At 46.6% G+C, this 71,444-nt stretch overlaps 3 protein-coding genes across 3 annotated transcripts in view; all 3 read left to right on the top strand.

The window, feature by feature from the left end:
• Nucleotides 1-9,922, top strand: part of LOC145356595 (E3 ubiquitin-protein ligase TRIM47-like) — a 19,574-nt gene extending 9,652 nt beyond the window's left edge. Inside the window, exons 4-7 of the mRNA XM_080209379.1 lie at nucleotides 1,052-1,220; nucleotides 2,699-2,737; nucleotides 6,603-6,656; nucleotides 9,654-9,922. Of these exons, the coding sequence (XP_080065505.1) occupies nucleotides 1,052-1,177 (126 nt within the window). The 3' untranslated portion in view covers nucleotides 1,178-1,220; nucleotides 2,699-2,737; nucleotides 6,603-6,656; nucleotides 9,654-9,922. The remainder of the gene's footprint in view (nucleotides 1-1,051; nucleotides 1,221-2,698; nucleotides 2,738-6,602; nucleotides 6,657-9,653) is intronic.
• Nucleotides 9,923-27,582: 17,660 nt separating this feature from the next.
• LOC145356596 (E3 ubiquitin-protein ligase TRIM47-like) lies at nucleotides 27,583-49,470 on the top strand. The gene is made up of 8 exons (XM_080209380.1): nucleotides 27,583-28,588; nucleotides 31,394-31,489; nucleotides 33,476-33,709; nucleotides 37,703-37,871; nucleotides 39,358-39,396; nucleotides 43,246-43,299; nucleotides 44,577-44,858; nucleotides 49,145-49,470. The coding sequence occupies exons 1-8, from the start codon at nucleotides 28,010-28,012 to the stop codon at nucleotides 49,468-49,470; spliced, it is 1,779 nt and encodes a 592-aa protein (XP_080065506.1). The 5' UTR covers nucleotides 27,583-28,009.
• A 10,587-nt stretch (nucleotides 49,471-60,057) lies between these two features.
• The window catches only part of LOC145356598 (E3 ubiquitin/ISG15 ligase TRIM25-like), a 19,774-nt gene continuing 8,387 nt past the window's right edge, over nucleotides 60,058-71,444 (top strand). The window contains exons 1-4 of the mRNA XM_080209405.1: nucleotides 60,058-61,880; nucleotides 64,620-64,715; nucleotides 66,702-66,935; nucleotides 70,703-70,871. Of these exons, the coding sequence (XP_080065531.1) occupies nucleotides 61,302-61,880; nucleotides 64,620-64,715; nucleotides 66,702-66,935; nucleotides 70,703-70,871 (1,078 nt within the window). The 5' untranslated portion in view covers nucleotides 60,058-61,301. The remainder of the gene's footprint in view (nucleotides 61,881-64,619; nucleotides 64,716-66,701; nucleotides 66,936-70,702; nucleotides 70,872-71,444) is intronic.

Below are 71,444 nucleotides of genomic sequence, written 5' to 3' on the forward strand. Positions count from 1 at the left end.
TTCTCATGAGAGTGAAATGACTGGGTGGAGCATAAGTATCAGCGCACAGCACTTAACTCGAAACACTTGTTTCTGTCTTGTTAAATCTCTGCAACTCTATAAATTTGAGAAGCTGTCACGAGAATGTTTAATAGAGATGTTTCGTATTTTGTTTCCCACATACCCTGATCACATCGAACAGTTTATTCTGGGGTAAGGGTTCCTGGCACCTCCACCTGTCCAGCCTGAAAAGTAAGACCAGTCCCACACTAGATGGATAGGTCAGTTTTCTTGGGGCTATTGAGGATGGGGCAGTGTTACTCAAACTCCAGGAAGAAATAGGGAGAAAGGGCAGTGCAGTCAGTGTTAGTCCTGAAATTGAATTTAAGCTGATGGTGTGATTTACAAAGAACAAAGAACAACACAGCACAGGAAACAGGCCCTTCGGCCCGACAAGCCCACGCCGCCCATTTTAACACTCCGTAGGTGCCTCATTCCAATCCTTCTTCTATCTATGACTTTTGTCTACGCCTCTTGGACTCCACAATAAAGGGGTGTAAATTTAGAGAATTATATGTGCGCCAGATTAAGGGAGGTCTAATTTAGGGACAATTTGTTAACACCAATCAGCCTAAGAGCACGTTTTTGGGGTGTGGGAGGAAACCGGAGCACCCGGAGAAAACCCACGCAGACACGGGGAGAATGTGCAAACTCCCACAGACACCGACCCAAATCGGAGATCCGACCCGGCTCCCTCTAACGGCACAGCAAACAGTGATAGTCACTGAGCTGTCGTGTTATCCATTGTGCTTTGTTCACCACAGAGGGTGGTGAATCTCTGGAATTCTCTGCCCATTGAAGCGGCGGAGGCTACCTCGCTGAATATACTTAAGTCACGGGTAGATAGGTTTTTGATAGACAGGGGAATTAAGGGTTATGGGGAGAAAGTGGGAAAGTGGAACTGATCCACTTCAGATCAGCCATGATCTTATTGAATGGCGGGGCAGGCTCGAAGGGCTAGATGGCCTACTCCTGCTCCTATTTCTTACGTTCTTATGTTTATCCCTGATAGGAATCCAGTTGTTTAAAAGCAAGCGTGCAACCTCTGGATTTCCCACAACAGAAGACAGATGTCAAGTCCACAATGGCTCAGATCAACGCAGCTGTCACAGAACTTGCCACTTGGGTCGAACAGTGAACGCAACTGTTCTCCAAGCAAATCCTCGAAAAACGGAACAGCGGTTAGTGATTTCATACAATGTTTCAACCTATTACTGTTTCAGCAATATGGATAAGGCAAGTGACTATTATCTAAAGAGTAGGTGGGACTTTGCACAATGGTTAGCACCGCTGCCTCACAGCACCAGGGACCCTGGTTTTGATTCCCAGTTTCGGTCACCATCTGCGTGGAGTTTGTGCATTCTCCCCGTGTCTGCGTGGGTTTCCTCCGGGTGCTCCAGTTTCCTCCCACTGTCCAAAGATTAGGTGGATTGGCCACAGACCCAAGGCCAGACTTGTACTCGAATCCCTGGCATTGTGAGGCTGAATAATCATAGAATACCGTACAGAAGGAGGCCATTTGGCCTATCAAGTCTGTACCAACTACAATCCCACCCAGGCTCTATCCCCATAACCTCACACGTTTACCCTGCTATTCCCTCTGACACTCGGGTCAGTTTAGCGTGGCCAATCAACCTAACCTGCACATCATTGGACTGTGGGAGGAGACTGGAGCACACGGAGGAAACCCACGCAGACACGGGGAGAATGTACAGGCTCCTGTGCAGACTTTTGATGACCTGAGGCTGGAATTGAACCTTGGTCCCTGGCGCTGCGAGGCAGCAATGCTCATTACTATGTCACCTTTTAAAGAGATAGGTGCAATTTATAGAACCCCGACAGCACAGGAATTAACTTTTCATTGCCTCAATAAAATCACCACTCTTAATTTGAGAAAAAATCTAAACGAATTTAAGTCATGAAACTTAAATCCATCTGAAAAGGTTTGGGGACCACGTATGAAATGTTAGGGTGGCGTACAGTCCCTGGGCTGCAGGTCGAAGAACTGCGGCTAAATCTGGAACTTCATTATGCCATTGAAGCCTAGATGCACAGACCAAAATCTGTGTTGCAAACAGTCCTGATCAACATCTGACCCGAGACTGGATACGGAAAATTTTCACACGTCCTAGGCAGCCAGCTAAAACGGGTGTGTTTTCCCTTGGGAGCAATAGGTTGATAGGTTTCTCTCTCTATTATATACATATAATATGTATATTATAGGTAATAGAACCTATTGTGTATTATGGACTAGGGGACACAGCCTCAAGATAAGGGGGGGGGGCAGTTTAGAACTGAGTTGAGGAGGAACTTCTTCACTCAAAGGGTGGTGAATCTCTGGAATTCTCTGCCCGTTGAAGTGGTGGAGGCTGCCTCATTAAATATATTTAAGTCACGGGTGGATAGGTTTCTGATAGACCGGGGAATTAAGGGTTATGGGGAGAAAGCGGGAAAGTGGAACTGATCCACTTCAGATCAGCCATGATCTTATTGAATGGCGGGGCAGGCTCGAAGGGCTAGATGGCCAACTCCTGCTCCTATTTCTTATGTTCTCAGTATTGAAATGATAAATGAAGTAAATGGAACAATGTAACTTGCTGAAGATCACTGTGGAAATTAGCCTTCAATGATTTCTCCTCACTTTGTTTGCTTTGTGTAGAACATCCAAAGGTGAAGAATAGTGAAGAGTTCATATTTTGTAAGTATTTTTGATTCTACACTAAGTCCAGATGTGACTTGTCAGTTGTTATATGTTCCAAATCAACAGGTTCTTCACTGAAACTCTATTGAAACGGGGCTTTTACTTGCTGGCTTCATTAGACCAGAGGCACAAGACAGATCCTCCTTGCCAACCTCACACATGCTGTCTTCAGTGTGAGACTGGGTTGAAATTGGCCCTGCTGCTCCCAGTATTGCTAACACATTAAGGCAAACTCTGGGTATGAACAGTGTCCCTCTGCTGCAGACAGCAGCTGCCCCGGAGAGGCTGAAAATATGGTTCTGAGACATCATCAACAGATATTAGGTCAGATACCAAATCTTGAACGAAAGGTAGATTTTGCAGAGTGTCTTAAAGGAGAGAAAGGTATCAAGGCAAAGAGACGGAAGGAAGAAATGGCAATGTTCTCAGCAATGACTGAAGCCATTTAAAGAAGGCACATGATTGGAAGACATGAATGGAGCCAGGTAAGCCAACTGGACAACAGGGCAAGAGGTGTTGGAGGGTGATTGTGTAATCAGGCAAGTCAAAAACGTTCAGACAGGTTGAGAAGTACGAGAAGGGAAAGTTTACCTTTGTCACAATCACATAGGATGCCCTGTGTTACTTTGTTAAGAGCTGCGTCAGCACGGTGAAACAGGCGCTGATACGAGGGATCCAAGCGCGGAGTTCTGGGATTTGGGAAAAGGACAATGTTTGTACACCTGAGGGACGAAAGGGAAATTGGAGATGGAGCAGTAGTTGGCAAGAATGGAGTGGTCAAGGGAGGAGAGAGGTGACGATGCAGTTTTGAGGGAGAACCGGACAGTATCAGTTAACAAGGGAGACAGGATGGGAGACTGGGTGATCGCAGTTTAATGACAACTTAATAGAGATTTTGGAAACTAAAGAAAAATATGAATTCTGGTAGGGCAAGAAGGCGACCAGGATGAGAAGGTAATTCACCAATACACCAATACTGACCGATTTCCCCAATAGAACATTATATAGTCATATTAACAGCACAAATGTCAGATCAACTTGGCAGCTTTTGATTTGTGTACTATTTATTGTAACAAATAACTCAATCAGGTTCCTAAAATTTATAAAGCTTCAAGTAAGGTTTATTTATTAATGTCACAGTAAGCTTATATTAACACTGCAATGAAGTGACTGTGATTGGTATGTGGCCTGAATAACTCAGAAGAGGCGGTTGGCAGCGCCCAATTTGGACTTTAAAGAAGCCATTGGAATAGTTTTATTGCTGGAGATCGCTGTAGAAGGGGTCCCTGAGCTATGGGGGGAGCGGGGGGCAGGCAACAATATCCTCCAGCGAGGGGCGGGGGAGGCACCTCCTGTAATCAGTCCTCAATGAGAGAGCTTGTGTAAACCAAATGTTAAAGGGCCCTCACGATATTGGAGCCCTAATATCACCACCAGGTAGCCAAAGAAAGGCCATGACAATGCAAGAGAAAACATATTCCAGAGAGGTGCAGGTGGATCGCTGTAAAGGAACACCTGGACTATCTCAGGGGCAGGGATTCCACACCTGAGCAGGTCTCACAAGTGGCCATGGAGATGGCCACTTTCAGTATCAGTCCTCAGCTCGAAGCTGACTCCACATTGTCCCTCTGGATAGACTCATAGAACCCTACAGTGCAGAAAGAGGCCCTTCAGCCCATCGAGTCTGCACTGAACACAATCCCACCCAGGCCCTACCCCCATATCCCTACATATTATACCCACTAATCCCCTCTAACCTACGCATCCCTGGACACTAAGGGGCAATTTCTTAGCATGGCCAATCAACCTAACCCGCACATCTTTGGAAGGAAACCACAGTACCCGGAGGAAACCCACACAGACATGAGGAGAATGTGCAAACTCCACACAGACAGTGACCCGAGCCGGGAATCGAACCCAGGACCCTGGAGCTGTGAAGCAGCAGTGCTAACCCACTGTGCTACCGTGCTTCCCTGTCTGAAGGCACAGTCTGAAGTTTGAAGGCACAGACTCGGAGATGGGAGCTGAGGAAGTGGACGTCCAGACTGAAATGGAGGTTGAGAAGGAACCCGCGTCGCTGACCCTGCGACACTCCCTCCGGAAACACGGGTCCCCCTCTCGGTTTGCACTGTCTGACCCAGCCCCACCTTCAACAGACCTCAGACCAATCGCTAAACAACAGGAAGGAACTTCTCACCGTGGGGACACTGAGGGGGAAGTGGACTGAAGTGGGGGGGGAGGGATGTTATGACAGGAAGTGACAATTCCATGGATAGGATCTGGTTTGTAAAAGATAGCTGTGGTCTGGCCTGTGTTATTGTAGAATCCCCACAGTGCAGAAGGAGGCCATTTGGCCCATCGGGCCTGTACTGACAACAGTCCCATCCAGGCCCTATTCCCATAACCTCACACTTGCTAATCCCCCTGACACCAAGTTCAATTTAGCATGGTCAATCAGCCCGACTCGCACACCTTTGGACTGTGGGAGTCCACACAGACACGGGGAGAAAGTGCAAACCCCACGTAGACAGTGACCCAAGGCTGGAATTGAACCCGGGTCCCTGGCAGAGTGAGGCAGCAGTGCTAACCACCATGCCGCCTGGGCTGATTCTCTACACAGAGTTTGTGCATCCCAGCAAAAGACTTGATGTACAGTATCATTGATGGGATTATCTTCAACACCTTCGCTTTTCTCTGCTTTGGCTTCTCACTGTAGACAAATCCTGGCGCAGCACTAAAAGAAAATGCCACTAAAGTTAGAAGAGAAATTCCGATTCTGCAAGGGCAGAAAGAACATTTAAAACGGGTGGTCTGGCTCTTCTGACGTGATCCCAAACGGATCCCTGGGATCATTATGGAGCAAGCAGGGCCAGTCTCTTACAAGGTTAAAGTCTAGGGTAGAACCTCAAAGAAAGGTTCATTGATAGATCTCCCCATGGGCTTCATGGTGTACAAACCCCCTTATCGAGTGAGTGGAGGCTTGCCCATTGCGATGTGATCAATGGGGGGGTGTTAAAACCTGTTGCTCTAACCCAGACTGTTGTTGGGAGGCCCCGGGGTACAGTCTTACCAGCTGTAAGGCACAGGCACAGCACTTCCTTTGGCTTCCAATAAAAGGCTTCTGGTGATGGGAAACTGGCTGAGGCTGAATTACTATGGCACGGTGGCACAGTGGGTTAGCACTGCTGCTTCACAGGTCTAGGGACCTGGGTTCGAATCCCAGTTTGGGTCACTATCTGTGTGGAGTTTGCACATTCTCCTTGTGTCTGTCTGGGTACCCTCCGGGTGCTCTGGTTTCCTCCCACAGTCCAAAGATGTGAGAGTTAGGTGGATTGGCCATGCTAAAATTGCCCCTTAGTGTCCTAGGATGTGTAGGTTAGAGGGATTAGTGGGTAAATGTGTAGGGATATGGGGGTAGGGTCAGGGTGGGATTGTGGTCAGTGCAGACTAAATGGGCCAATGGGCCTCTTTCTGCACTGTAGGGTTCTACGGTTTTTACTAAGTCTGCCCCTGCCCAACACTGAGAGACGAGCAACTTGAAGTATTGGCTTTCAGGGATAGGTGAACAGCCGGTCAAGCGACAATAAGCATCTGGAAGCTTGGCTAAATAATTGGAAATGGGCCTAATTTTGGGTCAGTCCTGGGCAGTTCCGATTCTGGACCCAAAGAGATTTCCCCTCACCACCTCCTGGTCTTTACCCAGGGAGTAACTTCAACTCTCAGAGCAAATTATTCTATTGATATCTCTCCTTATTGATCTATTTAATGTGTTTAATGAGATGTTAAATAAAATAGAAATGTGTGCCTGCAGCTACCTGTAGGATCTCACTGATTTTTGTCTTATTGTGTTTACTTTGTACAGCCACTCAAATCAAGAACATACCCAAGACCGTCTCTAGAACATATTACTTACAGTGTAAGTGTTCCTGACCAGTGCTGTGTTTTGTTCAATGATGGTTTACATTCTGTTCGATTTGCCAAATCCGCAAATAGTTCACAGGAAGTGCTTTGGAGCAACACTTCCACTTCCTGGTTCAACTCAGTCTGAAATGTGGACTGTCGGAACGACTGGAAGAAGCTGTTGTGGAATTAAGTGGCCAAAATGATCCAGATTTTCCTGCTGGCCAAATCGCATGGTCCCTCGAATGGCAAACACAGCAACCGTTCCCTGGTGGTGGGAGGTACAAAACTCCAGGCTCGAGCACAAACAGTTAGGCCCGCCCTGCGGTACTACCCTACCCGAACATCTTGATAACATTTTTGATTTTGTGTGCACCCAGTGCTCTCAATTTCAACTTGACATCAATAGTACTAATTTTTTTTTTGTTTTTATTCCAATCAAATCCAATTCAGAGTCGTTGGGCCTGTTTCCCGTGCTGGGTTGTTCTTTGTTCTTTGTTGTTTGTTCAACAAGTTGAGACATTCCCAATCCAAGTTGGCAAGACAGGGCTCTCACCTCCTGTCTTGGGCTTGACCTACAGGATCCAAGCTGATTGGAGCAGGCATAGCTCCTCCTCCAAGGCTTGATCTCATTTGCATCTTAGGCCGAGATGCCACTTTTAAAAATTGCTTCAAATGAAGTTGAAATATAACCTAACACTACACTTGATCTTAGCCAAAAGGCTTGAGAAGCTGACATCAATAGTTCTGATTTGGATCGAATTTGATACCATGTTTGGTAGCTCACTCAAATCATCCCCATGTTCTCAAATCTGGTCAGCACCAGCAATAACTACCACTAAAGTCACACTAATCCCATTTTCCAGCCCTTGTCCCATATCCTTGAATGTTATGATGTTTCAAGTGCTCATCCAAATATTTTTTCATAGGTTGTAAATTTTCCAGCCTCCACTACCTTCCCAGAGAGCACATTCCAGACTCCCACCACCCTCTGAGTGAAAAACCTTTCTCTCAAACCTCCTCTGAATCTCCTGTCCCTCACCCTATGCCCCCTCATGATTGACCTCTCAACCGAGGGGAATGGCTGCTTCCTATTCACCCTGTCCAAACCTCTCCTAGTCTTATACGCCTCAGTCACATTCCCCACCCTCAGCCATCACTGCTCCAAAGAAAATAATAAGAAGGCTCACAACACCAGGTTCAAGTCCAACAGGTTTACTTGGTAGCAAATGCCACCAGCTTTCAAAGCGCTGCTCTCCACTCACCTGACGAAGGAGCAGCGCTCCGAAAGCTAGTGGCGTTTGCTACCAAATAAACCTGTTCGACTTCAACCTGGTGTTGAGAGAATTCTTACTGTGTTTACCCCAGTCTTACGCCAGCATCTCCACATCTAAAGAAAACAATCCAAGCCTATCTATTCTCTCCTTTATAGCTCAAACACTCCATCCCAGGCAACATCCTGGTGAATGTCCTCTTTACACCCTCTAGTTGCTCACACTTTTCCTATAGTGAGATAACTGGAACCGTACACAGTGCTCCAGCTGTGACCTAACCAATGTTCTATACAGCTCCAACATTACTTCCTCGCTCATATAGTCTATGCCACAACTGATAAAAGCAAGTGTCTCCATATGCCTTCTTAATATCCTATTCACTTGTTTGGCTGTCTTCAAGGATCTGTGAATAATTATCCCAAGATCCCTCAACATTTCCTACATTACAACACTGACTACACTTCAAAAGTGACTTCATCGGCTGTTAGACTCTTGAAGAAAAGAGCATTATAAATACAAGTCTTCCTTTTCCTCACCCCAGTCTTAAACGGTCAAACCCTTAACCTGAGACTATTCATTCTAGAATCTCTGGCCGGGAAATTTTATAGGTTTCAATGAGATGGCTTCTCATTTTAATGCATTCCAGAGAGTACAGGGATCTCACACAACGACATTGCCAATTATCCCTTTCTCATTACACAATACCCAGTCTAGGATGGCTTGCTCGCTAGGTGCATCCCCAGTGTACTGGTCCAGAAAACCATCCAGGAATTCCTCCTCGACGATATTGCGGCTAATTTGATTTGCCCAACCCATACGCAGATTAACATCGCCCACAAGTACAGATCTTCCCTTTTCACGTGCATCTCTAATTTCCTGTTAAATGCCATCTCCAAAATCACCAGCTTAGGGGTCCATAGACAACCCCTACTCGTGCTTTTTGCCCCTCGGTTTTTCTCAGCTCTACCCACACAGATTCCACACTGTTGGAGTGAATATCCTTCCTCAGTGTGATGTTAATTGTCTCTTTAACCAGCAATGTAATTCCACTGCCTTTACCTTTTTTGTCTATCCTTCCTAAATTCTGAATACTCTTGGAAGTTCAGTTCCCATCCCTGGTCACCCTGCAACCACGTATCCATAATCCCGGTTATATCATTCCCGTTTACAACTGTTTGTGTAACTAATTCATCCACTTTGCTATGAATGCTCTGAGTGTTAAGTGTTGGGCGACACGGTAGCACAGTGGGTTAGCACTGCTACTTCACAGCTCTCGGGTCCCGGGTTCGATTCCCGGCTCGGGTCGCTGTCTGTGTGGAGTTTGCACATTCTCCTCGTGTCTGTGCGGGTTTCCTCCAGGTGCTCTGGTTTCCTCCCACACCCCAAGGATGTGCTCTTAGGCTGATTGGGTGTAACAAATTGTCCCTAAATTAGTCTCCCCTCAATCTGGTTTCCGATGGGGGTACCATAAGCATAGACATGGGTCAAGGGTGGAGGAGGAAAAACACATTGTTAAGTTGGCGTCCCGGGCTCGTTGGACCGAAGGGCCTGTTTCCCGTGCTGTGTTGTTCTTTGATTCTTTGATCTGAGTGATACAGTTTTTCTCAAATCCCCTCCTGCCCCTTATCCTAAACCCATGCCCCCTCGCGAGGGGAGCCTAAGAGGAATAGCGACTCCAATCTGTCTTTTCAAACACGTGTTGTAACAAAGGGATTTCCTTTCTTTCATTGTCTTCACAGATGCTGGAAGACTCCGATTCAATTTAAACTCTGCAAACGGCTGTCTTCACTTCTCTAACAGGTATCAGGCAGTGTGGTATTCAACACCAATAAATTACCCTGATCACCCAGACAGATTTGATCAGCAACCACAAATCCTGTGTGACTCTGTCTGGATCGGCAACTTCAGTCGTAGATATTTTGAATTTGAATTGTTCAAAAATCAGAGGAGTGACCATATTTGCGTGGGCATCACACACTCTGATATTGAAAGAAAAGGCATTAGCCTTTCCTCTGCGCTGGGTAGGTATAACCAGTCCTGGTGTTTAGATTTGCACCTAACACCACGCGATACTTTCTTAATCTTTGAGAATGGAGTCGAATCTGACGTACCAAGCGTGAGCTACAACAGGATTGGAATGTTTCTGGACAATCGGAGCTTGTCGTTTTACAGTGTGACAGACACAATGACCCTAATCCACAAATTTACAAATATAAATACACAGACAGCCTATCCTGCTTTTCGAATGGGAGCTGGAACAGCCCTGAGACTCTGTCAACTTTGCTAAAGACTAGTTTCTACAACTGAGAGTCCTGTATCGAATGCCTTTGGATAGAATGTAACTCCGACACCCAGTGGCCATTGATGACTCGTTTAGTTTAAGGAATTTGGACAGTTGCATTCACGACCAGCGCTCACAAGTGCGGCGCTGATGGGGTTTGAATTTGTAAGTGGGCGGCTGGGCGATGCCTGTGCGCCTCTAAGCTGTGGGAGGGGAGAGAGGTACAGTGATCCTCATGGGAATGCAAGATCCCCCCTGAGCCACATGCCACCCTGATTTGGAAATAGACAGATACAGAACATAGCTTGTAAATACAATGTATCAAGTCTTCACACTAATTCAACATTATAAGGAAGCAAGTGTAAGGTGATTGAGATTGGTAGATGCTAATTGTAATCAAATTTGAAACTATAATTGCGTATGTATCTCTGAATTCTGCATTCTGGTTAGTTACAGGCTGTGACCTGCCAGTTTCTGAGCTACGTAACTTGATTAAACAACTGCTTAAGAGAGCTCCGTGTCTTGGTCTGGTTACTTGAAGGATAAAGTTGTGATCAATTAAAAAACTGGACATCAAAGCCCGCAACACTTTTCTATTAAACATCTTCAAAGAGTTGACAATAGTTAGTTTCAATATTGTTAACAATATACTGGCGCAGATTATCCTCTAGATAACTAGCTTAATATAATAACAAACTAGCGTTGCCTAAGAACCTGGACAGTCTGTTATGATATGTGCATATGGTTGGCCAGACTGACATTTATCGTCTGTTTCTCCAGGTGGTTGGAGAAAGTGTTGGTCAGCTGTCTTCTCAAACCACTTGAATTGATATACCTACAATGCTCTTAGGGAGACTGTTCATAGATCATCATAGAACCCTACAGAGCAGAAAGAGGCCCTTCGGCCCATCGAGTCTGCACCGAACACAATCCCACCCAGGCCCTACCCTCATATCCCTACATATTATACCCACTAATCCCTGTAACCTACGCCTCCCTGGACACTAAGGGGCAATGTCTTAGCATGGCCAATCAACCTAACCCGCACATTTGCTGATGACACAAAGATAAGTGGAAAAGCAAATTGTGCGGAGGGTGTGGAAAGTCTGCAGAGGGATCAAGATAGGCTGAGTGAGTGGGCGAGGACCTGGCAAATGGAGTACAATGTTAGCAAGTGTGAGGTTATCCACTTTGGCAGGAATAATAGTAGGAGGGATTACTATTTAAAGGGTGAAAAGCTGCAGCATGCTACGGTGCAGAGGGACCTGGGGGTCCTTGTGCACGAGTCGCAAAAACCCAGTCTGCAGGTGCAGCAGGTGATCAAGAAGGTGAATGGGATGCTGGCCTTTATAGCGAGGGGGATAGAATATAAAAGCAGGGAGGTCTTGCTGCAACTGTACAGGGCACTGGTGAGGCCACAGCTGGAGTACTGTGTGCAGTTTTGGTTGCTGCACTTACGCAAGGATATATTGGCCTTGGAGGGAGTGCAGAGGAGGTTCACTAGGCTGATACCGGAGATGAGGGGGCTGGACTACGAAGAGAGACTAAATAGACTGGGTCTGTACTCGTTGGAGTTTAGAAGGATGAGGGGGGATCTTATAGAGACGTATAAGATCACAAAAGGGATGGATAGGGTAGAGGTAGAGAGATTCTTCCTGCTTAGAAAGGGCAGCCTCAAGATAAGGGGGGGGTGCAGTTTAGAACGGAGTTGAGGAGGAACTTCTTCACTCAAAGGGTGGTGAATCTCTGGAATTCTCTGCCCATTGAAGTGGTGGAGGCTACCTCGCTGAATATATTTAAGTCATGGGTAGATAGGTTTTTGACAGACAGGGGAATTAAGGGTTATGGGGAGAAAGCGGGAAAGTGGAACTGATCCACTTCAGATCAGCCATGATCTTATTGAATGGCGGGGCAGGCTCGAAGGGCTAGATGGCCTACTCCTGCTCCTATTTCTTATGTTCTTATCTTTGGACTGTGGGAGGAACCCAAGCAGACACGAGGAGAACGTGCAAACTCCACACAGACAGCGACCCGAGCCGGGGATCTAACCCAGGTCCCTGGAGCTGTGAAGCAGCAGTGCTAACTGCTGTTCTTAGGGTGTTGACCTGACAATGTTGGAGGCAGGGTCCAAGGTGGGATGGAGGAGAAATTGCAGGCGTTTTTATTTATTCGTTCATGTGGGTGTCGCTGGCTGGGCCAGCATTTATCGTCCATCCTTGAGTAGTCGATTTGAGGGCGTTTAAGAGTCAACAACATTGCGGTGGACCTGGATTCACATGTAGGCCAGACTTAATGACATTACTGTTACTAGAGAGGCGGTGCTCGACAGACTGGAGGGGCTGATTGTGGACAAGTCTCCAGGACCGGATGGAATGCATCCGAGGGTTCTGAAAGAAATGGCGGAGGTGATAGTGGATACCTTGGTGGTTATTTTCCAGACGTCGCTGGATTCCGGGGAAGTGCCGGATGATTGGAAAACGGCTAATGTTACACCGTTGTTTAAGAAGGGTGCCAGGCAAAAGGCGGGGAATTATAGGCCAGTCAGTTTAACGTCTGTGGTAGGTAAAATGTTAGAATCTGTCATTAAGGAGGAAATTGCGAGGCATCTTGAAGGGAATTGCTTGATAGAGCAGACGCAGCACGGTTTCATTAAAGGGAAGCCGTGTCTGACAAATTTACAGGAGTTCTATGAGGATGTGTCTAGGGCGGTGGATAGAGGAGAGCCGGTGGATGTGGTCTTTCTAGATTTTCAGAAGGCGTTTGACAAAGTACCTCACAAGAGGTTATTGCAGAAGGTCGAAGGGCATGGAGTTGGGGGTAGGGTGTTAGCGTGGATAGAGGATTGGTTGTCAAATAGGAGGCAGAGAGTGGGGGTCAACGGGTGCTATTCGGATTGGTGGATGGTGACTAGTGGAGTGCCCCAGGGGTCGGTGCTGGGGCCTCAGCTTTTTACCATTTATATAGATGATCTGGAGGAGGGAACCGAGTGTAGGGTGTCGAAATTTGCTGATGACACCAAGATTGGGGGAACGGCAAATTGTGCAGAGGGTGTGGAGAGTCTGCAGAAGGATCTAGATAGGCTGGGCGAATGGGCCAGGAAATGGCAAATGGAATTTAATGTTGGCAAGTGTGAGGTGGTCCACTTTGGTAGGAAGAATGGTAGGAAGGACTATTACTTACGGGGCGAAAAACTGCAGCAGGCGACGGTGCAGAGGGACCTCGGGGTCCTTGTGCATGAGTCGCAAAAACCCAGCTTGCAGGTGCAGCAGGTGGTCAGGAAGGCGAATGGGATGCTGGCCTTCATAGCGAGGGGGATTGAATATAAAAGTAGGGAGGTCTTGCTGCAGCTGTATAGGGCATTGGTGAGGCCGCAGCTGGAGTACTGTGTGCAGTTTTGGGCGCCGCACCTGCGCAAAGATATTTTGTCCTTGGAGGGAGTGCAGAGGAGGTTTACTAGGCTGATACCAGAGTTGAGGGGGTTGAGCTATGAGGAGAGGCTGAATAAACTGGGCTTGTACTCGTTAGAGTTTAGAAGAATGAGGGGAGATCTCATTGAGACGTATAAGATGATGAATGGGATGGATAGGATAGAGGTGGAGAGACTCTTCCCGCTCAGAAAGGACAGGAGGACTAGGGGGCACAGCCTCAAGATAAAAGGGGGGCGGTTTAGAACGGAGTTGAGGAGGAACTTCTTCACTCAAAGGGTGGTGAATCTCTGGAATTCTCTGCCTGTTGAAGTGGTGGAGGCTGCCTCGCTAAATATTTTTAAGACGCGGATTGATGGGTTTTTGATAAGAGAGGGGATTAAGGGTTATGGGGAGAGGGCGGGAAAGTGGAACTGAGCAGCGACAGATCAGCCATGATCTTATTGAATGGCGGGGCAGGCTCGAAGGGCTAGGTGGCCTACTCCTGCTCCTATTTCTTATGTTCTTATGTACTAGGTAAAAGGCATGAGTGACCCAAAAATGACAATGGTTTCATGTTTGCCATTCAACTTCCACATTTCTATCAAATTCAAATTTCATTGCATGCCGAGGTGAGATTCGAACCTGGGTTTCCAGCCAGGAACCCTGGATTCCTAGCTCAGTGACAGTGACAGTACATCTAAGCCATCGCTTGCTCCTAGTTTCCCCTACCTCTGCTAAGTTTTAAAGTTTATTTATCAGTGTCACAAGTAGACTTACATTAACACGAGGGGACATAGCTTTAAATTGAGGGGTGGTAATTATAGGACGGATGTCAGAGGTAGGTTCTTTACTCAGAGGGTAGTAAGGGCCCTGCCTGCAGCAGTTGTGGACTCGCCAACTTTGAGGGCGTTCAAATGGTCAGTGGATAGGCATATGGATAACATTGGAATAGTTTAGGTTAGAGGGTCATTAGATTGGTTCCACTGGTCGGCGCAACATCGAGGGCCGAAGGGCCTGTACTGCGCTGGAATGTTCTATGTTCTAACACTGCAATGAAGTTATTGTGAAAATCCCTTCGTCACCACACTCTGGCGTCTGTTCGAGTACACAATCAAGCAACTTCTTTTCCTGGACGCACAGCTCTCAGGGACACCAGGAAAATTAAACAGTCAGCATTTCTCAAGTTATTTGGGGTGGCATGGTGGCACGGTGGTTAGCATTGCTGTCTCGCAGCACCAGGGACCCGGGTTCAATTCCAGCCTTGGGTCACTGTTAGTGTGGAGTTCGCACATCCTCCCCGTGTCTGCTTAGCCTTCCTCCCCCAGTCCAAAGATTGGCCATGCTAAATTGCCCTTTACTACTGGGGGTATTGGCAGGGTAAATATTATAGGGATGGGGCCTGGGTGGGATTGTGGCCAGTGCAGACTCGCTGGGCCAAATAGCCTCCTTCTGCACTGTAGGGTTTCTGCTGGCTCCTTGCAAGTTGTGTAGTGAATTTAAACAAAGAAGTTTATCTAGTACTCAGGAACACCAACGAGTGCATACAGCTCACCTTCTTTGTATTGCCAAGGATGACTAACACATCCTTGCAGCTTCCAAATAAATTTTACACCACCCAATGAGCTAAATCTATGTAATTGAACTTTATAAATCTCCCTGCTTCTTGTTCTGTGCTTCTGTTTTCGTTTCTGATCAGGTTGGTTGAAAAATATAGTTACGTTCTAACTTGTCATCAAAGCAAAACATAGCTTTGAAGTCTCGCAGTTGGCTGGTTTTCACCCTCTGAGCCTCTTCCGTAGCTTTGAGATTGTTATTTTCCGATACAATCCAACAATGACCTTCATCCACAAAATAGAAAGCCCAGCCTGACGGCTCCAGCACTGGGCTGAGTTGAAGATATTAACGGAAAATGTAGAGATTTGGTACAATCACAAAGTCTCGATTAGCGAATATCAAAAGTAAATTGGCTTCGCTAGGTGGAAAACCCAGATCCCACCAGAAGAAAGCGATAAATATATAGCAACGCTGGCTAAAGCAAATGAAACACTTCAGGCTGAGGTTTTCCAACCTCGCCCGCACTGGGATTCTCCAGTCCCGCTGCAGTGAAGGGAGATTTGGCCAATTCTATGTTCTCATTGGTAGTGGGGCGTGAATGGCCAAGTATTCCAGAATTTGAGCTAATGATGCCCAGTTAAAGAATCACCCAATAAGAACATAAGAAATAGGAGCAGGAGTAGGCCATTTAGCCCTGGATCCCGCGCCCGACACCAACCGAGAGGAACCTTTCCCAGCTATGGGTCACCCACAGCTGACTTCTTCAAAAGAGATGCTGGAGCTCAGAGTCGGAGAGAAGGGACTTGCTTTGCCGTTTGCCAGCGACAAGACAGAAGCTTGTCGGAAGTTAGCTTCGGGTCGTCGGGTCCAGCTTGCTACACAATCTCTCGGATAGAGGCTGGTGAATGTAGTCACTGGAACGTTGGCGGAGCTGTCACACCTTGTAGGAGGAGTCACAAACATTTCCCACAGGTGTGTTTTAACCCTTCCAGCCCCGCTGCCTGTACTTCCTGGGCAGTGCAGCGTGTAAGGGCCCCCTCTCTTGACAAAATCCATGAATGTTTGCATAAGATGTGGATGTTATTGATGTTTTTCTCTTTTAATCCACAGGTGCTTCGGTCCGCCTTGTTGTCCAACGAGGGACATACACGCGGTGGGTCGTGCGAGGGCTGCTCTTGGATGTTTCGAGAGTAGCCTAGTGCTTCACATCGTTAGTGTGCGCTTAAACTGGACGGGCAAGACGACAGCTCAGTGACTATCACTGTTTGCTGTGCAGATACATGGATTTGGGCCGGTGTCTGTGGGAGTTTGCGCATTCTCCCCGTGCTTGCGTGGGTTTTTCTCCGGGTGCTCCGGTTTCCTCCCACACCCCAAAGACGTGCTCTTAGGCTGATTGGTGTAACAAATTGTCCCTAAATTAGTCTCCCCTCAATCTGGTTTCCAATGGAGTGCCATAAGTGTAGACAAGGGTCATCATGGATGGAAGAGGGGACTCACAATGTTAAAATGGTGGCGCAGGCTCGTTGGGCCGAAGGGCCTGTTTCCCGTGCTGTGTTGTTCCTTGTTCTTTGCTCTCAGAGCCTCCTCTTTAATAACCATTCATTCTTGGAAGGTTGGACAAGCGAAAGGTCATTTTGCGACAGATATCGGGCAAGATGTGAAATGGGAGCTATCGGACTGCGCACTTTTCCTAATATTCATTTCCAATGAAATGAAGATCAGAGAATCAGATATCACTCACTTTATACAGTCGCCCAAAGCCAGAATCGTGGCCACAAAGAAAGAACTTGCATTTCTATAGCACCTTCGCATCTTCAGGATGTTTCAAAGCACTTTATATGTAATAAAATGTTTTCAAAGAGCAGTCACTGTTGTAGGTAATGTGAGCGCAGCAAGCAGCAATCCCTCCAAGGCCAATATATCCTTTCAAGATTTACAATTCTAACAGCAGTACACAGAGTGCTCGCAGTCGGCAGTCTACCTTCGGGAGTGCCAGAGGAACTGACACGCCCGCTCAAATACAAGGAAAAGACTCCCTGCTTGGCCCATCAAACTCAAAAGGGACAGGTTTCTATAAGGAGGAGAACCACCCGAAACAAAAGAGAAAGCAGAAAACTCCTTAATCGTATTCCAATAGACCCATCTCAATGGTTGAAGTCATTGCAGTATCCTGTCCAGGACAGCTGGCAATGAGTGACTCATGAAAGCAACAGAGGAAGGAGAGGCTGTATGCTACAACAGCTGGACTTTACCAGCTCTCTGGAAGGATGGATTATAATGGGCCAAATGGCCTTCTTCATATCCGAGTTATCTTGTAATATAATGAGTGGAGTTTTGAAGTTGGGCTTGGACTGATGACACCTGACTCAGGAAATAAAGAAGTCACCACCCTTCAGCCAATAGTCTGGGGCTTTAAGGTGCCAAGATGCAAGTTCAGAAAATCCTGGAAAGACAAGGGTGACTTTTAAATAGTGTGCAGCTGAGGGGGCTGGGCAGGGTAGTGGCTGGCAGAGACCGCGGGGTGAGACAATGACTCTGCTTCTAAACTCCTCCCATGTTGGAAAGTGATCTCACAACATGAACATAAAGTGACTCCGTACAGCTAAAAAGCCTTTTCATTGTCTCTATTTTAATGTCACCCTCTCTCTATTCCGTGTATGGGCCAATGTTGTCTACCTGATACGTTGCAAGAAAGGATGTCCCGAAGCATGGTACACTGGGGAGACCATGCAGACGCTACGACAACGGATGAATGACCATCGCTCGACAGTCACCAGGCAAGACTGTTCCCTTCCTGTTGGGGAACAGTTCAGCGGTCACGGGCATTCGGCCTCTGACCTTCGGGTAAGCATTCTCCAAGGCGGCCTTCACGACACACGACAGCGCAGAGTCACTGAGCAGAGACTGATAGCCAAGTTCCGCACACATGAGGACGGTCTCAACCGGGATCTTGGATTCATGTCGCACTATCTGTAACCCCCATGACTTGCCTGGGTTTGCAAAACCTCACCTACTGTACTGTCTGGAGACAATACACATCTCTGTAACCTGTGATCAGTGCTCCTTCCACTCACATTGTCGGCCACTTTAGGACTTGAACAGCAGGTTAGTTGTAAAGATTCGCATTCTAATCAGTAATCTGTAAACTGTCTGTGCTTTATATGCTCTGTCTGAGGCCAGAACTCTCCATTCGCCTGACGAAGAGGCTAACCCGAAAGCTTGTGAGTTTACTATCAAATAAATTGGTTGGACTTAAACCTGGTGTTGTCAGACTTTTTACTGTGTTTACCCCAGTCCAACGCCGGCATCTCCACATCATGCCCATCAAACACTCCCAGGACAGGTACATGGCCATTGTTTATTTTATTCCTTCATGATATGTAGCTGTTGATGCCAAGGTCACCTTTTGTTACCCATCGTTAATTGTCTTTGAGAAGGTGATGCTGAGCCATTTTCTTAAACCACTGCAGTTGATGTGGTACAGGTACACCCAAAATCCTGTTAGGAAGGTAAGTGGTTTGGATGGGTGCTCCCATGTACCTGCTGCTCCTGTTGTTCTAGATAGTGGAGATTGTGTGTTTGGAAGGTGCTCTCGAAGATGCCTTAGTGAGTTGCTGCAGTCCCTTCAGTAGATGTTACACATGGCTGTCACTGTGTGTCCATGGTGGAGGGAGTGAATATTGAAACTGGGCTGCTTTATCCCACACGGTCCTGAGCTTCTTGAATGTTGTTAGAATTGCCCTCATCCGGACAATCCCATCACATTCCTGACTTGTGGCTTATGGAATTCAGGAGGTGAGTTACTTGCTGCAAAACTCCTAACCTCTAACCTACTCTTGTAACCATAGCATTTATGAGCAGTCAGCTATGTTTCTGGTCAATGGTGTCATAATGACTTGCTTTATACAGATAATGACTTTTCGATCTACTGCCTGAATTGAACTTTTTATCTAACCCCGTGCTGTACCTGTCCTGGGAATGTTTGATGGGTGACAGTGCAGAGGGAGCTTTACTCTGTATCTAACCCCGTGCTGTACCTGTCCTGGGAGTGTTTGACGGGGACAGTGTAGAGGGAGCTTTACTCTGTATCTAACCCCGTGCTGTACCTGTCCTGGGAGTGTTTGATGGGGGCAGTGTAGAGGGAGCTTTACTCTGTATCTAACCCTGTGCTGTACCTGTCCTGGGAGTGTTTGATGGGGGGACAGTGTAGAGGGAGCTTTACTCTGTATCTAACCACGTGCTGTACCTGTCCTGGGAGTGTTTGATGGGGACAGTGTAGAGGGAGCTTTACTCTGTATCTAACCCCATGCTGTACCTGTCCTGGGAGTGTTTGATGGCTGACAGCGTAGAGGGAGCTTTACTCCATATCTAACGCTGTGCTATACCTGTCCTGGGAGTGTTTGATGGCTGACAGCGTAGAGGGAGCTTTACTCTGTATTGTAAGGGGAAGCTGATGCAATTTTTGAGAAAGCGGGCTGACAGAGCGGGAAATCGAGAAGTGAAATATGCTGTATAAACGCTTTGCAGGGGCAGGTGCTTAAAAACAAGTATGAAGTCAGTTGCTCGCAGTCAAATTAGTCATGGGTTGGGTATGATAAAGAAGCAGTTACTGCGAACCATAAAAAGGAGGAATAGGCGCCAAAGATAGAACAAGGGAAGAGAGATGTAGGAGGGTGAAGCTAGCTGAGCAGTTCACGATAAGGGAGCGTGGAAACCAAGGACAGAGCTAGCTGAGCAGTTTACGATAAAGGAGCGTGGAAACCAAGGACAGAGCTAGCTGAGCAGTTTACGATAAAGGAGCGTGGAAACCAAGGACAGAGCTAGCTGAGCAGTTCACGATAAGGGAGCGTGGAAACCAAGGACAGAGCTAGCTGAGCAGTTCACGATAAGGGAGCGTGGAAACCAGGGACAGAGCTAGCTGAGCAGTTCACGATAAGGGAGCGTGGAAACCAAGGACAGAGCTAGCTGAGCAGTTCACGATAAGGGAGCGTGGAAACCAAGGACAGAGCTAGCTGAGCAGTTCACGATAAGGAAGCGCGGCGCGGGAGCCAATTAACAAGGGAAGGGAGATGTATGATAAACTGCATAGGCATATAAGGCAGAATCATGTATTGTGTGTGTGTGTGTACCTGCGGGACTGCACCCTTTCTTGCAAGATTGAATAAACTGACGTAGAATGACTTCGCCGTGTCTTTGATTTCAAGAGCAGGGGGGGAAAGGGAAGTGGGGTCGGTGTCCCCAGAGGTGTCTCTTTGGATGGGCTCGACGGTTGAAACCTAACGGTGACAACTAAGCCGATCGAGTTCCCCCCCAAGGATTGAGTCAGTTGCTCGGGTGTAATCCATACAAACTGACTGGCCTCGGGTTGGGTACCTCCTACTTCTCACACAGTATCTAACCCCATGCTGTACCTGTCCTGGGAGTGTTTGATGGGGGACAGTGTAGAGGGAGCTTTACTCTGTATCTAACCCCGTGCTGTACCTGTCCTGGGAGTGTTTGATGGGGGACAGTGTAGAGGGAGCTTTACTCTGTATCTAACCCCGTGCTGTACCTGTCCTGGGAGTGTTTGATGGGGGGACAGTGTAGAGGGAGCTTTACTCTGTATCTAACCCCGTGCTGTACCTGTCCTGGGAGTGTTTGATGGGGACAGTGTAGAGGGAGCTTTACTCTGTATCTAACCCCGTGCTGTACCTGTCCTGGGAATGTTTGATGGGGACAGTGTAGAGGAAGCTTTACGCTGTATCTAACCCCGTGCTGTACCTGTCCTGGGAGTGTTTGATGGGGGACAGTGTAGAGGGAGCTTTACTCTGTATCTAACCCCGTGCTGCACCTGTCCTGGGAGTGTTTGATGGGGACAGTGTAGAGGGAGCTTTACTCTGTATCTAACCCCGTGCTGTACCTGGCCTGGGAGTGTTTGATGGGGGGACAGTGTAGAGGGAGCTTTACTCTGTATCTAACCCCATGCTGTACCTGTCCTGGGAGTGTTTGATGGGGGACAGTGTAGAGGGAGCTTTACTCTGTATCTAACCCCGTGCTGTACCTGTCCTGGGAGTGTTTGATGGGGGACAGTGTAGAGGGAGCTTTACTCTGTATCTAACCCCGTGCTGTACCTGTCCTGGGAGTGTTTGATGGGGGACAGTGTAGAGGGAGCTTTACTCTGTATCTAACACACATTGCAGTGACTTGAGCTCACAGTCCAATACGGCTGCACAATTTGCATCACTGTACCTTCCACATTCCAAACCATTGAGATGGTGACCACATACCTGCAGAAACCCATCAAAGACATGGACATCAGGGGAATATGAATGAACTACATATTCTGTTCCATGAACAAAGCATCAACGTGCCTTATGTACTCAATGCTGTGGAGATGAATATTTATCCAAATCACTGGAACAAAGGGACACTGACTGAGGAGGAATTCCTTGACATGATCTACTCAAATTACAACTGGAGTACATTAGCCCCGATCATATTTAAATATAGTTCTCTGACAAGCCTAGTGTTTGTGTGTGTCAGCATCTGCCCTCCCTGCAGCTCAGGTCAACTGAGATGCTGAGGGAACAAGCCCTGAGTGGGTGTTTTCTCTCTCTCTCTCTCTCTCTCTCTCCACTCAATATACAAGCTTTTGAACCCTATACACTGATTGTCACTAACAAGTGTCCCAGATAGATCTTTCTGAAAAGGATTCAACTCAGCACTGGTATCTCCTGACAGTAAAACTCAGCAGATTAACAGCTGTCTCTACCTTTACCACGCTGTGAAGCTGGAAGCATTCAGGACATTGAGGGAGAGTGCCACCAAATCCAACCTGAAGCATGTGCTATCTCCAAACTTCATGAACTATATAACCTTTTCATTTTTTGCACTCCAACACAATCTATCCTCACCTACTCTGCAATCTATTTGTGTATGCGTGAAATTCAAGTGTTTGTATGTGTGCGTGTGTATGTGTTTGGGTATGGGTGTGGGTGTGTGTGTGTGTGTGAATGTGTGTGTGTGTGTCTGTCTGTGTGAAGGTGTGAGTGTGTGTGTGTGTCTGTGTGAATGTGTGAGTGTGTGTCTGTGTGTGTGTGTGTGTGTGTGAATGTGTGTGTGTGTCTGTCTGTGTGAAGGTGTGAGTGTGTGTGTGTGTGTCTGTGTGAATGTGTGTGTGTGAGTGTGCAATGCATGTGTGTCCATGCATGTGTGCGTGTGTGAGTATGCATGTGTGTGTGAGTGCATGAGTTTGTGTATGTATGTGCATGCATGTGTGTGTGCGTATGGGTGTGTGTGTGTGTGTGTGTGTGTGTGGATGAGTGTGTATGCGTGAGTACATGTGAGTGAGTGTGCGTACGTGCGTGAATGTGAATGTGCGTGTGCGTGTGTGAGTGTGTGTGTGTGTGTGTGTGAGTGTGTGTCTGTGTGAAGGTGTGTGAGTGTGTGTGTGTGAGTGTGTGTGAGTGTGTGTGTGTGTGCTTGCAATTTTCATGCTCTGTACAACCAATCAACTACTTGGCAAATCTATACTTTATAAAAAAACAAACTGTTGCAGTGGAACAGGAAGTAGGAAGAGACAGAGCCACCCAACCCTTCCTCACCTGCTGGTAACAATGCAACCCCCCCCGGGATGTAGCTAATGGGGGATTGAGCGATGGTAATGCCATTAGATGTCAAAGAGAGATGGCTACATTCTACCTTGATTGAGATAGTCATTGTTTGACACTTGTGTGGTGTGAATGTTACTTGGAATTGAACAGTCCAAGGCTATATTTTATCCCGGTTTTGTTGCATTTGGAAATGGATTGCTTCAGTATCTGAACAGTCGTGAATGGTTCTGAACATTGTGCAACCATCAATGAACATTTTCACTTCTGAGGGATGTTGATGAAGTAGCTGAAGACGGTTGGGCCCAGGACAGTAGCCTAAGGAACTCCTGCAGTGCCGTCCTGGGATTGGGGTGGCACAGTGCTTAGCACTGCAGCCTGCCAGCGCCAGGGACCCAGGTTCAATTTCAGCCTCCGGTGACTGGTTGTGTGGAGTTTGCACATTCTCTCCGTATCTGCGTGGCTTTCCTCCGGGAACTCTGGTTTCCTCCCACAGTCCAAAGATGTGCAGGTTGGATTGATTGGCCACGCTAAAATTTCCCCTTAGTGCAGTGGGATTACTGAAGTCAATAGATGTGGTTACAAGGATAGGGCTTGGGGGGGGGATTGTAGTTGGTGGAGGCTTGATGGGCTGAATGGCCTCCTTCTGCACTGTAGGGATTCTACGATACTATGAGCTGAGATCATTGGTTCAATGATGGGCCAATGACATTTATGGCGTTGATCTAGGTAACTTCAAAGCTGAGATGAGAGTGGAAGCCTCTTGGAGAGATTAACATGCCCAGAACAAACAATAGTCTGCCCTGTGCATCACAAGGAATCCCATATGTTGTTCATGTGTCCTTCTCTCCTACTTTTCCTGTCTTTTCACATTACAGTTTCTCTATCTCACATCATAGTTGAGATATGTAAGAGGAAGCCATGAGATACCACCTTAGCGATCTTACTGAAGGTGAAGCATCCTTCGATAAATGTTTTTGACGGTGGTGGGGTGTTGCGTTCCACATCAGTAATTGGAAAGTCTGCCTCATATTGATCTCTTGTTTCTCTGACTCTCCGCCAACAGAAATATTGCACATTACAGGCAGCAACTTGGAAATGTATAAGATATTGATTACTCAGTGAGAGACCATGAAATCACAATGTCCCTTGTGTGATTGCTAATGATTGCAAACTGCTGCTTCATCCCCACAATTAGATATCTCCCAGACATCACTATATTCTGAGGAAAGGAAGAAGTCGTGAATGTAATGGACAGGATTGAGAGAGAACTGGAACATTTGTAACTTTTCCCTTCTGTCCGTAATCAGCGTGGTTTTTGAGGAGCGAGGTGTTTCTGAGAGCCCTGAAGTGCATGGACAATTTAAATATCAGCAGCAAGCTTCCGTGGGTTCAAATAAAGAGGATTATGCAGTCAAGCTGTACAAGTGTGGTGATAAACTGTTGGTGAAATTGTCCCCTCCTGTCCTTGGTTCTGTGCTGGGACCAGAAAGTAGGAGTGACTCTTACTGCGGAATAGAGGGGGCTGGTATATACAATCATGTGCTCCCTGCCTTATCATTTATGCATGTGTTGTGGCAGGTTGTACACTCCATGTTTGGGTTTTTAACAGTCCCCGTGACAGGCCTTCATTAAAGATGCTCATACCTGGAAAAGGTTTGAGCAGGAAAAGACAGCAACCTCTGGCTCACCACATTCAGCGATACAATCCTGGTGTACCTCTCTATGATCAGGAGATGCTGGCGTTGGACTGGAATAAATACAGTAAGAAGTCTAACAACACCAGGTTTAAGTCCAACCAGTTTATTTGATAGTAAACTCACAAGCTTTTGGAAATGGTGTTCCATCGTCAGGTGTGTGGAAGGTTCTGATCAGAGAAGGGGATATAAAGACACACACAGTTTACAGAACACTGATTAGAATGCAAGTCTTTGCAGCTAACCTGCTATTCAAGTCTTAAAGATGCAGACAATGTGAGTGGAGATAGCATTTGCATAGGTTAAAGAGATGTGTATTGTCTCCAGACAGGACAATAAGTGAAGTAGTGCGACATGAACCCCAGATCCCGGTTGAGACCATCCTCATGCGTACGGAACTTGGTTATCAGTCTCTGCTCAGCGACTCTGCGCTGTCGTGTGTCGTGAAGGCTGCCTTGGAGAACGCTTACCCGAAGATCAGAGGCCGAATGCCCGTGACTGCTGAAGTGTTCGCCCACAGGAAGGGAACAGTCTTGCCTGGGGATTGTCGAGCGATGTTCATTCATCCGTTGCCGTAGCGTCTGCACGGTCTCCCCGGTGTACCATGCTTTGAATGGACCTACCTCACGTTCAGTTGATCTTTCTCTACACCCTAGCTATGACTGTAACGCTACATTCTGCACTCTCTCCTTTCCTTCTTTGTGATGGCATGCTTTGTCTGTACGGTGCGCAAGAAACAATACTTTTCACTGTATACTAATAAATCAAATCAAATTCAAAATAGGCTTGTCGATTGTCAAGCTGGATAAAGTTAGACAGCTTAAGGAGGTGACGTAATTTAAATACAGGGAATGATGTTTTTGTGACTCAGAGCCAACAAAGATCAGACAGATTTGATTGATAGGTGTAGGACACAGGATACATTCAAGTCCTCTAAGATGGGCGGCGAAAACATAAGAACATAAGAACATAAGAAATAGGAGCAGGAGTAGGCCATCTAGCCCTTCGAGCCTGCCCCGCCATTCAATAAGATCATGGCTGATCTGTTGTGGCTCAGTTCCACTTTCCCGCCCTCTCCCCATAACCCTTAATCCCCTCTCTTATCAAGAACCCATCAACCCGCTTCAAAGAACAAAGAACAACACAGCACGGGAAACAGGCCCTTCGGCCCAACGAGCCCGCGTCGCCATTTTAACATTGTGAGTTCCCTCTTCCACCCGTGACCCTTGTCTACACTTATGCCTCTCCACATTGGAAACCAGATTGAGGGGAGACTAATTTAGGGACAATTTGTTACACCCAATCAGCCTAAGAGCACGTCTTTGGGGTGTGGGAGGAAACCGGAGCACCCGGAGAAAACCCACGCCAGCACGGGGAGAATGCGCAAACTCCCACAGACACCGACCCAAATCCATGTATCTGCACAGCAAACAGTGATAGTCACTGAGCTGTCGTCTTGCCCAGCATCTGGTCCAGTTTATAGACAAAAGAAGATTAGAATTGGTGCTCCGTAGGAATCTGGCACTTTGACCCCTGGTTTATAATTTATCAAATCAAAGCGGCATTTTAAAAATGGTTGCATTCTTTTTGATGATAGAAAAGCAGCTAAGGGAATTAGAACAAAACATTCATAAGTTGCTACAATGGAAATACGATTTGAAAATGAAACTGGGTTAAATACAAATGATAACTTGGTGAGTAAAACGCAATTTTATGTATTACATGGAAGAATAAATTAAGTGTCATTGTCCATAAAATTGACTAAAATATAAATACAAATTGACAAATAATTCAAACCAGAGAGAAAAGTTGACCAGTAGCCAAAACAAATATATTTATTTCCTAAATCAAACAAAAGAAGGGAAATTGCTGGACAAACTCAGCAGATCTAGAGAGAGGAGTCCCACACTTTGAGTGCATCTCTCTTTTGTGCCAGACCTGCTGAACCATAGAACCCTACAGTACAGAAAGAGGCCCTTCTGCCCATCGAGTCTGCACCGAACACAATCCCATCCAAGCCCTACCCCCATATATTATACCCACTAACCCCCTCTAACCTACGCATCCCTGGACACTAAGGGGCAATTTCTTAGCATGGCCAATCAACCTAACCCACACATCTTTGGACTGTGGGAGGAAACCCACGCAGACATGAGGAGAATGTGCAAACTCCACGTAGACAGTGACCCCAGCCGGGAATCGAACCCAGGACCCTGGAGCTGTGAAGCAGCAGTGCTAATGTGAGAAACACCGCTCACAGTCAAATAATTTAGTCGAGTCAAGTTCCGAAGGAGCAAGGTATTTTATTTAACGTTCTTGCAAGACCGGGTGTCCAAAAGATAGGCACACCCTACATCGAGTTTAAGCAAGCATTTTATACTATTTTACAAGCATATTAATCAATTACACAATATCTTGTTCTCCCCTAATTGGTGGTTCCTGTCCTATCAGTGAGTTGTCGTTCCCCTATTGGCTCACGGTGCCCCACATTCCCATCCCCTCTACTCCCCTTCCAACCACGTTTCTTGTTATCGCGAGAGTACATATCATAGTGTTTATTCAATCTTCTTACTTGATTAGTTCTCCCATCTGTCTCATCTAAAACTATTTAACATGTCCAGTTCATACCGGCTGTAATCAATCTTCTGCTAACTTAATTACCGACGTCCCGACTATCTCAGCGACTGTCATCCCCCTGTAGTTAAGAGGTATGCTCAGTTGCAAAAGCAACACATCCTGCTTACCATTTGTCTCCTAATCTGGGCCCCCATACGTTCCTCCCACTGCCCATCTGGTGTTATCCCTACCCAATAGGTGGTTTCTTCACTGTCCTTGACCACAGTTCTGCTAGCATCAGCGAATTTTATACTCTGTGTTTGTGATTAAAACCAATTATTGTTCCCATAATGTGGTTTGACCATGTGTCTGACTATATCCATCTTACCTGACTTTAAGCTATTTTTCTATGGTGTACAGGTATATGTGTTAACAGCATCTTTACCTGCTGTTCACAGCTAATAACCACTGTGCTACCGTTCCTTTATTCATTTTGCTTTCAATTTCCAGCCTTGACACGTAGCCCCAGTAAATTGCCTGGGCTTGTAAAATCTCACCCTGTGTGCTTCCCATCCCCACCCCCTTCCCCCTTATTAGGAAAAGGAGGAAGTGTTGGGAATGAAAGCGAAACTTTGCCTGGGAGGTTCCTGGAACTATTTTGGAGAACGCAGGGCAGTGTGGAGTGGAGAGAGAGAGGGAGAGGGAGAGAGAGCTGGCTGTTGGAAGATTTGGCTGTAAATTTTGACCTGGGGTTATCAGCTGTCAATGAATTGGGGAGGAGGAGGGAATCCGATCTCCACGGGAAGCAGGGAAAACAGGAACCAAACCAACAGTAAACAAGAGAGGGGTTCACATAGTGTGGCTGTGTCTATGAATCGACAAATTGTCTCGATAAGAACTTGTTCTACTTGCTGTGCAAGAGCAGACTTGCTGATTTCCCAGGCGAGAATCCTGCCTTGGTTTCCTGTTGGACTTTAACCTGACTTCTTACTGCGTTGGGTCCCCATCGCCATGGCTTCGCCGCTGGGCTCTCAGGATAAGTTTGTCTGTGCCATCTGCCGAGACATCTTCAGCAATCCAGCCACTCTCCCGTGTGGCCACAGCTTCTGCCTGCAGTGTGCGCAGTGTTACTGGGAGCTGAACTCCAGCCCAGACAGATCCAGCTGTCCGCACTGCCTCCAAACCTTCAGCCCCAGGCCCAGCCTGCACAAGAACCTCATCCTGTGTGAAATCCTGGAGGAGCTCAGGTCCAGCGGCAAGCTCTCAGCTGGGGCTGAGGCCGGCCCGGAGGACGTGGCCTGCGATCTCTGCGCCCGCACCAAGCTGAAAGGCAGGAAGTCTTGCTTGGATTGCCTGGTCACCCTCTGCCAGGGCCACCTGGCAGCCCACGAGAAGAGCCCAGCTTTCGGGGACCACACCCTGGTCGACCCAGTCAGCCAGCTGAAAGTCCAGCAACAGTGTGCGGCGCACGGGAAACCTCTGGATCAGTTCTGTAGGACGGACAGAAGGTGTATTTGTGAGCTGTGTGTCGGCGAGCAACATCTTATTCACGAAACTGTAACTGTGCCAGAGGAAGTGGACAAACGACAGGTAAGGGAATCTAGGCCATAAAACATGATGTGGGTATGCCGGCGTTGGACTGGGGTAAACACAGTAAAAAGTCTGACAACACCAGGTTTTAGTCCAACTTATTTATTTGAGAATAGACTCACAAGCTTTCGGGGTTAGTCCCTTCATCAGGTGAATGGAGAGTTCTGGCCTCAGACAGAGCATATAAAGCACAGACAGTTTAGAGATTACTGATTAGAATGATAAACTGTCTGTGCTCAGAGCATATAAAGCACAGACAGTTTAGAGATTACTGATTAGAATGATAAACTGTCTGTGCTTTATATTCTCTGTCTATCATTCTAATCAGTAATCTCTAAACTGTCTGTGCTTTATATGCTCTGTCTGAGGCCAGAACTCTCCATTCACCTGACGAAGGGACTAACCCCGAAAGCTTGTGAGTCTATTCTCAAATAAATAGGTTGGACTAAAACCTGGTGTTGTCAGACTTTTTTTACCATAAAACATTAGACAGGGGTCGTGGGTGGAGAGGGGGGACTGGTGGTGTTGAGATGGCGGCGCATGGGCCTGTTTCCCCGGCTGATTTTTGTTGTTTATAGGTCTGAGACAGAGACCCAGTTTCAGGGTGGAAGCTATCAATATTGAGAGTTAAAATCCAGATCGTTCCACAGTAATGTTCTTGAATAGTTGTGTGTAGACAGTGAATAGTACATACCCAGAAACCAGTAAACAGGGTACTTGTCTTATCCGAGGGAACGCTGACTGAGTATTTAATACCTTTTTACAGTTTTTTTTACAGCACAGTGGGTTAGCACTGCTGCTTCACAGCTCCAGGGTCCTGGGTTCGCTTCCCGGCTCGGGTCACCGTCTGTGTGGAGTTTGCACATTCTCCTCGTGTCTGCGTGGGTTTCCTCCGGGTGCTCCGGTTTCCTCCCACAGTCCAAAGATGTGCGGGTTAGGTTGATTGGCCATGCTAAGAAATTGCCCCTTAGTGTCCAGGGATGCTTAGGATAGAGGGATTAGTGGGTATAATATGTAGGGGTTTGGGGGTAGGGCCTGGGAGGGATTGTGGTCAGTGCAGACTTGATGGGCCGAATGGCCTCTTTCTGCACTGTAGGGTTCTATGATTCTATGATCTTTGCTCTGAAAGCACATTACCCAATAAATTTGACATTATCGAAACTAATTCTTGCTTTTCAACAAGTAGAACCTGTATCTCCTCATCATTCTCATCGGGTAGAGGGCCTGAGCATCTTCAGCGCAGATGAATGGATAGCATCCCAGTCATCCTCAGCGCTGCCTGCGAGGTGTAGGTCAGCAAGCGTAATTTCTAAGTTTCCACCACACATCCCAAAGCTCTTTGAGATACTTTTAAAGTTTGGTCACTATCGCGATCTAAGAAACACAGTCACCTCACACAAACAGCGATGTGATAATGATTAGGTAATTTGTTTTTGTGAGGTTGACTGAGGGATAAATATTGGCCGAGACACTGTTCTCCAGTGCCAAAGGATCTTATATATATGCCAAAGGGGTTGTATCAGAGATGAGGGGGTTGGACTATGAAGAGAGATTAAATAGACTGGGTCTGCACTCGTTGGAGTTTAGAAGGATGAGGGGGGGATCTTATAGAGATGTATAAGATAATGAAGGGGATGGATAGGGTAGAGGTAGAGAGATTCTTCCCACTTAGAAAGGATAGCAGGACTAGAGGGCACAGCCTCAAGATAAGGGGGGGGACAGTTTCGATCGGAGTTGAGGAGGAACCTCTTCACTCAAAGGGTGGTGACTCTCTGGAATTCTCTGCCCGTTGAAGTGGTGGAGGCTGCCTCGCTAAATATATTTAAGTCACGGGTAGATAGGTTTCTGATAGACAAGGGAATTAAGGGTTATGGGGAGAAAGTGGGAAAGTGGAACTGATCCACTTCAGATCAGCCATGATCTTATTGAATGGCGGGGCAGGCTCAAAGGGCTAGATGGCCTACTCCTGCTCCTATTTCTTATGTTCTTATGTTGCTTGAAAGATCGCACCTTTAACAGTGCAGTTTCAGACTAGAGTGTCAGCTGAGGCTTTTGTGTCAAAGTATCAAAGTGGTTTTTGTTAGACAGAAGAAGGTTAAGAGGTGACCTCATTGAGGCATACAAGATGATTAGATAGGGTGGACAGTGAGAGCCTTTTCCCTCGGATGGTGATGGCTAACATGAGGGGACATAGCTTTAAATTGAGGGGTGGTAATTATAGGACGGATGTCAGAGGTAGGTTCTTTATTCAGAGGGTAGTAAGGGTGTGGAATGCCCTGCCTGCAGCAGTTGTGGACTCGCCAACTTTAAGGGCGTTCAAATGGTCAGTGGATAGGCATATGGATAACATTGGAATAGTTTAGGTTAGAGGGTCATTAGATTGGTTCCACTGGTCGGCACAACATCGAGGGCCGAAGGGCCTGTACTGCACTGGAATGTTCTATCTGGAGTGGAACAAGAACTCACAATCTTCCTGACACTGGGTCAAGGGGGCTGACTCAGGGTTGACACAAATGAAAAGGAGGAATTAGGACCTGTGTCAAAATGTTAGGATTAAGGAGAGACTTTAAAAAGATGGCTTGGGAAGGGAATTCCAGATCCTGGGGCTCAGGAAGCTGCTGGCAAAGGTGGGGCAATAACAATCCAAGATCCTCAAGATGCCAGAATTGGAGAACTGAAAGATCCTGGAGTGTAGTAGAGTTTGAGGATTGTATGGAGGTGGGGGATTTGAAACATTTGGGTGTAATTCAGGCAACCTCACGGTAGGTTATTAATCGCATGTGGGGTTTTTTTTTCCCCTTCTAGAAACTGATTCTCCAGGAGTTATCTCGTCACAAACAACAGCTACAAAACGCATTAGCAGAGACCAATAATCTTCAGCTAAAAGCTGACTCAATTAAGGTAAGCACATTGGTAATTCTGGACTTCATAAAAACACAAATGAGGGGGGAATTTCTGCACTCACAGGGCCACGCATCTGATGGATACCCTACCCCAGAGTGCAGTGGACACTGGAACACTAAACAAATTTAAGGAGATGGATAGATGGGCTTTTAATTAGTAACGGGATGAAGCGTGATGGGGAGTGGGCAGGGAGATGGAGATGAGGCTGAGATGAGAACAGCCCTTGAATGGAAGAGCAGGCTCGAGGGGCTGGATGGCCTGTTTCAGCTCCTAGTTCTTAGGTTCTTCTAAAACAATGAGATTTTCTCCAGATAGACCATAGGAGTAGGACAAGGCCATTCAGTCCCTTGAGGCTGTTCTGCTACTCAGTTAGATGGTTTCATCTGCTTTGGTTCCACATTCTTTAAGAGCATTGGCTAACAAAAATCTATGCATCTGAACTTTTACTTCATCTCAAAATGTTTTGGAGCGTGGAGTTCCCGATTCCCACTTTGTGTGAAGAAATGTTTCCTGACACCATCCTAAATGCCGATCTTGGGTTCATGTCGCACTATCTGTAACCCCCGTGACTTGCCTGGGTTTGTAAAACCTCACTTACTGTCCTGTCTGGAGACAATACACATCTCTTTAACCTGTGCTCAATGCTCCTTCCACTCACATTGTCGGCCACTTTAAGTCTTGAACAGCAGGTTAGGTGTAAAGACTCGCATTCTAATCAGTAATCTGTGGAGTGGCACGGTAGCGCAGTGGTTAGCACCGCTGCTTCACAGCTCCAGGGACCTGGGTTCGATTCCCGGCTTGGGTCACTGTCTGTGTGGAGTTTGCACATTCTCCTTGTGTCTGCGTGGGTTTCCTCTGGGTGCTCTGGTTTCCTCCCACAGTCCAAAGATGTGCGGGTTAGGTTGATTGGCCATGCTAAAATTACCTGTTAGAGTCCAGGGATGTGTAGGTTAGAGGGATTAGCAGGTAACCGTGTAGGGATGCGGGGTTAGGTCGTGGGTAGGATTATGGTCTGTGTAGACTCGATGGGCCGAAGGGCCTCTTTCTGCACTGTACGGTTCTATGATCTAAACCGAGTGTGCTGTTATATGCTCTGTCTGAGGCCAGAACTCTCCATTCACCTGATGAAGGGCAAACTCTGAAAGCTTGTGAGTTTACTATCAAATAAATAGGTTGGACTTTAACCTGGTGTTGTCAGACTTCTTACTGTGTTTACCCCAGTCCAACGCCAGCATCTCCACATCATCATCCTAAATGCCCAGACCAAAACTTGAAGTTTATGCTTATCCTGATCTCCCCCACCAAAGTAAATAGTGTCTCTTTATCTGGCTGACACAGTGCTTAGCACTGCTACATCACAGCTCCAGGGACCCAGGTTCAAATCTTGCCTTGGGTCACTGCGCGGAGCCTGCACCTTCTCCCCGTGTCTGCGTGGGTTTCCTCCGGGTGCTCTGGTTTCCTCCCACAGTCCAAAGATGCGCCGGTTAGGCGGATTGGCCATGCTAAATGCACAGGGTTATAGGGATAGGGTTGCGGGGTTAGGGTGGGGAGGGGGTTAAGACCTGGATGAAATGTTCTGTCGGAGAGTCAGTGCAGACTCAATGGGCTGAATGGCCTCTTTCTGCCCAGTAGGTATTCTACAATTCTATGGAATCTATCAAATCTTCCAAATTATTTTGCACATCGCCAATTTCCATCACTCTATCAGTGTTGGCTGTGTCTTGAGCTGCTGAGTCCCACAACTGGATTTGCTCCCTAAACTCCTTTTTATCTCTCTTTCTCCTGTGTTTGGTGTGAAATTTTATTTGTTAATCCACCGTGGAGTGATTTGTCATGTTTGGCTATGTTAATGATACCTCATAATCACAAGTTGTTGCTGAACCTTTCAGTCAGATGATCTTTAATAGTTAAGGCAGCGTGAATCTAATCAATGCGGCCTGTCCTCATTCGGGAATGTTGCCAATTTTCCTCTGTTGTTAATAGAATTCCGCAGAGGGGGTGAGAACTGAAATCACCGAGAAACTCGCTGCCATGATCCAAGCCGTGGAAGCAGTCCACAGGGAAGCGATTGGGCTGGTTAATAATGACGAGCAGGTGGCACTGCGCCAGGTCGACAGCATCAGGAGCCAACTCCAACAGAGGGGTGCTGAACTCAGCAGGAATGAGAATCAGCTGAGCTCCCTGCTGAAGATCGATCACCAACTCATCTTTCTGCAGGTAAGGACATCATTTCACATTTGTTGCTGGGGCTGGTGTCCCGAGGGAGATGTCCAGTTGTCCAGGGATGCTAAGAGCGGGATGTCCAGTTGTCCAGGGATGCTAAGAGCGGGATGTCCAGTTGTCCAGAGATGCTAAGAGAAGGATGTCCAGTTGTCCAGAGATGCTAAGAGAAGGATGTCCAGTTGTCCAGAGATGCTAAGAGAAGGATGTCCAGTTGTCCAGAGATGCTAAGAGAAGGATGTCCAGTTGTCCAGAGATGCTAAGAGAAGGATGTACAGTTGTCCAGAGATGCTAAGAGAAGGATGTCCAGTTGTCCAGAGATGCTAAGAGAAGGATGTCCAGACATGTCCAGAGATGCTAAGAGAAGGATGTCCAGACATGTCCAGAGATGCTAAGAGAAGGATGTCCAGACATGTCCAGATGTCCAGAGAAAAATGTCCATTTGTTCAGGACATCATGTTCTTCCACTGAGGGCTGAAGGTTGGGAATCTGTTTCATGTTTGCCGGGCGGGATTCTCTGATCTTGTTCACCCCACCCCCCTGCTGCCAGCAAGAACGGAGAATTTTGTATTCCAACCAAAACTCCTTTCACTCCCAGTCACCGGCGAGATCAGAGATTTCCGGCGATCAGCCTTTGCTTTTCCATTTGTTAATTTTCCATAAGTTATTTCCATCAAACAGCTATCTCATTGAGGGCCAGATATTCGTCAAGGAAAAGTGGGATTGGGAAATTTTGTAGGATCAAGGATTCCATCTTGATTTTGGAAGAGCCTTGCTATGATCCTGATAGAGATCAGCATTGTTTTCTTTAGAATGTGGATGCTCATATTTATTTAAAGAATAAAGATACAAGCTTACTACATAAAAATCATGAATGCTAATACATACATTCTATCTTAAATAGTGAAATTACAGATAATAAAAGTACAATGCACTCAGTTACTTTCAATCTAAACTAATTTTTAACTCCAGTTGCCATCTATATATTCAGGTACAGGCTGTGGTTTCTTGGATTTTCCATTTGCTTTTGCAAGGCTGTCCCTTCACATCTCCTCTAACCATCCTACAATGTTATACTCTTATTCAACAATTTTCTTAGGGGTAAGTTTTTCACTCAGAGGGTGGTGAGTGAGTGGAATCGGCTGCCGTCGGTGGTGGTGGAGGCGAACTCGCTGGGGTCTTTTAAAAGACTTCTGGATGAGTATGTGGGATTTAATGGGATTGGGAGTTACAGATAGTTCTATGGCCTGGTAGGTATGGATGTGATCGGCGCAACTTGTGGGCCGAAGGGCCTGGTTGTGCTGTAGTGTTCTATGTTCTATGTTAACACAGACCGCACAGCATCTTCAGCATGTCCACCTTCCTGGTTTAAGCATTCTTTACATTTGATGTTCACTCTCAAGTGAATAGTTGTATCTAAAACTTTGTCTGTCTCTCCTTCTCGCCCACTCTCAGTTTGGCTCTATCAGAAGTTCAATTCTTTGGGAGTTCTTCAGTCAGCAAGAGGGTTAAACTATTTTAACCAAAACACAAAGTTTCACCTTACTTCCATGGCTGTAATTCAAACCTAGAACCCAATCTTATGTTTCAAAAGACATCCTTTGATTACATTTTAACTTTTGCTGAGTATACAGCTGCAGTGACCTGCACCACATTAGGAATCTTGATTTAAGAGAGAGCTTGCCTTTCTCAGATATTTTTTAAAAAAGCTTCCGGTATTTTTACTTCCCTTTCAGTAATAAATTCAAGGTCTGTCTTTTGAGCTCTCGCCTTGTTGGTTTGCACCATGGCCCCATCGTCTTATTGACCCATTTCCGTTTACAAAAATCGGAGGCATCTCCCTTCAGCTTCTCACTTACCTTGTCTGGTCCACTTTACTTTGGGCTGGGATTTCACTCTTTAAATCAGTTGGCAAATACTCGCGCACTGTAATTCTGTCACAGTTTTTCCTGGCCTGAATAAATCCCAACCCATCGCCAATCTGTTATGGGGCTGTCATGATGTTTCTCCTACTGTAGTTCAAACTATCATTTCCCTTAAGTAGCCAGACAAAGTCATAGAGTGATTTAAGATGATTTATTACTGTAGCTAAAAGACCCTGACTAAATCTTGAAGACCAGAGCGCAGAATTCAGAAATATACAAACAATTATAGTTTCAAATTTGATTACAAGTAATTGGCATATACCAATAAAAGCATAGGAGTTATCTCTATCCACTCACAATTATTGATTAAGGTTACATCATGCATGCACAATGGTATAACTTCCAATGAAAAGTTGTGCATGTTATATCATCAAGCAATCCTAGGTCTTTCTCTGACCAAAGGGATATCAACCTCCCTTTCCATTGTTGCTTGTTCTTATGAGCAAACATGAGCTACAGTTGCACATCATTTAATTCAATGGTCCTTGACTCTCATCTGGGTTGAATCAAGACTTGTGGTTTTTGCTTGGCTTTCCCTGTGTGACTGAAATACAGCTTGCAGCTCATATGACTTTTAAACTTGTGCGATTATTTACCATTTCACTCACCTAATTTGCACTCGGTGCATAACCAATAAACCAGAGTCTACACAGTTTGCTATAAGTTCTCATGTAATAGAAAGAAAATAGCCATTCAGAATTGTCCCTTCTCCAGAAACCTGTCAATGAGTAATAAGTAGGGAAATCCCATTGTAAACACCTTTTAGTCTATTTCACACCTCTTAATCTTCTCCAAACAAACACAGAGGCATGGCAAGACCACTTTAAAGATAAAGATCCAGTTATCGCAAGGTATTAAAGCTGTCAGTCAAACAAAGCTAACCCGCTCCCTTTGCAGCTGTGTGAACAGATTCTTGCTGGACTGAGTCGGCTAGTCATTCCTGTATTTATATTTGATGTGAATGAGTCAGTCCCTCAAGTGTTTACTGATAATTCCACTCAATGAGCTCAACTGTTCTCGTGAGAGTGAAATGACTGGGTGGAGCATAAGTATCAGCGCACAGCACTTAACTCGAAACACTTGTTTCTGTCTTGTTAAATCTCTGCAACTCTATAGATTTGAGAAGCTGTCACGAGAATGTTTAATAGAGATGTTTCGTATTTTGTTTCCCACGTACCCTGATCAAATCAAACGGTTTATTCTGGGGTAAGGGTTCCTGGCACCTCCACCTGTCCAGCCTGAAAAGTAAGACCAGTCCCACACTAGATGGATAGGTCAGTGTTCTTGGGGCTATTGAGGATGGGGCAGTGTTACTCAAACTCCAGGAAGAAATAGGGAGAAAGGGCAGTGCAGTCAGTGTTAGTCCTGAAATTGAATTTAAGCTGATGGTGTGATTTACAAAGAACAAAGAACAACACAGCACAGGAAACAGGCCCTTCGGCCCGACAAGCCCACGCCGCCCATTTTGACACTCCGTAGGTGCCTCATTCCAATCCTTCTTCTATCTATGACTTTTGTCTACGCCTCTTGGACTCCACAATAAAGGGGTGTCAATTTAGAGCATTATATGTGCGCCAGATTTAGGGAGGTCTAATTTAGGGACAATTTGTTAACACCAATCAGCCTAAAAGCACGTTTTTGGGCTGTGGGAGGAAACCGGAGCACCCGGAGAAAACCCACGCAGACACGGGGAGAATGTGCAAACTCCCACAGGCACCGGCCCAAATCGGAGATCCGACCCGGTTCCCTCTAACGGCACAGCAAACAGTGATAGTCACCGAGCTGTCGTGTTATCCATTGTGCTTTGTTCACCACAGAGGGTGGTGAATCTCTGGAATTCTCTGCCCATTGAAGTGGTGGAGGCTACCTCGTTGAATATATTTAAGTCACGGGTAGATAGGTTTCTGATAGACAAGGGAATTAAGGGTTATGGGGAGAAAGCGGGAAAGTGGAACTGATCCACTTCAGATCAGCCATGATCTTATTGAATGGCGGGGCAGGCTCGAAGGGCTAGATGGCCTACTCCTGCTCCTATTTCTTACGTTCTTATGTTTATCCCTGATAGGAATCCAGTTGTTTAAAAGCAAGCGTGCAACCTCTGGATTTCCCACAACAGAAGACAGATGTCAAGTCCACAATGGCTCAGATCAACGCAGCTGTCACAGAACTTGCCACATGGGTCGAACAGCGAACGCAGCTGTTCTCCAAGCAAATCCTCAAAAAACGGAACAGCGGTTAGTGATTTCATACACTGTTTCAACCTATTACTGTTTCAGCAATATGGATAAGGCAAGTGACTATTATCTAAAGAGTAGGTGGGACTTTGCACAATGGTTAGCACCGCTGCCTCACAGCACCAGGGACCCTGGTTTTGATTCCCAGCTTTGGTCACCATCTGCGTGGAGTTTGTGCATTCTCCCTGTGTCTGCGTGGGTTTCCTCCGGGTGCTCCAGTTTCCTCCCACTGTCCAAAGATTAGGTGGATTGGCCACAGACCCAAGGCCAGACTTGAACTCGAATCCCTGGCATTGTGAGGCTGAATAATCATAGAATACCGTACAGAAGGAGGCCATTTGGCCTATCAAGTCTGTACCAACCACAATCCCACCCAGGCTCTATCCCCATAACCTCACACGTTTACCCTGCTATTCCCTCTGACACTCGGGTCAGTTTAGCGTGGCGAATCAACCTAACCTGCACATCATTGGACTGTGGGAGGAGACTGGAGCACACGGAGGAAACCCACGCAGACACGGGGAGAATGTACAGGGTCCTGTGCAGACTTTTGATGACCTGAGGCTGGAATTGAACCTTGGTCCCTGGCGCTGCGAGGCAGCAATGCTCATTACTATGTCACCTTTTAAAGAGATAGGTCCAAAGGTGCAATTTATAGAACCCCGACAACACAGGAATTAACTTTTCATTGCCTCAATAAAATCACCACTCTTAATTTGAGAAAAAATCTAAAGGAATTTAAGTCATGAAACTTAAATCCATCTGAAAAGGTTTGGGGACCACATATGAAATGTTAAGGTGGCGTACAGTCCCCGGGCTGCAGGTCGAAGAACTGCGGCTAAATCTGGAACTTCGTTATGCCATTGAAGCCTAGATGCAGAGACCAAAACCTGTGTTGCAAACAGTCCTGATCAACATCTGACCCGAGACTGGATACGGAAAATTTTCACACGTCCTAGGCAGCCAGCTAAAACGGGTGTGTTTTCCCTTGGGAGCAATAGGTTGATAGGTTTCTCTCCCTATTATGTACATATAATATGTATATTATAGGTAATAGAACCTATTGTGTATTATGGACTAGAGGTCACAGCCTCAAGATAAGGGGGGGGTGCAGTTTAGGACAGAGTTGAGGAGGAACTTCTTCACTCAAAGGGTGGTGAATCTCTGGAATTCTCTGCCCGTTGAAGTGGTGGAGGCCACCTCATTAAATATATTTAAGACACGGGTAGATAGGTTTTTGGTAGGCAAGGGAATTAAGGGTTATGGGGAGAAAGCGGGAAAGTGGAACTGATCCACTTCAGATCAGCCATGATCTTATTGAATGGCGGGGCAGGCTCAAAGGGCTAGATGGCCTACTCCTGCTCCTATTTCTTATGTTCTCAGTATTGAAATGATAAATGAAGTAAATGGAACAATGTAACTTGCTGAAGATCACTGTGGAAATTAGCCTTCAATGATTTCACCTCACTATGTTTGCTTTGTGTAGAACATCCAAAGGTGAAGAACAGTGAAGAGTTCATATTTTGTAAGTATTTTTGATTCTACACTAAGTCCAGATGTGATTTGTCAGTTGTTATATGTTCCAAATCAACAGGTTCTTCACTGAAACTCTATTGAAACGGGGCTTTTACTTGCTGGCTTCATTAGGCCAGAGGCACAAGACGGATCCTCCTTGCCAACCTCACACATGCTGTCTTCAGTGTGAGACTGGGTTAAAATTGGCCCTGCTGCTCCCAGTATTGCTAACACATTAAGGCAAACTCTGGGTATGAACAGTGTCCCTCTGCTGCAGACAGCAGCTGCCCCGGAGAGGCTGAAAATATGGTTCTGAGACATCATCAACAGATATTAGGTCAGATACCAAATCTTGAACGAAAGGTAGATTTTGCAGAGTGTCTTAAAGGAGAGAAAGGTATCAAGGCAAAGAGACGGAAGGAAGAAATGGCAATGTTCTCAGCAATGACTGAAGCCATTTAAAGAAGGCACATGATTGGAAGACATGAATGGAGCCAGGTAAGCCAACTGGACAACAGGGCAAGAGGTGTTGGAGGGTGGTTGTGTAATCAGGCAAGTCAAAAACTTTCAGACAGGTTGAGAAGTACGAGAAGGGAAAGTTTACCTTTGTCACAATCACATAGGATGCCCTGTGTTACTTTGTTAAGAGCTGCGTCAGCACGGTGAAACAGGCGCTGATACGAGGGATCCAAGCACGGAGTTCTGGGATTTGGGAAAGGACAATGTTTGTACACCTGAGGGTCGAAAGGGAAATTGGAGATGGAGCAGTCGTTGGCAAGAATGGAGTGGTCAAGGGAGGAGAGAGGTGACGATGCAGTTTTGAGGGAGAACCGGACTGTATCAGTTAACAAGGGAGACAGGATGGGAGACTGGGTGATCGCAGTTTAATGACAACTTAATAGAGATTTTGGAAACTAAAGAAAAATATGAATCCTGGTAGGACAAGAAGGCGACCAGGATGAGAAGGTAATTCACCAATACTCCAATACTGACCGATTTCCCCAATAGAACATTATATAGTCATATTAACAGCACAAATTGCAAATCAACTTGTCAGCTTTTGATTTGTGTACTATTTATTGTAACAAATAACTCAATCAGGTTCCTAAAATTTATAAAGCTTCAAGTAAGGTTTATTTATTAGTGTCACAGTAAGCTTACATTAACACTGCAATGAAGTGACTGTGATTGGTATGTGGCCTGAATAACTCAGAAGAGGCGGTTGGCAGCGCCCAATTTGGACTTTAAAGAAGCCATTGGAATAGTTTTATTGCTGGAGATCGCTGTAGAAGGGGTCCCTGAGCTATGGGGGGAGCGGGGGGCAGGCAACAATATCCTCCAGCGAGGGGCGGGGGAGGCACCTCCTGTAATCAGTCCTCAATGAGAGAGCTTGTGTAAACCAAATATTAAAGGGCCCTCACGATATTGGAGCCCTAATATCACCACCAGGTAGCCAAAGAAAGGCCATGACAATGCAAGAGAAAACATATTCCAGAGAGGTGCAGGTGGATCGCTGTAAAGGAACACCTGGACTATCTCAGGGGCAGGGATTCCACACCTGAGCAGGTCTCACAAGTGGCCATGGAGATGGCCACTTTCAGTATCAGTCCTCAGCTTGAAGCTGACTCCACATTGTCCCTCTGGATAGAATCATAGAACCCTACAGTGCAGAAAGAGGCCCTTCAGCCCATCGAGTCTGCACCGAACACAATCCCACCCAGGCCCTATCCCCATATCCCTACATATTATACCCACTAATCCCCTCTAACCTACGCATCCCTGGACACTAAGGGGCAATTTCTTAGCACGGCCAATCAACCTAACCCGCACATCTTTGGAAGGAAACCAGAGTATCCGGAGGAAACCCACGCAGACACGAGGAGAATGTGCAAACACCACACAGACAGTGACCCAAGCCGGGAATCGAACCCAGGACCCTGGAGCTGTGAAGCAGCAGTGCTAACCACTGTGCTACCGTGCTTCCCTGTCTGAAGGCACAGTCTGAAGTTTGAAGGCACAGACTCGGAGATGGGAGCTGAGGAAGTGGACGTCCAGACTGAAATGGAGGTTGAGGAGGAACCCGCGTCGCTGACCCTGCGACACTCCCTCCGGAAACACGGGTCCCCCTCTCGGTTTGCACTGTCTGACCCAGCCCCACCTTCAACAGACCTCAGACCAATCGCTAAACAACAGGAAGGAACTTCTCACCGTGGGGACACTGAGGGGGAAGTGGACTGAAGTGGGGGGGGGGGGATGTTATGACAGGAAGTGACAATTCCATGGATAGGACCTGGTTTGTAAAAGATAGCTGTGGTCTGGCCTGTGTTATTGTAGAATCCCCACAGTGCAGAAGGAGGCCATTTGGCCCATTGGGCCTGTACTGACAACAGTCCCATCCAGGCCCTATTCCCATAACGTCACACTTGCTAATCCCCCTGACACCAAGTTCAATTTAGCATGGTCAATCAGCCCGACTCGCACACCTTTGGACTGTGGGAGTCCACACAGACATGGGGAGAAAGTGCAAACCCCACGTAGACAGTGACCCAAGGCTGGAATTGAACCCGGGTCCCTGGCAGAGTGAGGCAGCAGTGCTAACCACCATGCTGCCTGGGCTGATTCTCTACACAGAGTTTGTGCATCCCAACAAAAGACTTGATGTACAGTAACATTGATGGGATTATCTTCAACACCTTCGCTTTTCTCTGCTTTGGCTTCTCACTGTAGACAAATCCTGGCGCAGCACTAAAAGAAAATGCCACTAAAGTTAGAAGAGAAATTCCGATTCTGCAAGGGCAGAAAGAACATTTAAAACGGGTGGTCTGGCTCTTCCGACGTGATCCCAAACGGATCCCTGGGATCATTATGGAGCAAGCAGGGCCAGTATCTTACAAGGTTAAAGTCTAGGGTAGAACCTCAAAGAAAGGTTCATTGATAGATCTCCCCATGGGCTTCATGGTGTACAAATCCCCTTATCGAGTGAGTGGAGGCTTGCCCAATGGGATGGGACCAATGGGGGGGTGTTAAAACCTGTTGCTCTAACCCAGACTGTTGTTGGGAGGCCCCGGGGTACAGTCTTACCAGCTGTAAGGCACAGGCACAGCGCTTCCTTTGGCTTCCAATAAAAGGCTTCTGGTGATGGGAAACTGGGCAAGGCTGAATTACTACGGCACGGTAGCACAGTGGGTTAGCACTGCTGCTTCACAGCTCTAGGGACCTGGGTTCGAATCCCAGCTCGGGTCACTGTCTGTGTGGAGTTTGCACATTCTCCTTGTGTCTGTGTGGGTTTTCTCCGGGTGCTCTGGTTTCCTCCCACAGTCCAAAGATGTGCGAGTTGGGTGGATTGGCCGTGCTAAAATTGCCCCTTAGTGTCCTGGGATGTGTAGGTTAGAGGGATTAGTGGGTAAATGGGTAGGGTCAGGGTGGGATTGTGGTCAGTGCAGACTCAATGGGCCGAAGGGCCTCTTTCTGCACTGTAGGGTTCTACGGTTTTTACTAAGTCTGCCCCTGCCCATCACTGAGAGACGAGCAACTTCAAGTTTTGGCTTTCAGGGATAGGTGAACAGCCGGTCAAACGACAATAAGCATCTGGAAGCTTGGCTAAATAATTGGAAATGGGCCTAATTTTGGGTCAGTCCTGGGCAGTTCCGATTCTGGACCCAAAGAGATTTCCCCTCACCACCTCCTGGTCTTTACCCAGGGAGTAACTTCAACCCTCAGAGCAAATTATTCTATTGATATCTCTCCTTATTGATCTATTTAATGTGTTTAATGAGATGTTAAATAAAATAGAAATGTGTGCCTGCAGCTACCTGTAGGATCTCACTGATTTTTGTCTTATTGTGTTTACTTTGTACAGCCACTCAAATCAAGAACATACCCAAGACCGTCTCTAGAACATATTACTTACAGTGTAAGTGTTCCTGACCAGTGCTGTGTTTTGTTCAATGATGGTTTACATTCTGTTCGATTTGCCAAATCCGCAAATAGTTCACAGGAAGTGCTTTGGAGCAACACTTCCACTTCCTGGTTCAACTCAGTCTGAAATGTGGACTGTCGGAACGACTGGAAGAAGCTGTTGTGGAATTAAGTGGCCAAAATGATCCAGATTTTCCTGCTGGCCAAATCGCATGGTCCCTCGAATGGCAAACACAGCAACCGTTCCCTGGTGGTGGGAGGTACAAAACTTCCCCAGTGTACTGGTCCAGAAAACCATCCAGGAATTCCTCCTCGACGATATTGCGGCTAATTTGATTTGCCCAACCTGTACGCAGATTAACATCGCCCACAAGTACAGATCTTCCCTTTTCACGTGCATCTCTAATTTCCTGTTAAATGCCATCTCCAAAATCACCAGCTTAGGGGTCCATAGACAACCCCTACTCATGCTTTTTGCCCCTCGGTATTTCTCAGCTCTACCCACACAGATTCCACACTGTTGGAGTGAATATCCTTCCTCAGTGTGATGTTAATTGTCTCTTTAACCAGCAATGTAATTCCACTGCCTTTACCTTTTTTGTCTATCCTTCCTAAATTCTGAATGCTCTTGGAAGTTCAGTTCCCATCCCTGGTCACCCTGCAACCACGTATCCATAATCCCGGTTATATCATTCCCGTTTACAACTGTTTGTGTAACTAATTCATCCACTTTGCTATGAATGCTCTGAATGTTAAGTGTTAGGCGACACGGTAGCACAGTGGGTTAGCACTGCTACTTCACAGCTCTAGGGTCCCGGGTTCGATTCCCGGCTCGGGTCGCTGTCTGTGTGGAGTTTGCACATTCTCCTCGTGTCTGTGCGGGTTTCCTCCAGGTGCTCCGGTTTCCTCCCACACCCCAAGGATGTGCTCTTAGGCTGATTGGTGTAACAAATTGTCCCTAAATTAGTCTCCCCTCAATCTGGTTTCCGATGGGGGTACCATAAGCATAGACATGGGTCAAGGGTGGAGGAGGAAAAACACATTGTTAAGATGGCGGCATGGGCTCATTGGGCCGAAGGGCCTGTTTCCCGTGCTGTGTTGTTCTTTGATTCTTTGATCTGAGTGATACAGTTTTTCTCAAATCCCCTCCTGCCCCTTATCCTAAACCCATGCCCCCTCGCGAGGGGAGCCTAAGAGGAATAGCGACTCCAATCTGTCTTTTCAAACACGTGTTGTAACAAAGGGATTTCCTTTCTTTCATTGTCTTCACAGATGCTGGAAGACTCCGATTCAATTTAAACTCTGCAAACGGCTGTCTTCACTTCTCTAACAGGTATCAGGCAGTGTGGTATTCAACACCAATAAATTACCCTGATCACCCAGACAGATTTGATCAGCAACCACAAATCCTGTGTGACTCTGTCTGGATCGGCAACTTCAGTCGTAGATATTTTGAATTTGAATTGTTCAAAAATCAGAGGAGTGACCATATTTGCCTGGGCATCACACACTCTGATATTGAAAGAAAAGGCATTAGCCTTTCCTCTGCGCTGGGTAGGTATAACCAGTCCTGGTGTTTAGATTTGCACCTAACACCACGCGATACTTTCTTAATCTTTGAGAATGGAGTCGAATCTGACGTACCAAGCGTGAGCTACAACAGGATTGGAATGTTTCTGGACAATCGGAGCTTGTCGTTTTACAGTGTGACAGACACAATGACCCTAATCCACAAATTTACAAATATAAATACACAGACAGCCTATCCTGCTTTTCGAATGGGAGCTGGAACAGCCCTGAGACTCTGTCAACTTTGCTAAAGACTAGTTTCTACAACTGAGAGTCCTGTATCGAATGCCTTTGGATAGAATGTAACTCCGACACCCAGTGGCCATTGATGACTCGTTTAGTTTAAGGAATTTGGACAGTTGCATTCACGACCAGCGCTCACAAGTGCGGCGCTGACGGGGTTTGAATTTGTAAGTGGGCGGCTGGGCGATGCCTGTGCGCCTCTAAGCTGTGGGAGGGGAGAGAGGTACAGTGATCCTCATGGGAATGCAAGATCCCCCCGAGCCACATGCCACCCTGATTTGGAAATAGACAGATAGCTTGTAAATACAATGTATGTTCTGTATCAAGTGTTCACACTAATTCAACATTATAATGAAGCAAGTGTAAGGTGATTGAGATTGGTAGATGCTAATTGTAATCAAATTTGAAACTATAATTGCGTATGTATCTCTGAATTCTGCATTCTGGTTAGTTACAGGCTGTGACCTGCCAGTTTCTGAGCTACGTAACTTGATTAAACAACTGCTTAAGAGAGCTCCGTGTCTTGGTCTGGTTACTTGAAGGATAAAGTTGTGATCAATTAAAAAACTGGACATCAAAGCCCGCAACACTTTTCTATTAAACATCTTCAAAGAGTTGACAATAGTTAGTTTCAATATTGTTAACAATATACTGGCGCAGATTATCCTCTAGATAACTAGCTTAATATAATAACAAACTAGCATTGCCTAAGAACCTGGACAGTCTGTTATGATATGTGCATATGGTTGGCCAGACTGACATTTATCGTCTGTTCCTCCAGGTGGCGGGAGAAAGTGTTGGTCAGCTGTCTTCTCAAACCACTTGAATTGATATACCGACAATGCTCTTAGGGAGACTGTTCATAGATCATCATAGAACCCTACAGAGCAGAAAGAGGCCCTTCGGCCCATCGAGTCTGCACCGAACACAATCCCACCCAGGCCCTACCCTCATATCCCTACATATTATACCCACTAATCCCTGTAACCTACACATCCCTGGACACTAAGGGGCAATTTCTTAGCATGGCCAATCAACCTAACCCGCACATTTGCTGATGACACAAAGATAAGTGGAAAAGCAAATTGTGCGGAGGGTGTGGAAAGTCTGCAGAGGGATCTAGATAGGCTGAGTGAGTGGGCGAGGACCTGGCAAATGGAGTACAATGTTAGCAAGTGTGAGGTTATCCACTTTGGCAGGAATAATAGTAGGAGGGATTACTATTTAAAGGGCGAAAAGCTGCAGCATGCTACGGTGCAGAGGGTCCTGGGGGTCCTTGTGCATGAGTCGCAAAAACCCAGCCTGCAGGTGCAGCAGGCGATCAGGAAGGTGAATGGGATGCTGGCCTTTATAGCGAAGGGGATTGAATATAAAAGCAGGGAGGTCTTGCTGCAGCTGTATAGGGCATTGGTGAGGCCGCAGCTGGAGTACTGTGTGCAGTTTTGGTTGCCGCACTTACGCAAGGATATATTGGCCTTGGACGGAGTGCAGAGGAGGTTCACTAGGCTGATACCGGAGATGAGGGGGTTGGACTACGAAGAGAGACTAAATAGACTGGGTCTGTACTCGTTGGAGTTTAGAAGGATGAGGGGGGATCTTATAGAGACGTATAAGATCACAAAAGGGATGGATAGGGTAGAGGTAGAGAGATTCTTCCTGCTTAGAAAGGGCAGCCTCAAGATAACGGGGGGGTGCAGTTTAGAACGGAGTTGAGGAGGAACTTCTTCACTCAAAGGGTGGTGAATCTCTGGAATTCTCTGCCCATTGAAGTGGTGGAGGCTACCTCGCTGAATATATTTAAGTCATGGGTAGATAGGTTTTTGACAGACAGGGGAATTAAGGGTTAGAGTTTAGAAGAATGAGGGGAGATCTCATTGAGACGTATAAGATGATGAATGGGATGTCATTGGCAAACTTACCGATCCAACCCCCCCAACAAAGTCATCTATATAAATGACGAACAATAGGGGGCCCAACACAGATCGCTGTAGTACGCCACTGATCACTGGCCTCCAATCACTAAAGCAGCCAACTATCGCCACCCTCTGACTCTTCCTGCTAAACCAATTATAAATCCACCCTGTATCCCATGTGTATTAGCCTATTTAATAAGTCTCCTATGTCGGACTGTGTCAAATACTGAAATCCATGTAAGCTACTTCAACCCTCATCCACACAGTAGGCTACATACTCAAAAAATCACCACCATCTACAGGTTCCCCTCCAAGTCACTCATTATCCTGACTTGGAAATATATTGCCGTTCCTTCACTGTCACTGGGCAAAATCCTGGAACTCCCTCGCTAACAGCACTGTGGGCGCACCTATGCAGAGGTTCAAGAAGGCAGCTCACCGCCAGCTTCTCAAGGCAATTAGGGATGGGCAATAAATGCTGGCCTAGACAGTGATGCCCACATCCCAAAAATGAATAAAGGAAAGGTGAGTATCAGCATCTGCCATGCTGCCTGAATGCCCGTATCATTCTGTACCTTCCTGAGATTCACAGGGTGAGGGCTTTTCTTACGAGGAAAGGCCCAGTAGGTTGGGTCTGTACTCATTGGAGTTTAGAAGAATGAGAGGCAACCTTATTGAAACATATAGGATTGTCAGGGGCTTGACAGGGTAGATGTTGAGAAGTTGTTTCTCCTTGTAGGAGAGTCTAGAACTCAGAGGACGTAATCTCAAAGGGGTCACCCATTTGAGACAGAGATGAAGAGGAATTTCTTCTCTCAGAGTGAATCTCTGGAATTCTTTACCGCAGAGAGCTGTCGGGGCTGGGTGGCTAATCTAGACAGATTTTTAATCAGTAAGGGAACCAAGGATTGCGGGGATAAGGCGGGAAAGTGGAGTTGAGGATCAGATCAGATTTGTCATGACCTCATTGAATGACAGAGCAGATTTGATGGGCTGAATGGCCTACTTTGGCTCCATGACCCATCGACATGACCATGGCGTGGCCCATCCACATGATCGTGGCATGACCCATCCGCATGACCATGGCATGACCCATCCTCATGACCATAGTGCGTGGAATCGGCTGCCATGGAGGCAGATTCAATAGGGTATTTTAAGAGACTTCTGGATGAGTTCATCAGACTTAATAGGATTGAGGGTTATAGGTAAGCCTAGTAGGTAGAGATATGATCAGTGCAACTTGTGGGCCGAAGGGTCTGTTTGTGCTGTAGTTTTTCTATGTTCTATGATCCATCTGCATGACCATGGTATGACCCATCCACATGATCATGGTATGACCCATCCACATGATCGTGGCATGACCCATCCACATGATCATGGTATGACCCATCCACATGATCATGGCATGACCCATCCACATGGCCATGGCATGACACATCCACATGACCATGGCTTGACCCATCCACATGATCATGGCATGATGGCATGACACTTCCTTGGCCAAACAGTGCTGCTGTAATCTCGCTGACTCCAGTATGTCCCGTAGGTGGGGGGGGGGGTCTGTGATCAGTGTCTCACACAGTTGGGGGGGGGGGGGGTCTGTGATCAGTGTCTCACACAGTGGGGGGGGGGGTCTGTGATCAGTGTCTCACACGGGGGGGGGGGGTCTGTGATCAGTGTCTCACACAGTGGGGGGGGGTCTGTGATCAGTGTCTCACACAGTGGGGGGGGGTCTGTGATCAGTGTCTCACACAGTGGGGGGGGGGTCTGTGATCAGTGTCTCACACAGTGGGGGGGGGGTCTGTGATCAGTGTCTCACACAGTGGGGGGGGGGGTCTGTGATCAGTGTCTCACACAGTGGGGGGGGGTCTGTGATGAGTCTCACATGCGGAGGGGGGGGGTCTGTGATGAGCCTCACATGCGGAGGGGGGCGGTCTGTGATGAGCCTCACATGCGGAGGGGGGGGGGTCTGTGATGAGCCTCACATGCGGAGGGGGGGGGGTGTCTGTGATGAGTCTCACATGCGGAGGGGGGGGGGTCTGTGATGAGTCTCACATGCGGAGTGGGGGGGGGGTCTTTCTCACACATGTGCTGCGCTCACCTCCTCTGCTGAAGTACGTGCAGCTCGTACGCCTCTGGATCCAACCCTTCCTCGTTCTGCGGCTCTGAGACCGGCCGACTCAGCCAGTTCAGGGTGGTCAGTCTCCGGCCTTGCCCGAAGGGTCCCGGCATCTCGTCCCCTGGATCCCGCGCCCGACACCAACCGAGAGGAACCTTTCCCAGCTATGGGTCACCCACAGCTGACTCCTTCAAAAGAGATGCTGGAGCTCAGAGTCGGAGAGAAGGGACTTGCTTTGCCGTTTGCCAGCGACGAGACAGAAGCTTGTCGGAAGTTAGCTTCGGGTCGTCGGGTCCAGCTTGCTACACAATCTCTCGGATAGAGGCTGGTGAATGTAGTCACTGGAACGTTGGCGGAGCTGTCACACCTTGTGGGAGGAGTCACAAACATTTCCCACAGGTGTGTTTTAACCCTTCCAGTCCCGCTGCCTGTACTTCCTGGGCAGTGCAGCGTGTAAGGGCCCCCTCTCTTGACAAAATCCATGAATGTTTGCATAAGATGTGGATGTTATTGATGTTTTTCTCTTTTAATCCACAGGTGTTTCAGTCCTCCTTGTTGTCCAACGAGGGACATACACGCGGTGGGTCGTGCGAGGGCTGCTCTTGGATGTTTCGAGAGTAGCCTAGTGCTTCACATTGTTAGTGTACGCTTAAACTGGACAGGCAAGACGACAGCTCAGTGACTATCACTGTTTGCTGTGCAGATACATGGATTTGGGCCGGTGTCTGTGGGAGTTTGCGCATTCTCCCCGTGCTTGCGTGGGTTTTCTCCGGGTGCTCTGGTTTCCTCCCACACCCGAAAAGATGTGCTCTTGGGCTGATTGGGTGTAACAAATTGTCCCTAAATTAGTCTCCCCTCAATCTGGTTTCCAATGTGGAGTGCCATAAGCGTAGACAAGGGTCATGGGTGGAAGAGGGGACTCACAATGTTAAAATGGTGGCGCGGGCTCGTTGGGCCGAACGGCCTGTTTCCCGTGCTGTGTTGTTCCTTGTTCTTTGCTCTCAGAGCCTCCTCTTTAATAACCATTCATTCCTGGAAGGTTGGACAAGCGAAAGGTCATTTTGCGACAGATATCGGGCAAGATGTGAAATGGGAGCTATCGGACTGCGCGCTTTTCCTAATATTCATTTCCAATGAAATGAAGATCAGAGAATCAGATATCACTCACTTTATACAGTCGCCCAAAGCCAGAATCGTGGCCACAAAGAAAGAACTTGCATTTCTATAGCACCTTCGCATCTTCAGGATGTTTCAAAGCACTTTATATGTAATAAAATGTTTTCAAAGAGCAGTCACTGTTGTAAGTAACGTGAGCACAGCAAGCAGCAATCCCTCCAAGGCCAATATATCCTTTCAAGATTTACAATTCTAACAGCAGTACACAGAGTGCTCGCAGTCGGCAGTCTACCTTCGGGAGTGCCAGAGGAACTGACACGCCCGCTCAAATACAAGGAAAAGACTCCCTGCTTGGCCCATCAAACTCAAAAGGGACAGCTCTCTATAAGGAGGAGAACCACCCGAAGCAAAAGAGAAAGCAGAAAACTCCTTAATCGTATTCCAATAGACCCATCTCAATGGTTGAAGTCATTGCAGTATCCTGTCCAGGACAGCTGGCAATGAGTGACTCATGAAAGCAACAGAGGAAGGAGAGGCTGTATGCTACAACAGCTGGACTTTACCAGCTCTCTGGAAGGAAGGATTATAATGGGCCAAATGGCCTTCTTCATGCCTGAGTCATCTTGTAATATAATGAGTGGAGTTTTGAAGTTGGGCTTGGACTGATGACACCTGACTCAGGAAATAAAGAAGTCACCACCCTTCAGCCAATAGTCTGGGGCTTTAAGGTGCCAAGATGCAAGTTCAGAACATCCTGGAAAGACAAGGGTGACTTTTAAATAGTGTGCAGCTGAGGGGGCTGGGCAGGGTAGTGGCTGGCAGAGACCGCGGGGTGAGACAATGACTCTGCTTCTAAACTCCTCCCATGTTGGAAAGTGATCTCACAACATGAACAGAAAGTGACTCCGTACAGCTAAAAAGCCTTTTCATTGTCTCTATTTTAATGTCACCCTCTCTCTATTCCGTGTATGGGCCAATGTTGTCTACCTGATACGTTGCAAGAAAGGATGTCCCGAAGCATGGTACACTGGGGAGACCATGCAGACGCTACGACAACGGATGAATGACCATCGCTCGACAATCACCAGGCAAGACTGTTCCCTTCCTGTTGGCGAACACTTCAGCGGTCACGGGCATTCGGCCTCTGATCTTCGGGTAAGCGTTCTCCAAGGCGGCCTTCACGACACACGACAGCGCAGAGTCGCTGAGCAGAGACTGATAGCCAAGTTCCGCACACATGAGGACGGTCTCAACAGGGAACTTGGGTTCATGTCGCACTATCTGTAACCCCCGTGACTTGCCTGGGTTTGCAAAACCTCACCTACTGTACTGTCTGGAGACAATACACATCTCTGTAACCTGTGATCAGTGCTCCTTCCACTCACATTGTCGGCCACTTTAGGACTTGAACAGCAGGTTAGGTGTAAAGATTCGCATTCTAATCAGTAACCTGTAAACTGTCTGTGCTTTATATGCTCTGTCTGAGGCCAGAACTCTCCATTCACCTGACGAAGAGGCTAACCCGAAAGCTTGTGAGTTTACTATCAAATAAATTGGTTGGACTTAAACCTGGTGTTGTCAGACTTTTTACTGTGTTTACCCCAGTCCAACGCCGGCATCTCCACATCATGTCCATCAAACACTCCCAGGACAGGTACATGGCCATTGTTTATTTTATTCCTTCATGATATGTAGCTGTTGATGCCAAGGTCACCTTCTGTTACCCATCGTTAATTGTCTTTGAGAAGGTGATGCTGAGCCATTTTCTTAAACCACTGCAGTTGATGTGGTACAGGTACACCCAAAATCCTGTTAGGAAGGTGAGTGGTTTGGATGGGTGTTCCCATGTACCTGCTGCTCCTGTTGTTCTAGATAGTGGAGGTTGTGTGTTTGGAAGGTGCTCTCGAAGATGCCTTAGTGAGTTGCTGCAGTCCCTTCAGTAGATGTTACACATGGCTGTCACTGTGTGTCCATGGTGGAGGGAGTGAATATTGAAACTGGGCTGCTTTATCCCACATGGTCCTGAGCTTCTTGAATGTTGTTAGAATTGCCCTCATCCGGACAATCCCATCACATTCCTGACTTGTGGCTTATGGAATTCAGGAGGTGAGTTACTTGCTGCAAAACTCCTAACCTCTAACCTACTCTTGTAACCATAGCATTTATGAGCAGTCAGCTATGTTTCTGGTCAATGGTGTCATAATGACTTGCTTTATACAGATAATGACTTTTCGATCTACTGCCTGAATTGAACTTTTTATCTAACCCCGTGCTGTACCTGTCCTGGGAATGTTTGATGGGTGACAGTGTAGAGGGAGCTTTACTCTGTATCTAACCCCGTGCTGTACCTGTCCTGGGAGTGTTTGATGGGGGACAGTGTAGAGGGAGCTTTACTCTTTATCTAACCCCGTGCTGTACCTGTCCTGGGAGTGTTTGATGGGGGACAGTGTAGAGGGAGCTTTACTCTTTATCTAACCCCGTGCTGTACCTGTCCTGGGAGTGTTTGATGGGGACAGTGTAGAGGGAGCTTTACTCTGTATCTAACCCCGTGCTGTACCTGTCCTGGGAGTGTTTGATGGGGACAGTGTAGAGGGAGCTTTACTCTGTATCTAACCCTGTGCTGTACCTGTCCTGGGAGTGTTTGATGGGGGGACAGTGTAGAGGGAGCTTTACTCTGTATCTAACCCTGTGCTGTACCTGTCCTGGGAGTGTTTGATGGGGGGACAGTGTAGAGGGAGCTTTACTCTGTATCTAACCCCGTGCTGTACCTGTCCTGGGAGTGTTTGATGGGGACAGTGTAGAGGGAGCTTTACTCTGTATCTAACCCCGTGCTGTACCTGTCCTGGGAGTGTTTGATGGGGGACAGCGTAGACGGAGCTTTACTCTGTATCTAACCCCGTGCTGTACCTGTCCTGGGAATGTTTGATGGCTGACAGCGTAGAGGGAGCTTTACTCTGTATTGTAAGGGGAAGCTGATGCAATTTTTGAGAAAGCAGGCTGACAGAGTGGGAAATCGAGAAGTGAAATATGCTGTATAAACGCTTTGCAGGGGCAGGTGCTTAAAAACAAGTATGAAGTCAGTTGCTCGCAGTCAAAGTAGTCATGGGTTGGCTATGATAAAGAAGCAGTTACTGCGAACCATAAAAAGGAGGAATAGGCGCCAAAGATAGAACAAGGGAAGAGAGATGTAGGAGGGTGAAGCTAGCTGAGCAGCTTACAATAAGGGAGCGTGGAAACCAAGGACAGAGCTAGCTGAGCAGTTCACGATAAGGGAGCGTGGAAACCAAGGACAGAGCTAGCTGAGCAGTTCACGATAAGGAAGCGCGGCGCGGGAGCCAATTAACAAGGGAAGGGAGATGTATGATAAACTGCATAGGCATATAAGGCAGAATCATGTATTGTGTGTGTGTGTGTACCTGCGGGACTGCACCATTTCTTGCAAGATTGAATAAACTGACGTAGAATGACTCCGCCGTGTCTTTGATTTCAAGAGCAGGGGGGGAAAGGGAAGTGGGATCGGTGTCCCCAGAGGTGTCTCTTTGGATGGGCTCGACGGTTGAAACCTAATGGTGGCAACTAAGCCGATCGAGTTCCCCCCCAAGGATTGAGTCAGTTGCTCGGGTGTAATCCATACAAACTGACTGGCCTCGGGTTGGGTACCTCCTACTTCTCACAGAGTATCTAACCCCATGCTGCACCTGTCCTGGGAGTGTTTGATGGGGGGGACAGTGTAGAGGGAGCTTTACTCTGTATCTAACCCCGTGCTGTACCTGTCCTGGGAGTGTTTGATGGGGACAGTGTAGAGGGAGCTTTACTCCGTATCTAACCCCATGCTGTACCTGTCCTGGGAGTGTTTGATGGGGACAGTGTAGAGGGAGCTTTACTCTGTATCTAACTCCGTGCTGTACCTGTCCTGGGAGTGTTTGATGGGGTACAGTGTAGAGGGAGCTTTACTCTGTATCTAACCCCGTGCTGTACCTGTCCTGGGAGTGTTTGATGGGGGGACAGTGTAGAGGGAGCTTTACTCTGTATCTAACACACATTGCAGTGACTTGAGCTCACAGTCCAATACGGCTGCACAATTTGCATCACTGTACCTTCCACATTCCAAACCATTGAGATGGTGACCGCATACCTGCAGAAACCCATCAAAGACATGGACATCAGGGGAATATGAATGAACTACATATTCTGTTCCATGAACAAAGCATCAACGTGCCTTATGTACTCAATGCTGTGGAGATGAATATTTATCCAAATCACTGGAACAAAGGGACACTGACTGAGGAGGAATTCCTTGACATGATCTACTCAAATTACAACTGGAGTACATTAGCCCCGATCATATTTAAATATAGTTCTCTGACAAGCCTAGTGTTTGTGTGTGTCAGCATCTGCCCTCCCTGCAGCTCAGGTCAACTGAGATGCTGAGGGAACAAGCCCTGAGTGGGTGTTTTCTCTCTCTCTCTCTCTCTCTCTCTCCACTCAATATACAAGCTTTTGAACCCTATACACTGATTGTCACTAACAAGTGTCCCAGATAGAGCTTTCTGAAAAGGATTCAACTCAGCACTGGTATCTCCTGACAGTAAAACTCAGCAGATTAACAGCTGTCTCTACCTTTACCACGCTGTGAAGCTGGAAGCATTCAGGACATTGAGGGAGAGTGCCACCAAATCCAACCTGAAGCATGTGCTATCTCCAAACTTCATGAACTATATAACCTTTTCATTTTTTGCACTCCAACACAATCTATCCTCACCTACTCTGCAATCTATTTGTGTATGCGTGAAATTCAAGTGTTTGTATGTGTGCGTGTGTGTGTGTTTGGGTATGGGTGTGTGTGTGTGTGAATGTGTGTGTGTGAGTGTGTGTGTGTCTGTCTGTGTGAAGGTGTGAGTGTGTGTGTGTGTCTGTGTGAATGTGTGAGTGTGTGTGTCTGTGTGAATGTGTGAGTGTGTGTCTGTGTGAGTGTGTGTGTGTGTGTGAATGTGTGTGTGTGTGTGTCTGTCTGTCTGTGTGAAGGTGTGAGTGTGTGTGTGTGTCTGTCTGTGTGAAGGTGTGAGTGTGTGTGTGTGTCTGTGTGAATGTGTGTGTGTGAGTGTGCAATGCATGTGTGTCCATGCATGTGTGCGTGTGTGAGTATGCATGTGTGTGTGAGTGCATGAGTTTGTGTATGTATGTGCATGCATGTGTGTGTGCGTATGGGTGTGTGTGTGTGTGTGTGTGTGGATGAGTGTGTATGCGTGAGTACATGTGAGTGAGTGTGAGTACGTGCGTGAATGTGAATGTGCGTGCGTGTGTGTGTGTGTGTGTGAGTGTGTGTGTGTGAGTGTGTGTGTGTGTGTCTGTGTGAAGGTGTGTGAGTGTGTGAGTGTGTGTGAGTGTGTGAGTGTCTGTGTGTGTGCTTGCAATTTTCATGCTCTGTACAAACAATCAACTACTTGGCAAATCTATACTTTATAAAAAAACAAACTGTTGCAGTGGAACAGGAAGTAGGAAGAGACAGAGCCACCCAAGCCTTCCTCACCTGCTGGTAACAATGCAACCCCCCCCCCGGGATGTAGCTAATGGGGGATTGAGCGATGGTAATGCCATTAGATGTCAAGGAGAGATGGCTACATTCTACCTTGATTGAGATAGTCATTGTTTGACACTTGTGTGGTATGAATGTTACTTGGAATTGAACAGTCCAAGGCTATATTTTATCCTGGTTTTGTTGCATTTGGAAATGGATTGCTTCAGTATCTGAACAGTCGTGAATGGTTCTGAACATTGTGCAACCATCAATGAACATTTTCACTTCTGAGGGATATTGATGAAGTAGCTGAAGACGGTTGGGCCCAGGACAGTAGCCTAAGGAACTCCTGCAGTGCCGTCCTGGGATTGGGGTGGCACAGTGGCACAGTGCTTAGCACTGCAGCCTGCCAGCGCCAGGGACCCAGGTTCAATTCCAGCCTCCGGTCACTGTCTGTGTGGAGTTTGCACATTCTCTTCGTGTCTGCGTGGGTTTCCTCCAGGTACTCTGGTTTCCTCCCACAGTCCAAAGATGTGCAGGTTGGATTGATTGGCCACACTGAAATTTCCCCTTAGTGCAGTGGGATTACTGAAGTCAATAGATGTGGTTACAAGGATAGGGCTTGGGGGGGGGATTGTAGTTGGTGGAGGCTTGATGGGCAGAATGGCCTCCTTCTGCACTGTAGGGATTCTACGATACTATGAGCTGAGATCATTGGTTCAATGATGGGCCAATGACATTTATGGCGTTGATCTAGGTAACTTCAAAGCTGAGATGAGAGTGGAAGCCTCTTGGAGAGATTAACACGCCCAGAACAAACAATAGTCTGCCCTGTGCATCACAAGGAATCCCATATGTTGTTCATGTGTCCTTCTCTCCTACTTTTCCTGTCTTTTCACATTACAGTTTCTCTATCTCACATCATAGTTGAGATATGTAAGAGGAAGCCATGAGATACCACCTTAGCGATCTTACTGAAGGTGAAGCATCCTTCGATAAATGTTTTTGACGGTGGTGGGGTGTTGCGTTCCACATCAGTAATTGGAAAGTCTGCCTCATATTGATCTCTTGTTTCTCTGACTCTCCGCCAACAGAAATATTGCACATTACAGGCAGCAACTTGGAAATGTATAAGATATTGATTACTCAGTGAGAGACCATGAAATCACAATGTCCCTTGTGTGATTGCTAATGATTGCAAACTGCTGCTTCATCCCCACAATTAGATATCTCCCAGACATCACTATATTCCGAGGAAAGGAGGAAGTCGTGAATGTAATGGACAGGATTGAGAGAGAACTGGAACATTTGTAAGTTTTCCCTTCTGTCCGTAATCAGCGTGGTTTTTGAGGAGTGAGATGTTTCTGAGAGCCCTGAAGTGCATGGACAATTTAAATATCAGCAGCAAGCTTCTGTGGGTTCAAATAAAGAGGATTATGCAGTCAAGCTGTACAAGTGTGGTGATAAACTGTTGGTGAAATTGTCCCCTCCTGTCCTTGGTTCTGTGCTGGGACCAGAAAGTAGGAGTGACTCTTACTGCGGAATAGAGAGGGCTGGTATATACAATCATGTGCTCCCTGCCTCATCATTTATGCATGTGTTGTGGCAGGTTGTACACTCCATGTTTGGGTGTTTAACAGTCCCCGTGACAGGCCTTCATTAAAGATGCTCATACCTGGAAAAGGTTTGAGCAGGAGAAGACAGCAACCTCTGGCTCACCACATTCAGCGATACAATCCTGGTGTACCTCTCTATGATCAGGAGATGCTGGCGTTGGACTGGAATAAATACAGTAAGAAGTCTAACAACACCAGGTTTAAGTCCAACCAGTTTATTTGATAGTAAACTCACAAGCTTTTGGAAACGGTGTTCCTTCGTCAGGTGTGTGGAAGGTTCTGGTCAGAGAAGGGGATATAAAGACACACACAGTTTACAGAATACTGATTAGAATGCGAGTCTTTGCAGCTAACCTGCTATTCAAGTCTTAAAGATGCAGACAATGTGAGTGGAGATAGCATTTGCATAGGTTAAAGAGATGTGTATTGTCTCCAGACAGGACAATAAGTGAAGTAGTGTGACATGAACCCCAGATCCCGGTTGAGACCATCCTCATGCGTACGGAACTTGGCTATCAGTCTCTGTTCAGCGACTCTGCGCTGTCGTGTGTCGTGAAGGCCGCCTTGGAGAACGCTTACCCGAAGATCAGAGGCCGAATGCCCATGACCGCTGAAGTGTTCGCCCACAGGAAGGGAACAGTCTTGCCTGGGGATTGTCGAGCGATGTTCATTCATCCGTTGCCGTAGCGTCTGCATGGTCTCCCCGGTGTACCATGCTTTGAATGGACCTACCTCACGTTCAGTTGATCTTTCTCTACACCCTAGCTATGACTGTAACGCTACATTCTGCACTCTCTCCTTTCCTTCTTTGTGATGGCATGCTTTGTCTGTGCGGTGCGCAAGAAACAATACTTTTCACTGTATACTAATAAATCAAATCAAATTCAAAATAGGCTTGTCGATTGTCAAGCTGGATAAAGTTAGACAGCTTAAGGAGGTGACGTAATTTAAATACAGGGAATGATGTTTTTGTGACTCAGAGCCAACAAAGATCAGACAGATTTGATTGATAGGCGTAGGACACAGGATACATTCAAGTCCTCTAAGATGGGCGGCGAAAAGACTTAAGAATCTGCGATTTGCATGCAGTGTGTGAGCTATTGTAACTAAAGACATTTTCATCAGGTCATTGAAAGGATCTGCTCTGGAATTTAATGTTGAATAACAGCCGATATTTCAGAAGTATTTCTTTAGCTGTGCAGTGTTTGAAACCTGCTGGCGGCGAACAGCCTACACAATTCTTTATTTCATTTGTATGCAATCACTGAAAAAAAAAGTATCGTCTGGCTGCAATAAAACTGGCAGTTTACAGTGTCGATAGTAGGTTACAGATAGTGAGAGGGAAACTGCGAAAGCTCATGAGTTTACTATCAAATAAATCGGTTGGACTTAAACCTGGTGTTGTCAGACTTTTTACTGCAATAAAAGTATCAAATCGAGGGATAGAATGTATTGATATAAATAAAGAACAAAGAACAACACAGCACGGGAAACAGGCCCTTCGGCCCAACGAGCCCGCGCCGCCATTTTAACATTGTGAGTTCCCTCTTCCACCCGTGACCCTTGTCTACGCTTATGGCACTCCACATTGGAAACCAGATTGAGGGGAGACTAATTTAGGGACAATTTGTTACACCCAATCAGCCTAAGAGCACGTCTTTTGGGGTGTGGGAGGAAACTGGAGCACCCGGAGAAAACCCACGCCAGCACGGGGAGAATGTGCAAACTCCCACAGACACCGACCCAAATCCATGTATCTGCACAGCAAACAGTGATAGTCACTGAGCTGTCGTCTTGCCCAGCATCTGGTCCAGTTTATAGACAAAAGAAGATTAGAATTGGTGCTCCGTAGGAATCTGGCACTTTGACCCCTGGTTTATAATTTATCAAATCAAAGCGGCATTTTAAAAATAGTTGCATTCTTTTTGATGATAGAAAAGCAGCTAAGGGAATTAGAACAAAACATTCATAAGTTGCTACAATGGAAATACGATTTGAAAATGAAACTCGGTTAAATACAAATGATAACTTGGTGAGTAAAACGCAATTTTATGTATTACATGGAAGAATAAATTAAGTGTCATTGTCCATAAAATTGACTAAAATATAAATACAAATTGACAAATAATTCAAACCAGAGAGAAAAGTTGACCAGTAGCCAACGCAAAGAAATTTATTTCCTAAATCAAACAAAAGAAGGGAAATTGCTGGGCAAACTCAGCAGATCTAGAGAGAGGAGTCCCACACTTTGAGTGCATGTCTCTTTTGTGCCAGACCTGCTGAACCATAGAACCCTACAGTGCAGAAAGAGGCCCTTCGGCCCATCGAGTCTGCACCGAACACAATCCCATCTAAGCCCTACCCCCATATATTATACCCACTAATCCCCTCTAACCTACACATCCCTGGACACTAAGGGGCAATTTCTTAGCATGGCCAATCAACCTAACCCGCACATCTTTGGACTGTGGGAGGAAACCCACGCAGACATGAGGAGAATGTGCAAACTCCACGTAGACAGTGACCCCAGCCGGGGATCAAACCCAGGACCCTGGAGCTGTGAAGCAGCAGTGCTAATGTGAGAAACACCGCTCACAGTCAAATAATTTAGTCGAGTCAAGTTCCGAAGGAGCAAGGTATTTTATTTAACGTTCTTGCAAGACCGGGTGTCCAAAAGATAGGCACACCCTACATCGAGTTTAAGCAAGCATTTTATACTATTTTACAAGCATATTAATCAATTACACAATATCTTGTTCTCCCCTAATTGGTGGTTCCTGTCCTATCAGTGAGTTGTCGTTCCCCTATTGGCTCACGGTGCCCCACATTCCCGTCCCCTCTACTCCCCTTCCAACCACGTTTCTTGTTATCGCGAGAGTACATATTATAGTGTTTATTCAATCTTCTTACTTGATTAGTTCTCCCATCTGTCTTATCTAAAACTATTTAACATGTCCAGTTCATACCGGCTGTAATCAATCTTCTGCTAACTTAATTACCGACGTCCCGACTATCTCAGTGACTGTCATCCCCCTGTAGTTAAGAGGTATGCTCAGTTGCAAAAGCAACACATCCTGCTTACCATTTGTCTCCTAATCTGGGCCCCCATACGTTCCTCCCACTGCCCATCTGGTGTTATCCCTACCCAATAGGTGGTTTCTTCACTGTCCTTGACCACAGTTCTGCTAGCATCAGCGAATTTTATACTCTGTGTTTGTGATTAAAACCAATTATTGTTCCCATAATGTGGTTTGGCCATGTGTCTGACTATATCCATCTTACCTGACTTTAAGCTATTTTTCTATGGTGTACAGGTATATGTGTTAACAGCATCTTTACCTGCTGTTCACAGCTAATAACCACTGTGCTACCGTTCCTTTATTCATTTTGTTTTCAATTTCCAGCGTTGACACGTAGCCCCAGTAAATTGCCTGGGCTTGTAAAATCTCACCCTGTGTGCTTCCCATCCCCACCCCCTTCCCCCTTATTAGGAAAAGGAGGAAGTGTTGGGAATGAAAGCGAAACTTTGCCTGGGAGGTTCCTGGAACTATTTTGGAGAACGCAGGGCAGTGTGGAGTGGAGAGAGAGGGAGAGGGAGAGAGAGCTGGCTGTTGGAAGATTTGGCTGTAAATTTTGACCTGGGGTTATCAGCTGTCAATGAATTGGGGAGGAGGAGGGAATCCGATCTCCACGGGAAGCAGGGAAAACAGGAACCAAACCAACAGTAAACAAGGGAGGGGTTCACATAGTGTGGCTGTGTCTATGAATCGACAAATTGTCTCGATAAGAACTTGTTCTCCTTGCTGTGCAAGAGCAGACTTGCTGATTTCCCAGGCGAGAATCCTGCCTTGGTTTCCTGTTGGACTTTAACCTGACTTCTTACTGCGTTGGGTCCCCATCGCCATGGCTTCGCCGCTGGGCTCTCAGGATAAGTTTGTCTGTGCCATCTGCCGAGACATCTTCAGCAATCCAGCCACTCTCCCGTGTGGCCACAGCTTCTGCCTGCAGTGTGCGCAGTGTTACTGGGAGCTGAACTCCAGCCCAGACAGATCCAGCTGTCCGCACTGCCTCCAAACCTTCAGCCCCAGGCCCAGCCTGCACAAGAACCTCATCCTGTGTGAAATCCTGGAGGAGCTCAGGTCCAGCGGCAAGCTCTCAGCTGGGGCTGAGGCCGGCCCGGAGGACGTGGCCTGCGATCTCTGCGCCCGCACCAAGCTGAAAGGCAGGAAGTCTTGCTTGGATTGCCTGGTCACCCTCTGCCAGGGCCACCTGGCAGCCCACGAGAAGAGCCCAGCTTTCGGGGACCACACCCTGGTCGAGCCAGTCAGCCAGCTGAAAGTCCAGCAACAGTGTGCGGCGCACGGGAAACCTCTGGATCGGTTCTGTAGGACGGACAGAAGGTGTATTTGTGAGCTGTGTGTCGGCGAGCAACATCTTATTCACGAAACTGTAACTGTGCCAGAGGAAGTGGACAAACGACAGGTAAGGGAATCTAGGCCATAAAACATGATGTGGGTATGCCGGCGTTGGACTGGGGTAAACACAGTAAAAAGTCTGACAACACCAGGTTTTAGTCCAACTTATTTATTTGAGAATAGACTCACAAGCTTTCGGGGTTAGTCCCTTCATCAGGTGAATGGAGAGTTCTGGCCTCAGACAGAGCATATAAAGCACAGACAGTTTAGAGATTACTGATTAGAATGATAAACTGTCTGTGCTTTGTATGCTCTGTCTATCATTCTAATCAGTAATCTCTAAACTGTCTGTGCTTTATATGCTCTGTCTGAGGCCAGAACTCTCCATTCACCTGACGAAGGGACTAACCCCGAAAGCTTGTGAGTCTATTCTCAAATAAATAGGTTGGACTAAAACCTGGTGTTGTCAGACTTTTTTTACCATAAAACATTAGACAGGGGTCGTGGGTGGAGAGGGGGGACTGGTGGTGTTGAGATGGCGGCGCATGGGCCTGTTTCCCCGGCTGATTTTTGTTCTTTGTAGGCCTGAGACAGAGACCCAGTTTCAGGGTGGAAGCTATCAATATTGAGAGTTAAAATCCAGATCGTTCCACAGTAATGTTCTTGAATAGTTGTGTGTGGACAGTGAATAGTACATACCCAGAAACCAGTAAACAGGGTACTTGTCTTATCCGAGGGAACGCTTACTGAGTATTTAATACCTTTTTACAGTTTTTTTTACAGCACAGTGGGTTAGCACTGCTGCTTCACAGCTCCAGGGTCCTGGGTTCGATTCCCGGCTCGGGTCACCGTCTGTGTGGAGTTTGCACATTCTCCTCGTGTCTGCGTGGGTTTCCTCCGGGTGCTCCGGTTTCCTCCCACAGTCCAAAGATGTGTGGGTTAGGTTGATTGGTCATGCTAAGAAATTGCCCCTTAGTGTCCAGGGATGCTTAGGTTAGAGGGATTAGTGGGTAAAATATGTAGGGGTTTGGGGGTAGGGCCTGGGAGGGATTGTGGTCAGTGCAGACTCGATGGGCCAAATGGCCTCTTTCTGCACTGTAGGGTTTCTATGCTTCTATGATCTTTGCTCTGAAAGCACATTACCCAATAAATTTGACATTATCGAAACTAATTCTTGCTTTTCAACAAGTAGAACCTGTATCTCCTCATCATTCTCATCGGGTAGAGGGCCTGAGCATCTTCAGCGCAGATGAATGGATAGCATCCCAGTCATCCTCAGCGCTGCCTGCGAGGTGTAGGTCAGCAAGCGTAATTTCTAAGTTTTCACCACACATCCCAAAGCTCTTTGAGATACTTTTAAAGTTTGGTCACTATCGCGATCTAAGAAACACAGTCACCTCACACAAACAGCGATGTGATAATGATTAGGTAATTTGTTTTTGTGAGGTTGACTGAGGGATAAATATTGGCCAAGACACTGTTCTCCAGTGCCAAAGGATCTTATATATATGCCAAAGGGGTTGTATCAGAGATGAGGGGGTCAGCCTATTAAGAGAGATTAAATAGACTGGGTCTTTACTCGTTGGAGTTTAGAAGGATGAGGGGGGATCTTATAGAGACGTATAAGATAATGGAGGGGATGCATAGGGTAAAGGTAGAGAGATTCTTCCCACTTAGAAAGGATAGCAGGACTAGAGGGCACAGCCTCAAGATAAGGGGGGGGCAGTTTAGAACGGAGTTGAGGAGGAACTTCTTCACTCAAAGGGTGGTGAATCTCTGGAATTCTCTGCCCGTTGAAGTGGTGGAGGCTACCTCGCTAAATATATTTAAGTCACGGGTAGATAGGTTTCTGATAGACAAGGGAATTAAGGGTTATGGGGAGAAAGTGGGAAAGTGGAACTGAGCCACTTCAGATCAGCCATGATCTTATTGAATGGCGGGGCAGGCTCGAAGGGCTAGATGGCCTACTCCTGCTCCTATTTCTTATGTTCTTATGTTGCTTGAAAGATCGCACCTTTAACAGTGCAGTTTCAAACTAGAGTGTCAGCTGAGACTTTTGTATCGAAGTATCAAAGTGGTTTTTGTTAGACAGAAGAAGGTTAAGAGGTGACCTAATTGAGGCATACAAGATGATTAGATCGGGTGGACAGTGAGAGCCTTTTTCCTTGGATGGTGATGGCTAACATGAGGGGACATAGCTTTAAATTAAGGGGTGGTAATTATAGGACGGATGTCAGAGGTAGGTTCTTTACTCAGAGGGTAGTAAGGGTGTGGAATGCCCTGCCTGCAGCAGTTGTGGACTCGCCAACTTTAAGGGCGTTCAAATGGTCAGTGGATAGGCATATGGATAACATTGGAATAGTTTAGGTTAGAGGGTCATTAGATTGGTTCCACTGGTCGGCGCAACATCGAGGGCCGAAGGGCCTGTACTGCGCTGGAATGTTCTAACTGGAGTGGAACAAGAACTCACAATCTTCCCGACACTGGATCGAGGGGGCTGACTCAGGGTTGACACAAATGAAGAGGAGGAATTAGGACCTGTGTCAAAATGTTAGGATTAAGGAGAGACTTTAAAAAGATGTCTTGGGAAGGGAATTCCAGATCCTGGGGCTCAGGAAGCTGATGGCAAAGGTGGGGCAATAACAATCCAAGATCTGCAAGAGGCCAGAATTGGAGAACTGAAAGATCTGGAGTGTAGTAGAGTTTGAGGATTGCATGGAGATGGGGAGTTTGAAACATTTGGGTGTAATTCAGGCAACCTCACGGTAGGTTATTAATCGCATGTGGGTTTTTTTTTCCCTTCTAGAAACTGATTCTCCAGGAGTTATCTCGTCATAAACAACAGCTACAAAACGCATTAGCAGAGACCAATAATCTTCAGCTAAAAGCTGACTCAATTAAGGTAAGCACATTGGTAATTCTGGACTTCATAAAAACACAAATGAGGGGGGAATTTCTGCACTCACAGGGCCACGCATCTGATGGATACCCTACCCCAGAGTGCAGTGGACACCGGAACACTAAACAAATTTAAGGAGATGGATAGATGGGCTTTTAATTAGTAACGGGATGAAGCATGATGGGGAGTGGGCAGGGAGATGGAGATGAGGCTGAGATGAGAACAGCCCTTGAATGGAAGAGCAGGCTCGAGGGGCTGGATGGCCTGTTTCAGCTCCTAGTTCTCAGGTTCTTCTAAAACAATGAGATTTTCTCCAGATAGACCATAGGAGTAGGACAAGGCCATTCAGTCCCTTGAGGCTGTTCTGCTACTCAGTTAGATGGTTTCATCTGCTTTGGTTCCACATTCTTTAAGAGCATTGGCTAACAAAAATCTATGCATCTGCACTTTTACTTCATCTCAAAATGTTTTGGAGCGTGGAGTTCCCGATTCCCACTTTGTGTGAAGAAATGTTTCCTGACACCATCCTAAATGCCGATCTTGGGTTCATGTCGCACTCTCTGTAACCCCCATGACTTGCCTGGGTTTGTAAAACCTCACTTACTGTCCTGTCTGGAGACAATACACATCTCTTGAACCTGTGCTCAATGCTCCTTCCACTCACATTGTTGGCATCTTTAAGACTTGAACAGCAGGTTAGGTGTAAAGACTCGCATTCTAATCAGTAATCTGCAGAGCAGCACGGTAGCACAGTGGTTAGCACCGCTGCTTCACAGCTCCAGGGACCTGGGTTCGATTCCCGGCTCGGGTCACTGTCTGTGTGGAATTTGCACATTCTCCTCGTGTCTGCGTAGATTTCCTCCGGGTGCTCCGGTTTCCTCCCACAGTCCAAAGATGTGCGGGTTAGGTTGATTGGCCATGCTAAAATTACCTGTTAGAGTCCAGGGATGTGTAGGTTAGAGGGATTAGCAGGTAACCGTGTCGGGATGTGGGGTTAGGTCCTGGGTAGGATTATGGTCTGTGTAGACTCGATGGGCCGAAGGGCCTCTTTCTGCACTGTACGGTTCTATGATCTAAACCGAGTGTGCTGTTATATGCTCTGTCTGAGGCCAGAGCTCTCCATTCACCTGATGAAGGGCAAACTCTGAAAGCTTGTGAGTTTACGATCAAATAAATAGGTTGGACTTTAACCTGGTGTTGTCAGACTTCTTACTGTGTTTATCCCAGTCCAACGCCAGCATCTCCACATCATCATCTTAAATGCCCAGACCAAAACTTGAAGTTTATGCTTATCCTGGTCTCCCCCACCAAAGTAAATAGTTTCTCTTTATCTGGCTGACACAGTGCTTAGCGCTGCTGCATCACAGCTCCAGGGACCCAGGTTCAAATCTTGCCTTGGGTCACTGTGCGGAGCCTGCACCTTCTCCCCGTGTCTGCGTGGGTTTCCTCCGGGTGCTCTGGTTTCCTCCCACAGTCCAAAGATGCGCCGGTTAGGCGGATTGGCCATGCTAAATGCACAGGGTTATAGGGATAGGGTTGCGGGGTTAGGGTGGGGAGTGGGGTAAGACCTGGATGAAATGTTCTGTCGGAGAGTCAGTGCAGACTCAATGGGCTGAATGGCCTCTTTCTGCCCAGTAGGTATTCTACAATTCTATGGAATCTATCAAATCTTCCAAATTATTTTGCACATCGCCAATTTCCATCACTCTATCAGTGTTGGCTGTGTCTTGAGCTGCTGAGTCCCACAACTGGATTTGCTCCCTAAACTCCTTTTTTTCTCTCTTTCTCCTGTGTTTGGTGTGAAATTTTATTTGTTAATCCACCGTGGAGTGATTTGTCATGTTTGGCTATGTTAATGATACCTCATAATCACAAGTTGTTGCTGAACCTCTCAGTCAGATGATCTTTAATAGTTAAGGCAGCGTGAATCTAATCAATGCGGCCTGTCCTCATTCGGGAATGTTGCCAATTTTCCTCTGTTGTTAATAGAATTCCGCAGAGGGGGTGAGAACTGAAATCACCGAGAAACTCGCTGCCATGATCCAAGCCGTGGAAGCAGTCCACAGGGAAGCGATTGGGCTGGTTAATGATGACGAGCAGGTGGCACTGCGCCAGGTCGACAGCATCAGGAGCCAACTCCAACAGAGGGGTGCTGAACTCAGCAGGAATGAGAATCAGCTGAGCTCCCTGCTGAAGATCGATCACCAACTCATCTTTCTGCAGGTAAGGACATCATTTCACATTTGTTGCTGGGGCTGGTGTCCCGAGGGAGATGTCCAGTTGTCCAGGGATGCTAAGAGCGGGATGTCCAGTTGTCCAGGGATGCTAAGAGCGGGATGTCCAGTTGTCCAGGGATGCCAAGAGCGGGATGTCCAGTTGTCCAGGGATGCCAAGAGCGGGATGTCCAGTTGTCCAGGGATGCCAAGAGCGGGATGTGCAGAGAAAAATGTCCATTTGTTCAGGACATCATGTTCTTCCACTGAGGGCTGAAGGTTGGGAATCTGTTTCATGTTTGCCGGGCGGGATTCTCTGATCTTGTTCACCCCACCCCCCTGCTGCCAGCAAGAATGGAGAATTTTGTATTCCAACCAAAACTCCTTTCACTCCCAGTCACCGGCGAGATCAGAGATTTCCGGCGATCAGCCTTTGCTTTTCCATTTGTTAATTTTCCATAAGTTATTTCCATCAAACAGCTATCTCACTGAGGGCCAGATATTCATCAAGGAAAAGTGGGATTGGGAAATTTTGTAGGATTAAGGTTCCCATCTTGATTTTGGAAGATCCTGATAGAGATCAGCATTGTTTTCTTTAGAATCTGGATGCTTATATTTATTTAAAGAATAAAGATACAAGTTTACTACATAAAAATCATGAATGCTAATACATACATTCTATCTTAAATAGTGAAATTACAGATAATAAAAGTACAATGCACTCAGTTACTTCCAATCTAAACTAATTTTTAACTCCAGTTGCCATCTATATATTCACGTACTGGCTGTGGTTTCTTGGATTTTCCATTTGCTTTTGCAAGGCTGTCCCTTCACATCTCCTCTAACCATCCTACAATGTTATACTCTTATTCAACACTTTTCTTAGGGGTAAGTTTTTCACTCAGAGGGTGGTGAGTGAGTGGAATCGGCTGCCGTCGGTGGTGGTGGAGGCGAACTCGCTGGGGTCTTTTAAAAGACTTCTGTATGAGTACATGGGATTTAATGAGATTGGGAGTTACAGATAGTTCTATGGCCTGGTAGGTATGGATGTGACCGGCGCAACTTGTGGGCCGAAGGGCCTGTTTGTGCTGTAGTGTTCTATGTTCTATGTTAACACAGACCTCACAGCATTTTCAGCATGTCCACCTTCCTGGTTTAAACATTCATTACCTTTGATGTTCACTCTCAAGTGAATAGTTGTATCTAAAACTTTGTCTGTCTCTCCTTCTCGCCCACTCTCAGTTTGGCTCTATCAGAAGTTCAATTCTTTGGGAGTTCTTCAGTCAGCAAGAGGGTTAAACTATTTTAACCAAAACACAAAGTTTCACCTTACTTCCATGGCTGTAATTCAAACCTAGAACCCAATCTTATGTTTCAAAAGACATCCTTTGATTACATTTCAAATTTTGCTGAGTATACAGCTGCAGTGACCTGCACCACATTAGGAATCTTGATTTAAGAGAGAGCTTGCCTTTCTCAGATATTTTTTAAAAAAGCTTCCGGTATTTTTACTTCCCTCTCAGTAACAAATTCAAGGTCTGTCTTTTGAGCTCTCGCCTTGTTGGTTTGCACCATGGCCCCGTCGTCTTATTGACCCATTTCCGTTTACAAAAATCGGAGGCATCTCCCTTCAGCTTCTCACTCGCCTTATCTGGTCCACTTTACTTTGGGCTGGGATTTCACTCTTCAAATCAGTCCGCAAATACTCGCGCGCTGTAATTCTGTCACAGTTTTTCCTGGCCTGAATAAATCCCAACCCATCGCCAATCTGTTATGGGGCTGTCATGATGTTTCTCCTACTGTAGTTCAAACTATCGTTTCCCTTAAGTAGCCAGACAAAGTCATACAGTGATTTAAGGTGATTTATTACTATAGCTAAAAGACCCTGACTAAATCTTGAAGACCAGAGTGCAGAATTCAGAAATATACAAACAATTACAGTTTCAAATTTGATTACAAGTAATTGGCATATACCAATAAAAGCATAGGAGTTATCTCTGTCCACTCACAATTATTGATTAAGGTTACATCATGCATGCACAAGGGTATAATGTCCAATGAAAAGTTGTGCATGTTATATCATGAAGCAATCCTAGGTCTTTCTCTGACCAAAGGGATATCAACCTCCCTTTCCATTGTTGCTTGTTCTTATGAGCAAACATGAGCTACAGCTGCACATCATTTAATTCAATGGTCCTTGACTCTCTTCTGGGTTTAATCAAGACTTGTGGTTTCTGCATGGCTTTCCCTGTGTGACTGAAATACAGCTTGCAGCTCATGTGATTTTTAAACTTGTGCGATTATTTACCATTTCACTCACCTAATTTGCACTCGGTGCATAACCAATAAACCAGAGTCTACACAGTTTGCTATAAGTTCTCATGTAATCGAAAGAAAATAGCCATTCAGAATTGTCCCTTCTCCAGAAACCTGTCAATGAGTAATAAGTAGGGAAATCCCATTGTAAACACCTTTTAGTCTATTTCACACCTCTTAATCTTCTCCAAACAAACACAGAGGCATGGCAAGACCACTTTAAAGATAAAGATCCAGTTATCGCAAGGTATTAAAGCTGTCAGTCAAACAAAGCTAACCCGCTCCCTTTGCAGCTGTGTGAACAGATTCTTGCTGGACTGAGTCGGCTAGTCATTCCTGTATTTATATTTGATGTGAATGAGTCAGTCCCTCAAGTGTTTACTGATAATTCCACTCAATGAGCTCAACTGTTCTCATGAGAGTGAAATGACTGGGTGGAGCGTAAGTATCAGCGCACAGCACTTAACTTGAAACATTTGTTTCTGTCTTGTTAAATCTCTGCAACTCTATAGATTTGAGAAGCTGTCACGAGAATGTTTAATAGAGATGTTTCGTATTTTGTTTCCCACGTACCCTGATCACATCGAACGGTTTATTCTGGGGTAAGGGTTCCTGGCACCTCCACCTGTCCAGCCTGAAAAGTAAGACCAGTCCCACACGAGATGGATAGGTCAGTTTTCTTGGGGCTATTGAGGATGGGGCAGTGTTACTCAAACTCCAGGAAGAAATAGGGAGAAAGGGCAGTGCAGTCAGTGTTAGTCCTGAAATTGAATTTAAGCTGATGGTGTGATTTACAAAGAACAAAGAACAACACAGCACAGGAAACAGGCCCTTCGGCCCGACAAGCCCACGCCGCCCATTTTAACACTCCGTAGGTGCCTCATTCCAATCCTTCTTCTATCTATGACTTTTGTCTATGCCTCTTGGACTCCACAAGAAAGGGGTGTAAATTTAGAGAATTATATGTGCGCCAGATTTAGGGAGGTCTAATTTAGGGACAATTTGTTAACACCAATCGGCCTGAGAGCACGTTTTTGGGCTGTGGGAGGAAACCGGAGCACCCGGAGAAAACCCACGCAAGCACGGGGAGAATGTGCAAACTCCCACAGACACTGACCCAAGTCGGAGATCCGACCCAGCTCCCTGTATCTGCACAGCAAACAGTGATAGTCACTGAGCTGTCGTGTTATCCATTGTGCTTTGTTCACCACAGAGGGTGGTGAATCTCTGGAATTCTCTGCCCGTTGAAGTGGTGGAGGCTACCTCGCTGAATATATTTAAGTCACAGGTAGATAGGTTTCTGATAGACAGGGGAATTAAGGGTTATGGGGAGAAAGTGGGAAAGTGGAACTGATCCACTTCAGATCAGCCATGATCTTATTGAATGGCGGGGCAGGCTCGAAGGGCTAGATGGCCTACTCCTGCTCCTATTTCTTACGTTCTTATGTTTATCCCTGATAGGAATCCAGTTGTTTAAAAGCAAGCGTGCAACCTCTGGATTTCCCACAACAGAAGACAGATGTCAAGTCCACAATGGCTCAGATCAACGTAGCTGTCACAGAACTTGCCACATGGGTCGAACAGCGAACGCAACTGTTCTCCAAGCAAATCCTCGAAAAACGGAACAGCGGTTAGTGATTTCATACACTGTTTCAACCTATCACTGTTTCAGCAATATGGATAAGGCAAGTGACTATTATCTAAACAGTAGGTGGGACTTTGCACAATGGTCAGCACCGCTGCCTCACAGCACCAGGGACCCTGGTTTTGATTCCCAGTTTCGGTCACCATCTGCGTGGAGTTTGTGCATTCTCCCCGTGTCTGCGTGGGTTTCCTCCGGGTGCTCCAGTTTCCTCCCACTGTCCAAAGATTAGGTGGATTGGCCACAGACCCAAGGCCAGACTTGAACTCGAATCCCTGGCATTGTGAGGCTGAATAATCATAGAATACCGTACAGAAGGAGGCCATTTGGCCTATCAAGTCTGTACCAACCACAATCCCACCCAAGCTCTATCCCCATAACCTCACACGTTTACCCTGCTATTCCCTCTGACACTCGGGTCAGTTTAGCGTGGCCAATCAACCTAACCTGCACATCATTGGACTGTGGGAGGAGACTGGAGCACACGGAGGAAGCCCACGCAGACACGGGGAGAATGTACGGGCTCCTGTGCAGACTTTTGATGACCTGAGGCTGGAATTG

This window comes from Carcharhinus amblyrhynchos, chromosome 21 (genome assembly GCF_965287045.1).
Source record: "Carcharhinus amblyrhynchos chromosome 21, sCarAmb.v2.hapA, whole genome shotgun sequence".
Classification (NCBI taxonomy): Eukaryota; Metazoa; Chordata; class Chondrichthyes; order Carcharhiniformes; family Carcharhinidae; genus Carcharhinus; species Carcharhinus amblyrhynchos.

Coding starts and splice junctions, on each gene's coding strand:
- LOC145356596 (XM_080209380.1), top strand. CDS start 28,010: ATGGCTTCGCCGCTGGGCTCTCAGGATAAGTTTGTCTGTGCCATCTGC. Junction 31,490..33,475: donor TAAAAGCTGACTCAATTAAG/GTAAGCACATTG, acceptor TGTTGTTAATAG/AATTCCGCAGAGGGGGTGAG. Junction 37,872..39,357: donor CCTCAAAAAACGGAACAGCG/GTTAGTGATTTC, acceptor TGCTTTGTGTAG/AACATCCAAAGGTGAAGAAC.